We start from the raw sequence: 72,089 nt of genomic DNA, 5'->3' as shown, positions 1-72,089 counted from the left end.
AGGTGACATCAATTTAAAGAAAGGAAATTATTGAGGGCCGCAGGGAAGTCACCTGTTAAATTACCTTAATCCCTGTGGACTATGATCATGTAGTTTCTAAAGGGACATTAGGTATCTTCAGGTTTTAAATATAGACCATCAATATATATTGATAATTCATAAATATATAAAAAGCTATGAAGTTTGCTTTCAGTATCAGTCATTATATGAAGCAGAATTACACTGCATTCGCTTTGCACTGATAATCCCTCCATATTTGTATGTTCATATTTGATGTGGAAATTCAGAGGTTTTTTTCCAACAGTAATAGTTCAATAGTTCTACCTTCAACTCCATGGATACCTTCTGAAACCCACAAACTTTGTGATAGGCAGTGAACTCAGCACATGACAGAAACCTCTAATAACTTCTCAACACATAGAAATATTTGACAAATATATTTAAATATATACAGTATACAGTCATGCTTGATACCAGAAATAGAGATCTTACCAAAAGAAAGCTACAAATAGAATTATATAGATTTCCTATAGTGACTCGATAGCTACAAAAGAAATGATTGGGAGTTCTGTTCTGTCCATCCGATAGATGTGGATCAAGATTCTGGTAATTTGAAAATAAAAAACAAAAACAAAACAAAACAAACCCTAACTAAACTCAAAGGGGAAAAAAATGTAAAATAACAACAAACATATAGATCTATTTGAACAAGATATTTTATTTTGTAAAAACTAATTATGGTATTAGAAAGATCAATTTTTTATACTCAAAATTTTAGTTTATGGATTTTTTAAAAAAATCATTTATTTATTTGAGAGAACATGTGAATGAGAGACAAAGAGATAGAGAGAGAGTGCACGCACAAGGCAAGGGGAGAGGCAGCAGGAGAAAAAGAGAAACAGACTCCCTGCTGAGCAGAGAATCCCAACTTGGGGCTTGACCCCACAACCATAGGATCATGACTGAGCCAAAGGCAGAAGCTTAACTGACTGAGCCACCAGTGTCCCAAAACATCAGTTTATGTTAAGAGACATCATTAATCGGTAAATATGTCAATTTTACTTTAATCTGTAATGCCTCTTCATTTTGCTTTTCTGGGGAGTAACTTTATCCCCAGCAAAATTATGCATTTTTTTCTAGGATTCTTATTACATTTATCCTTTTCAGTTTTTTATAAAGTTTTTATTTAAATTCTAGTTATTTAACATACAATATAATATCAGTTTCAGGTGTCCAATATAGGGATTCAACACTTCATACAACATCCTGTGTTTATCACAAGGGCACTCTTTAATCCCTATCACTATTTAACTTATTTCCCCACCCACCTTCTCCCTGGTAACCATTAGGTTGTTCTCTACCATTAAAAGTCTATTTCTTGGTTTGCCTTTCTCTCTCTCCCTCTCTCTCTTTCTTTTTCCTTGTTTGGTTTCTTAAATATGAGTGAAATCATATGGTGTTGGCCTTTCTCTAGCATATTTCACTTAACATAAGCTTTCTAGCTCCATCTATGTTGTTACAAATGGCAGGATTTAATTCTTTTCATGGCTGAGTAATATTCCATTGTGTATATATACCACTTCTTTATCCATTCATCACTATTGTGTATATATACCACTTCTTTATCCATTCATCACTAGATGAACACTTGGGCTGTTTCCATATTTGGTTATTTTAGGTAGTACTTCTATAAAAATTGGGGTGTACATATCCCCTTGAATTAGTATTTCTGTATTCTTAGAGCAAATACTTAGTAGTGCAATTGCTAAATCACAGGTTATCTATATTTTTAACTATTGAGAATGTCCATACTTTTTTTTTCCAGAATGGCTGCAGCAGTTTGCCTTCCCACTAACAGTGAAAGAATGTTTCCCTTTCTCCACATTCTTACCAACATATGTTTCTAGTGTGGTTGGTTTTAGCCATTCTGACAGGTATGATGAGATATTTCATTATAGTTTTGATTCGTATTTCCCTGATGATGAGTAATGCTGAGCATCTTTTTATGTGTCTATAGGCCATCTGTATGTCTTCTTTGGAAAAATGTCTATTGTCTTCTCCTAGTCTTTTAGGAAAATTGAGATACTGGGCATTATCTCTGGTACCAAAAGAACAATTTTACCTTACAGAAGCTTTCCAGTGTTGATTGGCTGATATATATGGAGGAACAATGAGATCCCAGAATATGACACTTGAGGCATACTTCTGAAAAAGTAGGTTTAGATAGTATTTGGAAAATCATCTTTTACCTTTCTTTATAATGCCCTCTCCATAAATTGTAGAATGTGGGTTGTTATTAATTTATAGAGCATCATTAAATAAGATAAACTATTTACCTGATTTGTCTACAATGGGTAGGAGAAAAATAACTGCATGTCTATGACTAAGAGATATGACTAGCTGCTAATGAACTGCACATGGGAGTATGTGATGGATGTTTTCTGATAACACCTTGCACAACAGTATCCACACATAGAGTTGCTTATGTCTAATCCTTCCACATTAAATATTAAAATCCTCTCTATATATACATATAATGCAAAGATAATTTTAATGTGTCTTTCTAGATGTTCTGTATTTTCTTAGTTCATTAATTTTTTAAATCTCTTCTGTGAACTTTGGTGATTTATGCCAAGTTGGTACCTTTGTCTGAACTGATATGGTTACTGTTGAACATTCTTATTCTCTCACTCTGTTACTATACATAGCTTATAGGTTCACAAAACAAGGCATGACATAACATGACTGACAAAAGAGACTACATAATAAAACAACTTTGAGTGAAAAAAGATTTGACTAAAATTACAAAAATTGTGAGTTAGATTATACTCTCCTCTAACATCTGCAGGGGATGGAGCAAAAATACAGATGTAAGTCTACATGCCACATGACTAAATCTATGACTTATAAATCAAGTTAAGACCATGGCCCAGCATCCCTACCCAGAGCCAATTTCCTCTACACCTTTTCTGATCCAAGAGCTGACTCTGATTTTTCTCATACCTACCCCTTTCATTTCATTCCCATAAGCTCTTTGGAGAACTATGTATGTACATGTATATACACACATACATCCACATCCACATACGCACACAAACCTACACACACTAGAGCTCAATCAGCCTTGAACCTCTGACCTAAGGACAAATTTGGTTTAAGCTCTCTCTCCCATGACTTTTGTTTGGTTGAATTGTCACTGAACTTCCAAAACACTCTTGCAAGACCAAATTGAAAAAAAAAAAAATATATATATATATATATATATATATATATATATATATATATATATACATAAGTTTTTGTATTTCTACTTGTGATCCAGAGAATCCTCTAAATTCCATAATTTATTTTGAGAAACAAAAACAAAAATATGACCAGTTTTGTGACAATAAAATATTAAATATGCATATGTTGCATTTAAATTGATTCTATAAATATAGACAAGAATATAGAGGTATAAAATATTCTATAGGGAGAGAAATTATTAAAGCATCATTTTTGAAAAGTTGTATCAAAATGGTTTAAACATCTGTCATTTTAATTTGCAATGTGATTGAGTTACTTATTTTTATGCAATATGACTATTTTTCTGTTGCGGTGATTCTTCTATTTAGTGTTTTAAATTCAGACTTAAGTATTCATGTCATATTCTAATGACATTTTCTAGGTCTCTCAATGCTTCTGCATTTATTACTTGGAATAAATTCTTCTAAGGAAGAGTTGTTTCTCTTCTCTCCCTCAATGTTTGTCCAACTGTTTATGAACTCACAGATATTGACATAATTTCATGGACTGTAGTCAAATACACATGTTATTTTGTGTTCAAATTGATTCAGATTTTGCTGTTGGAAGCTCTTTCAACTTAGCTCCTATGTGCTTTCAACCAACCTATCGGAATCCTTTTTACTGAGCAATTCAGTTTTCATTTTATTTATTTATAAAGATTCTATTTATTTATTTGACAGAGAGAGAGATCACAAGTAGGCAGAGAGGCAGGCGGGGGGGTGGGCAGGGGCAGGCTCCCTGCTAAGGAGAAAGCCCAATGTGGGGCTCCACCCCAGGACCCTGAGATCATGACCTGAGCCGAAGGCAGAGGCTTAACCCACTGAACCACCCGGCACCCCTTTTCATTTTATTTTAATCATGCATGGGTTTCAAGTTAATGATAATTCCAGCAAATATGTAAAACTATATTTATAAAATCATCTTAATTTAATAAGTCTTTGTGTAGAATAAATCATAGACCATAATTTAAACATCTATTGATTATAAATTTAACACATATTTTTGTGATATAAACTACAGCCTGTGTTGTCTCTGTGAAGTGGGGAAAAGAACAAATTCCAATGTATATGTTTGTATTTTTAAACTGCTTTCTATGGAACACTATATCAAAAACTAATGATGTACTGTATGTAGACTTACATACACAATAAAAAATAGGAAAAATAAATTTCTTTTTTTTTTGGAAAAAATAAATTTCTTTCGAGCATGAGTAAGAAGTAATATATTCTGGATAAGTGGCAGACTTTTTCTTGAGTTTTAACTTCTTGAATTTGACATGTCTATGGAACATTTTCAAAAGTAAATAAATAGATACCTAAAAACAGAAACTGGCACTAAGGTGCTATTAATAGCTTGGTTTCTAACATAAAGAACCAGGGATCCTTGGAGAAAGTATTTGATTTTAGAGCTAGAGAAAGAAAAAATACAGGTGAGCAATATATGGGAGCAAAAAGTAAGGACGTACACAAGTAAAAGCATGGGGCATACCAAAAGCACACATTGTGGAGAATTTACAAAATAATAGAACAGGACACTTCAGAAGTGCCAAAGTCATGAAAGTCAAGAAATGGTAGAGAAACCCCACAGATTTGGAGAAGGTGCCATGACAATTAAATGCACTGTAAGATCCTGGGCTTGTCCTTGAACAGAAAAACATTTCTGAAAAGAGTGGTAAATCTGAATAAAATTGACAGTTAATTTAATAGTATTGTAGCAATATTAATTTTACTAATTTCAGTTTTGCTGGTTATATATGATGTTACCATAAGTTTTGGTTATGATGTAAAGTGTTAACATTAGGAGAATTTGGATGAATGTGACAGGGGAATCTGTATCATTTTACCATTTATTGGAAATTACAAAATTACTTAAAATAAAAAGTTAAGTAAACTTGTAAATTCACTTATAACTTCCTCTTGATCCCTGCATTATTAGAAGAATTTTGTTTAATTTCCAAATAGTTGGAGACTTTCCAGGTATCTTCTCATTTTCTAGTTTAATTCCATTATGGTCCATGTACATACTTTGTATGATGTAAATTTTCAAGATTTCTTTTTATGGTTCATAATATGCTCTATATTGGAGAAAGCTGTATATATTTACCTAAAAACTTGAAAAGAATAAATACTCTCCTATTGTTGGACTATTTTAAATGTAAATGAGTACATGTTGGTTGACAGTTCTTTCAGTCTTTTATATTCTTGGTGTTTTTTATTTTTTCTACTGATTCTTAAGAGGAGTAAAGTGTGATAGTAAAAAGAGAAGAACAGGAGGATCCTAGGTTCAACTTGTCCCTTGGATTCACCTAGCTAACACCCATAACAGTGTAAATAATCTGGAAAATGACCTGAAGACTACAAAAACAGACTTTCTATAGCTCGATGTAGAGAAAAGACCACATCAAAGAAGGCAGAAACCCAGGCAGGAGCCAAAATGACCCACAGGACTATCTGAAGCAGAAAGAGATGCCAAAGGCACAGAGAAGAGGGGAGACCAGACCTTACACAAAGTACACCAGATATAGGGGGCCCACACTGGAAAAATGAATCCCCATAACATTTGGCTTTGAGAATCAGAGGGGCTTAACTTCTTGAGTTCTTATAATCACTGGAGCTTACCACAAAAAATTTTAAAAATCAGTGAGCTGATTTCTGGGGGAGTCTGAGGACAATGGGAAACTGAGAACATGAACTTAAAGAGACAGCACAATAGCTTTGCTGAGATACAGCACAGAAGTAGCAGTTTGAAAAATACTTCAGGTATACAGGAGATTTATTTCTTAGAGCATGTGCTAGAGGGGAAGGGATCTTAGGGAAACTTCTCAAAAAAAAAAAAAAATGCTGGCAGTCATCATTTCCTTTGCCTGCCTCCAGCCTAACTACACAGATGTGAATGGGAATCTGTATACTGTGAACACTCTCTGCCTAGCTTGCTAACAGCACACCCTGCCCCCACACACTTCTGTGCTCACTCCAACCAGGCCTCCTTACACAGCAAACCAGTACAAACCTTGCTAATACCAAGTGTCCCACCTCTGCACTCTTCTGCAGACCGAGCCCTTCAAACACACCTTCAGTAAAAGTTTATCCAAAGTGACACCACAAGTGTGGCAGTGTGTAAGTAGCACATACAGAAGTCAGAACTACCTCAAATTGACTTCTACCTCAAGAAGTAGAGAAGATAACCACACACACCAATTCCACTGGACCCCCGAAGTTGTCTTGTCTGACTGCAGGATTTGCCCACCAACCAAAGCTTCTATGGGAAATACAGGGAGAAGTCCTGAAATTCAGCACTGGCAAATTCAGTTCTGGCAAATGCCTGGTCTGATTAAACACAAGCCCAAGGTAGCCCCAGGGATGCCCAGTAACAACATAGTGCCCAAACACTGCCCACAACAGGCAAAGAGGGATACTGCAGAGAGCTGGTCTGAAGGCAAATGCAGCTCAACCCAAACTGAGTTCATGCAACACACATAGCAGACATTCCTGAAAGACCAGGTTCTGGTGAACAGGGGACATTGCATTGCAAGGCACTACAGGATCTCTTATTCATAAAACCATTACTTCCTTCTTCTTCTCCTTCTTTTTAAAAGATTTTATTTATTTATTTGTCAGAGAAAAAGAGAGTATGCACAAGCAGGAAGAGTAGTAGGCAGACAGAGAAGTAGGCTCCCTGCAGAGCAAGGAGCCCAATGCGGGCTCAATCCTAGGACTCTGGGATGATGACCTGAGCCTAAGGCAGATGCCTAACCAACTGAGCCACCCAGGCATCCCATAACATTAATTACTTTCAAGATCAGGCCATGTGGCTGACATTCCTAACACACAGAAAAAGACACAGAGCTAGACAGAGGAATAGGTCTCAAATGAAAGACAAGTACAAAAATCACAGCAAAGGAGTAAAATCAAATGAAGTAATATGCCTAATAAAAAATTTGAAATAATGATCATACTCACTGGAATTGAGAGTGGAGGACCTCGGTGAGACCCTCAACATAGAGACAGAAAACAAAAAAGAACCAATCAGAGATGAAGAACTCAATTAAAAAATTAAAAATACACTAGAGGGAATAAATAATGGATAGAGGAAACAGAAGAATGGATCAGCAACCCAGAGGACAGAGTAATGGAAAGCAATCAAGCTGAGCAAGAAAGAGAATAAAGAATAATAAAAAAAGGAAATAGATCAAGGAAACTCAGAAACATCATCAGGCATAACATTCACATTATGGGGATCCCAGAAGGAGGAGAGAAAGGGGGGCAGAAAATTCCTTTGAAGAAATCCTGAATCTGGAAAGGAACCAGAAACCCAGTAGGCATAAAGCCCCCTCTAGAAAATCAACCCAAGGAGGTCTACACCAAGATACCAAGTAATTAAAATGGCAAAAAGTAGTAATAGAGACAGAATTTTAAGGGCAAGAGAGGGCACCTGCATGGCTCAGTTGGTTAAGTGACTGACTTCAGCTCAGGTCATGTTCCTGGAGTTCCAGGATCGAGTCCCGCAACAGGCTCCCTGCTCAGCAGGGAGTCTGCTTCTCCCTCTCACCCTCTCCCTGTCTCATGCTCTCTTTCTCACTCTCTGTCCCTCTCTTTCAAGAAAATAAATTAAAAATCTTTAAAAAAAAAAAAAAAAGGAAAGAGAAAAAAAAAAACTGTTATATACAAGGGAATCCCTGTAAGTCTATCAGAGGATTTTTCAGCAGAATCTTTACAGATCAGAAGAAAGTGGCATGATATATTCAAGTGCTGAAAGAAAAGTAACCTACAACTAAGAATAGTTTATCCAGCAAGGCTATCATTCAGAATAGGAAAGATAAAGAATTTCCCAGAAAAAAGCTAAAAGAATACATCACCACTAAACCAGCCTTATGATAAATGCCAAAGGGGACTCTGAATACAAAGAAAAGAGTAGAAGTAGGAGTGAGAAAAGTTGGAAACACAGAAACAGTAAAATTAAATATATCTGTAAAAATAAGTCAAGGGATTCACAAAATAAAAGGATATAGAGTATGATATCATATATCCAAAATGGGGGAGGGAAAGGAGGAAAAATTTAGTATTTTAGAATGGGTTCCAACTTAAGCAACCATACACACACACACACACACACACACACACACACACACACAAATATATTCTACTTAATATATACTACTAAATGCAAAAGATATATATAATCACAAATCAAAAACAAGTAAGGAATAGGCTAAATATAAAGAGAAAAGAATCCAAGTATATCACAAAGGAAGCTAGTAGCAAGAGAAAAGAACAAGAGGAGAATGGAACAGAGAACTATAAAAACAACCATAAAACCAGTAACAAAATAGTAATAAGTACATAACTACCTACTAGTTATTACTTTAAATGTAAATGGACTAAATTCTCCAAACAAAAGACATAGGGTAAGTGTCTGACTTCAGCTCAGGTCATGATCTCAGGATCCAGGGATATAGTCCTGCATCAGGCTCTGTGCTCACAAGGGAGTCTTCTTGTGCCTCACCCTGATCATGTTTCTTTCTCAAATAAATAAGTAAATAAAATATTTAAAACAAAACAACAAAAAAGTATACCTATCATGAAGAGAACTGAGTAATGTATAGAATTGTTGAATCAACATACTGTACACTTGAAACTAATGTATTACTCTATGTTAATTATACGGGATTCTTTTTCAAAAAGGAAAAGAATGTGTCCAACTATAACTCTAGATCTATTTCTCCTTCCAGTTTCTTTGTTTCATGTACTGTAAACTCATGTTTTAGGTAGATAATATTTGGGAATATTATGTCTTCTTTTTTTTTTTTTTTTGGGAATATTATGTCTTCTTGATGAATGGACTCTTTTATATCTTTTGTAATGTTCTTGGTTATATTTCTTAGATAGTTATCCTTGGTTATATTGGCTATATTAATCCTTGGTTATATTTCTTAGTATGACACCTATTTTGTACAATGTTAATATAGTCATTGCAGCTTCTAATTAGCATTTCCATATGTTGTATATTTTATCTTCTTTTTCTTTAAATAAGCCTATGGCTTATATAATTTTTTAATGAAAATTTTGTCACAATTCTTATTTTTCTTCTTGGGTATGTCATATGTTGTTGTTGCTATTGTTGTTTTCCCTAGACCTGCCCCTTCACCAGTGTTCCTGATCACTAATAATCGGGAAAATGCTATTTAAAGCAACAGTGATATACCATTGCATATCTTCAAATGAACTAAAATTAAAATAATTCATAAAAACCACTGTTGTGAGGATGTGGGTGAACAGGAGCTCTCATAAATTTCCAGTGATATAGGTATGTTGCAAAATTGTTTGACATTGTCTAAAGTTGAGCATCACCATACCCTATCACAAAATAATTTCATAAATTTTAGGTATCAACATAAATACACAATCATGTCTAGCATTGCTCATAACAAAATAATTTAAAATAGTTTAAAAATTAGAGGTAAAATAAGTGTTCATCAATTTTAGTATATATAAGCAATGTATATAATATTTATATATACTGTAAATAATTATAATACTACAAATATATATATACAGAGAAGTTATGAACAAATTGCAAATACATGTAACTATATATAGATGAATAGGAAAGTATAATTTATATTGAAAGTCACATATAAGAAAATACATAATATATACTAATATGAGTTTCAAACATAGACAAAATTAATAGTATAATAGTTATAATAACAGTGGTCACTTTGGGGAGGACATAAAGGTTAACAAACTGAATAGATCACAGGTTACTAGTAATAATCTATTTGTAACTTAGATCATTGTTAAAACATTTCATTTTACTGTATTTTATCATGCTGCTCACCTAAGATTTTAGTTACATTTAAAAATAATAAAAAATCAAAATTTTAGACATTTACACAAATTCATGATTAATTTTTACAATAATGATACAAACTACTATACAAAATAGCTTAGATTATATTTATTTACTTATTTATTTTTAAAAGATTTTATTTTTTTAAGAGAGAGAGAGAGAACATGAGCAGGGAGAGGGGCAGAGGGAGAGAGAGAAAGACAAGTCAACTCCCTGTTGATCAGGGAGCCTGATGTGGGGTTTAATCCCAGGACCCTGAGATCATCACCTGAGCTGAAGGGAGATGCTTAACCAACTGAGCCATCAGGCACCCCACTTAGACTGTATTTAAATTTTACATTTGGTATGGTATATGTATATTGTATATATACATACATATCATGTATGGTATATGTATATTGTATATTGTTAGGTATATTAAACTTTTCAAGCAACACAGAGAGAAATAAATTATTTGACAATACATGGTCAAATTACAGATACAGATAAGTTAACAAATACACAAATCACATATGTGTATTCGTACATACATAATATGTGAATCTTTGAAACCATCATAAGCTTGAAAAATAAACCATTATAAGCTTGAAAAATCTATTTCAGTTATATAAATATATTTATTTTATGGAGAAAATTATATGCCATACTTTTAAATTGGTAATATATCACAAAATTTTAGGAAATAGTTGTGAATATCAAAGACTGACTACCCTATTTTATACTGTGTTATTTTAAGAAATAAATGAGTTAATATACACAAATTATTTTGTGACCTATAAACCACTTAAAATATATTATATATATTTATACTTTTATATTTTTATTTAACAAAAATACAGTTTCTAAGTATAATATTGTATTTGAGGACATGCTTACTCAGCTGAATGACATTTGAAAAAAAAACAAAATGTTTATATGTAATCACATTGCTGCTGAATAGACAGTGGCAAAATCTTAGAACATAGAAAAATACATATGAGGCTAATATATTTCTAATAATCCTCAAGTAATGTAAGGTTTTAGTATAATTTTGGCTTCGTGGTAGGCAAAATTTGAAGAATGACCCCTTTTTGACCCCTCAAAAAGCCTTTCTTTTTGAGCACAGGTGGGATTAATGAATATGAAGAGACAGCATTCCCATGGTTATGCTATGTTATGAGAAATAGGTGACCTTCAAATGGAGAACATCTAAATAAGCCTAATCTAACCACTTGAGCTTTTTAGAAGAAAACACTTTCCTTATCTGGTAGCAGTGGAGGAAGACAGAAAAAGAACAAATATGTGAAATATGAGAAGGACTTGAAACATCGCTGGTTTGAAGATGGAGGGTGTCATGTGAGAAGGAATGTTGGCAGCTTCTAGGAGCAAAAAGGAGCCTATAGTTGACAGTGACAACAAACACCACTGCAGCCATGAGGAACTGAATTCTGCCAACTGGAATGTTGCTTAGAAACAGATTCTTTTTCAGAGCCTCCAGGTAAAAAGAACAGTCAACAAACTGATTTCAGCCTATGAGATATTGAGCTAAGGAACCAAATGAACTCGCCTGAGATTTCTGAGATACAAAATTATGAGATTATAAATGTGTTTTGTTTTATAACACCAAGTTTGTGGTAATTTGTTATATAGCAAAGAAAACTAATGCAAGTTTATTATAAAAAGATCATTAGCTCTCTGAGATCTTAATAGATTACGCATACTTAAAATGACAATGAGAGATTAACTCAAGAAGTCACCGTGCAGAAGGCAAGCATGGCTGGCTGCCCAGTCATGATTTGGATCTTACTACATGCTGACAGAAGAAAGGCTTTGTGTACATATACTTTCATAAATGAGGTGTATATTATAAAATATTAAACAAAATATTGTGGATTTAGAAATCATATGTTTTTTGCTAAGACATCACTTTGCAAGTAAACATCAGCATTAATAGTGTTAAGTCAGTGGATAATGAAGCAATTAAATCAGAGAAACCTGAATTACTAAATCATCTTAAGGAAACTTCCTACCCAACCACTCTACAACTTACTATGGTCTGAGACATGAGATAAAAACTTTCACTGAGTTAAAATTGCTGAGATTTTTGTAGTTGATCTACAGGAGCTGAAGTTTAATGAAATTATCCCTTAAGGGAAAAAAATCAGCTGCAATTCCCAAAAGGAGCTAGATAATGACAATATTTTCAAATATTGCTGTATTTCCATTCATCTGTTAGTGGGATGGAATGGGTCGGTGTAGTAAAAATTCTCTAACTCAGAACCATCAGTAAGTTAATAATTTTAATAAGCACCTAGTTTTCTTTAAAATGTTGTTATCTATGAGCAACTCATGTACTTAAGATGGGAAAAGGTAAAAGGCACAAAGTTACGCAGAGACTTTAACAGACACATGAATATCAGATTACTGTTGATCTTAACAGATGCTTAGCTTCATCTTTTTGTTATACCAGTCAATAGATTACATGAAAAATTCAAACAAGTTTTTTATTAAGATGTAAAATCAACTGTTATTTTTAACCCACCATTTGTATTTTGTCAGTAATAATGAGTGAAAAAAAACACAAGTCTTAGACTGAATATTAGAGAACATAAAATAAAGTGATTCCTCCTGTTTTCCCCTTTAACTCCCAGTGTTCTTGGCCTCTTTATGATGTCACTTCTCAACATCATTAATTTGAACTTACAGGGCTTAAGTCCTGGCAAATCATAGGTGGGGGAAATGTCTGTACCAAGATTGTAAGTCCTCTTGTCAAATTTGATGTTTTTAAAATAACTGAAATGTTATAGTTAGCCCTGTATTTACCCTCTTTAGAGTAAAGAGATGCTTGCTACATTATTATTATTCATTATAAACAAGAGTATGTGTTTAGCAGACACATACATTCTCAAGCCATTACAGAGGTTGTTTTGATATAAAAATTAACTAGTTCATTCATTTCAGTAAAATACAAACATAGCTTTGGATAAGGCTATTTCAAAGTGATTCTTCATTCATTTTTAGCATACTGTATTTTCTAAAACACAGAAGAAAATAACTCATAGTTCTCATTCAGGGGAACTAACATTTCCTTAGAGGCCATTTGGAAACTTATGGAATTTTTTTTTTTTTTTAAATGTCACAGTGACTGAGGAGTCTACTGACCTTTAGAGAGCATGGGTCAAGGGTGTTAAAACTTTGGTAATAATTTATTCTTGAGAAATACTGAGTTTTGCAAAAGTACTTTGCAATGAAAAGTAGATTATCCAGACAAGGGAAGTTTGATGATAGTAGTTTCCTTATGCATAATTTATGTTGTGTTGAAATGATATAGGGAAAGAAGACCTTCAATTATATGAGCCTTTTTACTATGTAGGCTTAGAATAAAGGTGAAGGCATAGAACTGTGAAATAAAAAGGGAAACTGTAACTGGTTTTCCCTTGGACAATACTTTTAAAGGAAAAATAAAACACAAACCTTCAAACTAAACAAAATGGCCTTTAATAGGCACTGGTGCTTACTTCATTACAATGCAATCAGTACTTTAATAGACAATCACCAGTGAAAGGATTCAATGCATTTGTAATGATTAAAGGCTGAGGGACTTGCTGATAATTACAAAACAATCTGCACTCTGGCATATAGCATGACAGAATTACATTGTATACTAATTACTTTAAAATGTTTAAGCACAATAAAATATTGATGGCATTACTATTATCATGAGCACTGCACAGCTTTCCAAGAACTTCAAGAGTTAAAAACATATTTTTTGTTTTGTGACTATTTCTTTATGTTGTTTTCTGGTATAATTCTAAAACTCTCATTTTATCATAGAAGGAAACTATAGTTAAATTCATAATCAAATGGCCTCAAGCACACAAAAAATTCCTTAATAACAAATTCTCATATTTAACTGGATTCAAGTGGCCACTTCCAGTTCACTTAACAGAGAATCTGAGATGCAGAAATTATTTCCTACTTTGTTTTTCCTCTGAATGCTATGACAGGACCTTAATTTTAGACTTAAATTTCTATGTCATGGCTATCAATTTATAGGTGATAAAGAAAATATTCCTTTTTGAGTTCAGTTTTCCCTCTCTTCACTTACTGTTCTTTAATACTCTTGTTCATCCAAATCTCAGCAACTCCATTTGAGTGCTTCACATTTTCTTGCCTTTTCCTCCTACTCAGGTTGTGTCAATCAACTCAATTCTTCCATTTCTAATGGTGAATCTAAGATTTCTGAAGGAAATAGGAGAGGTTTTCACAAAGACTGGGTTATCTCAAAATCTAAACTTTTTAAACTTCCAGTATTAGCTTCTGGATCACAGATTCACAGCACTTTTTTTTTTTCCTTGAGTTGCATTAATTAGGTCCTCTCTTATTATCTTGCCTAGGAATTCACCTTCATATTGAATAAAGTTTATGAGCCCTAGCACTACTGACATTTTAGGAAGAATAACTCCTTACTGGCTTGAGGAATGGGGAGAGGGTAGGGAGGTCCTTGTAAGTAGTTAGCAGCATCCCTGCCTTCTATACCCTAGATGCCACTATCAGCACTTGTGTGTGTACAACCCCCCCCACATCACCCCCAAATTGCACACATTTGTGATAAAAATACCTCAGGCATTGCAAATGAACTGGGGTAAGGGATTCATAATAAGCCCAGGTTGAGAAACACTGCTCTAGAAAATGCTAGAAAGAGACAGGAAATCTCACCATAAGGCAGTTGACCTTTGCTTTAAAAAAGAGACCCATATCCTCCATGCTATTTGTTATGCTCCACAAATAAGTGAAACCATATGATAATTGACTCTCTCTGCTTGACTTATTTCACTCAGCATAATCGAAGGGGAGGTGAACCATGAGAGACTATGGACTCTGAAAAACAATCTGAGGGCTTTGAAGGGACGGGGGGTGGGAGGTTGGGGTACCAGGTGGTGGGTATTATAGAGGGCACGGATTGCATGGAGCACGGGGTGTGGTGCAAAAATAATGAATACTGTTATGCTGGAAAAAAAAAAAAAAAGATATAACTGAAAAAAAAAAAAAAAAAAAAAAAAAAGAGACCCATAAGGCAATTGACCTTTGCCTTAAAAAAAAGAGACCTCTACAGCAAATGTAAGAGTGACTCAGGCCCCAGTCAGTCCCTGGAAAATCTTCTTTAATATTTACTTATACTTGTACTTCTGTAAGATATATTTATACATAAAGTACATAAGAATTTTATGGTTTTAATTGCCATTTAGCTGATGTAGAATCCCCAAATCCAAAATCAGCTGGCAGGATATCTTGTGATACTCACACATAATGATTGTCTATAGCCATTTTACTATTAAAATCAAACTTAATTGTGGAATATTTTTTAAATGTTAATTGTTTAATTTCTATAAATGGAAATATTAGAAAATAATTAGAAAGGAAAAATTAGAAAATATAAGTTTAAGAAAATAGTACAAATTTCAATAACAAAAAAACTTTAGAAATAAGTTTATGAAAATATATGCAAGACATATATAAGAAAACTAAAAATTTTCCTCAGGGAATTTTTCAAGGAAAGTTTTTTTTTTTCTTTTCCTTCCTTAGATTTTATTTATTTATTTGACAGACAGAGAGAGAACACAAGCGGGAGGAGTGGGAGAAGGAGAAGTAGGCTCTGTTGAGCAGAGAGCCCAATGATTGCCTCTGTGGGTCTCCATCTCAAGACCCTGAGATCATGAGCTGAGCTGAAGGCAGAGGCTTAAGTGACTGAGCCATTCATGTGCCCCATAGGAAAGTTTATATATATAAGTTTATACATATAAACTTATATATATAAACTTTATATGTATATATACATATACATATAAACTTATATATATAAACTTATAAACTTATATATATGTTTATATATATAAACTTATATATATAAATATATAGATATAGATATTTTTATTATATGTAATAAATATATATATCCTCTGATCCAAAGATATCCTTTGGATAACGAGTACCTACTAGAACAGCTAAAAGTAAAGATTAATGACACCAACAGTCAGCAACAGTGTGGGGCATCTGATCAGTTCAGCATTGGTGTTGGGTATAAAACGGTACAACCACTTTGGAATATCACTTGATATTTTTTAAAATAAAGTTGAACATATATCTATTACATGTATGATTCAGCCTTTCCACTATAGCTTAACCAAGAGAATTTCATAAAAAGACTTGGACAAAATATGTATAGCAGCTTTATTCACAATAAGCCAAAATTGAAGTAACTCAAATGTCCACCCACAGGAGGATGGAAAAATTCAGTGTGGGGTATATCATGTAATGGAATACTGTTCTGCAATCTGAAAAGGAATGAAATATTCATATATATAACATGGATGAATAAAAAATACATTAAAAAAATCCAGAAACACAAAAACACATACTGTATGATGTAATTTTTATGAATTTCAAGCATAGGCAAGGCTGTCTGTAGTAACTTAACAGCCTTTTGTGGAGGAAGGGCAGCATGGATTGACTGGAAACTAGTACAATGTAACCCAATGGTGTGGTTGAAAATTTCTGTGTTTCTTAAGGTGTTTAAATCAGGGTTACTGATAAATAAATTTAGTTCTCTTGAATTTTCACTGAAAAGAGTTTATAGGACCCCAAAATAGCCATGATCTGAATACTCTAGTCCTCACTCCCTATGTAAATTTACATGTCATAAGTAATCCAATACATTTAACCTTTAGAAATAAATAGCATTTTGCCACTCTTTCACCTAAATCTGGTTCTGCTGGTGATAGCATCTCTCCCTTTACCTCTCCAGGACAGTCAAGAAATTTTCTAGATCAGGATACATTTAGATTCAATTTTTGAAGTTTCTCATTAAAAATAACAACAAAAACAAAACAAAAAAACATTGTCAGCATCCTTTATTATTTGTTTTTCTTTTGAGAATATTGTATAATTTAATTATCTGAAAAGAAAGGGGTGTCTGGGTGGCTCAGTGAGTTAAGCCTCTGCCTTCAGCTCAGGTCATGGTCTCAGGGTCTTGGGATCCAGCCCCATATCACTTCGGGCTCTCTGCTCAGCAGGGAGCCTGCTTCCCCCTCTACCTCTGCCTCCCTCTCCACCTACTTGTGATCTCTCTCTCTCTATCAAAGAAATGAATAAAATCTTTAAAATTAAAAAAAAAAAAGAAAAAAATCTGCAACAAGTTAAAAAGGTTGTCTTGGTCTTTATTTCATTGATTTCTGTTCTGGTCTTTATTATTTCTCTTTTCCTGTTGGGTTTAGGCTTTCTTTTTGTTCTTTCCTCAGCTCCTATAGGTGTAGAGTTAGGTTGTGTATTTGAGACCTTTCTTGTTTCTTGAGAAAGGCTTGTACTGCTATATATTTTCCTTTCAGGGTTGCCTTTGTTGTGTCCCACAGATTTTTGAACCATTGTGTGTTCATTATTTTTTTCCATGAATTTTTTCAATTCTTCTTTAATTTCCTGGTTGACCCATTCATTCTTTACAGGGATGCTCTTTAATCTCCATGTATTTGGGTTCTTTCCAAATTTCCTCTTGTGATTGAGTTCTAGTTTCAGAGCACTGTGGTCTGAAAATAAGCAGGGAATTATCCGAATTTTTTGGTACCAGTTGAGACCTGATTTGTGACCCCAGATGCGATCTATTCTGGAGAATGTTCCATGTGCACTAGAAAAGACTGTGTATTCTGTTGCTTTTGGATGGAATGTTCTGTATATATCTGTATTGTTCATCTGGTCCAGTGTGTCATAAGGCCTTTATTTCCTTGTTGATGTTTTGCTTGGATGATCTGTCCATTTCAGTGAGGGGAGTGTTCAAGTCCCCTACTATTATTGTATTATTGTCGATGTGTTTCTTTGATTTTGTTATTAGTTGGTTTATATAGTAGGCTTCTCCTATGTTAGGGGCATAGATATTTAAAATTGTTCTATCTTCTTGTTGGACAGACCCTTTGATTATGATAGAGTGTCCTTCCTCATCTCTTATTATAGCCTTTGGCTTAAAATCTAATTGTTCTGATATAAGGATTGCCACCCCAGCTTTCTTCTAATGTCCATTAGCATGGTAAATTGTTTTCCACCCCATCACTTTAATTCTGGAGGTGTATTTGGGTCTAAAATGAGTTTATTGTAGATAGCATATTTATGGGTTTTGTTTTGTTTTGTTTTTGTTTTTCCTGTTCTGATACCCTGTGTCTTTTGATTGGGGCATTTAGCCCACTTACATTCAGGGTAACTACTGAAAGAGATGAATTTAGTGCCATTGTATTGCCTGCAAGGTGACGGTTACTGTATATTGTCTCTGTTCCTTTCCGGTCTACTACTTCTAGGCTCTCTCTTTGCTTAGAGGACCCCTTTCAATATTTCCAGTAGAGCTGGTTTGGTATTTACGAATTCTTTCAGTTTCTGTTTGTCCTGGAAGCTTTTTATTTCTCCTTCTATTTTCAATGATAGCCTAGCTGGATATAGTATTCTTGGCAGCATAGTTTTCTCATTTACTGCTCTGAATATATCATGCCAGTTCTCTCTGCCTGCCAGGTCTCTGAGGATAAGTCTGCTACCAAATTAATATTTTTACCATTATATGTTACAGACTTCTTATCTCAGGCTGCTTTCAGGATTTTCTCTTTGTCATTAAGACTTGCAAGTTTTACTATTAGATGGTGGGGTGTGGACCTATTCATATTGATTTTGAGGGGGGTTCTCTGTGCCTCCTGAATTTTGATGCTTGTTCCTTTTGCCATATTAGGGAAAATCTCTACAACAATTTGCTCCAATATACCTTCTGCTCCCTTCTCTCTTTCTACTTCTTCTGGAATTCCAATTATTCTAATGTTGTTTCATCTTATGGAACACTTATCTCTTGAATTTTCCCCTCGTGGTCCAGTAGTTGTTTGCCTCTCTTTTGCTGAGCTTCTTTATTCTCTGTCATTTGGTCATCTATATCACTAATTCTCTCTTCTGCCTCATTTATCCTAGCAGTAAGAGCCTCCATTTTTTATTGCACATCATTAATATCCTTTTTGATTTCATCTTGGTTAGATTTTAGTTCTTTTATTTCTCCAGAAAGGGCCTTTATTTCTCCAGGCAACGTTTCTATAGTATCTTCCATGCCTTTTTTGAGCCCAGCTAGCACCTTGAGAAACATCATTCTGAGCTCTGGATCTGACATATTACTAATGTCCCTATTGATTAGGTCCCTAGCCTTTGGTACTGCCTCTTGTTCTTTTTTTTGTTGTTGTTGTGAGTTTTTCTGCCTTGTCATTTTATCCAGATAAGAATAGATGAATGAGAGAATAAAATACTAAAAGGGTGGCAAAGACCCCAGAAAAATGTGCATTAACCAAATCAGAAGAGACCCCAAATCATGGGTGGAAGAAAGGGGGTAAAAAGAAATTCAAAATTTTTTTTTTAAAAAAAGAAAAAAATGATAAAGGAAAATATAGATGTTAGACTGGTGAATGGAACAGAGCCACCCACTTAATTTTGGGAGTACTTTAGTCTCTTAGAAGAAACTACCTTCCAAAATTTTAAGAATGAAATATATATATATATATATATATATACATATATATATATGTATATATATATATATATATATATATATGGGTAAACACAAGGGATGGAATATGACTGTAAAATGAAAATTTTTTTAAAATTCTAAAAAAGAAGTTGATAAGATAAGCTGGTTGGGAAAAGAAAGAAAAAGAAATTGTAGAGAATTTGCTGAAGCTGGAGACTAGAACAAAGCCCTGTGGTAGATTTAGGGTATATTTTGATTAGAAGTTGTATCCCAATATTTTTTAGAAGAAAAAACCCTATGTATATACAAAAAATAAAGTTAGATAAAATGAAGGATAAATATAATAATAAAGGCTCAAAAAGATTTTTTTAATGGAGGGTATTGTTAAGATAAACTCATTAAAAAACGTTAAAAGAGGGAAAAGTTTAAAAAATTAGATAAAAAATAAAATTAAAAAAATTAACTTTGCAAGTCTAAAGAATCATGGGGTGAAAGCCATGAATTCCATGCTTTGCTTCCGCCTCCTCTGGAATTCTGCTGTTCTCCTTGATAAGAGAGCTTGACCTTGGCTGGATTTCTTTCTGATCTTCCAGGGGAGGGCCCTGTTGTAATGATTCTCAGTGTCTTTGCCCAAGGCAGAATTGCACCATCCTTGCCAGGGGCCAGGCTAAGTAATCTGCTCTGGTTCGCTCTCAGGAGCTTCTGCTCCCTGAATGTTTTCTGTAGAGTTTTGGAGGATGGGAATGAAAATGGCAGCCTCCCAATTTCTGGCCCGGAGGAGTGGAGGGATTGGGGCTCCACTCCTCAGTGCACCCTCGGAGAAAAGCACTCAATCATTCCCATCTCTCTGGCCTCTGGCCATGCACCGAGCTCACCCAGACTGTGACCAAGCGTCTCTGTCTCTGGCCTGGAGTCTCCAATCCAGCAGATCACTGCTGCTCTTCCAGGGAGGTTTCCCGGGATCTGCCACTAGTGGGGTCCCTGCTCAAAGAGCAGAGGTATGACTGTGCCACGGATCACAGTTTAAGGTAACTGAGCTGAGAGCTCACTCCTTGGCTCTGTCTCTGTAGCCAGCTTCCCTGCTCTAATACCTGTGAGCTCTCTGATATTCAGACATCCCTGATCCTTCAGTGACCCTGCGGGACCTGAGACCATGCTGTCCCTGCAAGGCCTCCACCCCTGCTTAGACTCAGGAGCCATGTCCCTAGTGGAACAGACTTTTAAAAGTTCTGATTTTGTGCTCTATTGCTCCACCACTTGCTGGGAGCTGGTCCCTCCCCTTGCAGTCTATCTTCCTGTTGCTTTAGATTCACTTCTTCGCAGGTACTACCTTTCAGAAATTGATAGATTTTCTGTTTTTAGAATTGCTGCTCTTCTTCTCTTTGATGTCCTGTTGGATTTGTAGGTGTTCGGAATGGTTTGATAAACTGTCTAGCTGATCTCCTGCTACCTAATGTCATCTCAACCTGCTACTTCTCTGCCATCTTGACAATTTGAAGGTTTTTTTTTTTTTTTAAGATTTTATTTATTTATTTGACAGAGAGCAAGATCACAAGTAGGCAGAGAGGCTGGCAGAGAGTGAGAGAGGAGGAAGCAGGCTCCCTCGATCCCAGGACCCTGGGATCATGACCTGAGCTGAAGGCAGAGGCTTTAACCGCCATCCAGGTGCCCTAGGTTGTTCTTTTTTGATATAAATTGTTTCTGAATTAAGGTCTCTGGATACACACACACACACATGCACACACATAACTAATACTTCATCTTAACCAAGGTGAAATGGAAAACAGATGCCACAGAATCTGTCTTCAGGAACAGTACACACATCCTAATATTTCAATATCAATCTCAGTATCTCTGAGCCTTTTTTTTTTTTTAACTCAGGATTCTTTTTTATTCTTTTTTTTTTTTTAAAGATTTTATTTATTTATTTGAGAGAGAGACAGTGAGAGAGAGCATGAGCGAGGAGAAGGTCAGAGGGAGAAGCAGACTCCCCATGGAGCTGGGAGCCTGATGCGGGACTCGATCCCAGGACTCCGGGATCATGACCTGAGCCGAAGGCAGTCGTCCAACCAACTGAGCCACCCAGGCGCCCATCTTTTTTATTCTTTTAAAAACTGTTTTTATTTGAGCATAGTTGACATAGTTTCAGGTGTACAGCATTATGATTGGGCAAGTTTATACACTGAGCTTTGCCACCAACAAGGATAGCTGCTATGTGTCACCATAAAATGAATAGTATTATAGCATCACTGACAATATTTTCCATGCTGTACCTTTCATTTCATGACTTATTTATTCCTTAACTGGAAGCCTGTATGTCTCACTCCCCTTCACTCATTTTGCCCATCCATTCAATCCTCCTCCCATCTGACATATCAGTTTGTGCTCTGTATTTATAGGTCTGATTATGCATTGTGTTTTAGATTCCATATATGAGTGAGCTTTAAGTAAAAAAGGTAGCCATTAACATTGTGGAATGTCATGTATTCATGATGTAGAAAGGGTGCTGGGTTTAGGTTTTCCTAAATAAACATTTGAGATCATAATATAGGGAGACATCAGGGACTTTTTTTTTTAGGACAAAAATCTATTTTTATATTACTACTGGACAAGGTGTGTGGGTTTTTTTGTTTTGTTTTTGTTTTTTTTTCCTTTAAAGGAGTAAACATGTAACTGCATTTTTTTTTCTTAATCTGAAAAAATATAATCTTAGTACAGAATACACCTGTCCTTACTTTTACCTTTAACTATATCTGTGGTACATTTTCAAATGTATAATAAATTCAAAGTATAAGGACTCTCAACAATGTGGTATCTCCTTCTGTTTCATATGAAAGGAAGCAAGTATTGCCTCAAGACACTTTATCCATTTGAGGAAGATGTCTTCTATCTCTAGTTTTCTCATAGTTTGTAATTATGAATGTTATTTTTTCAAAAATTCTTTTGTACATCTTGAAATGATCAAATGAATTTTATTTGTTATTTGCAGTATTACATGGGTTGATTTACACATGTTAAACTAATCTTACATTCCACAAAGTAAATCTCAATAACCATGATGTCTGCCATTTTATATCATTGTTCAGTAAGATTACTTAGGAAGTTAAAAAATTTTTGTGTCTGTGTTAATGCAAGGTATTGGTCTATCATACTCATTTCTGGTAATGTCTTTAAGAAGTTTTGGTGTCAGAATTATTTATATTGGTCTCAGAAATGAGTTGAAACATTCTCTTCTTCCTCGTTTCTGAAAAATTTGTGTAGATTTACTAATTTTCCTTAACTTTTAATAATTTATCAGTAAAACTGGCTGGGGTCTGTTCTTTCCTTTCTGGGAAGATTTTTGATAATGGATTCATTTTATTTAATAATTATGAGTCTAGTCATATATTTATTATTTAATCATGTGTCTGTTTTGCTAAATTAGTTTTACATGGAACTCATCTATTTCACTCAAGTTGCTGAATTTATTGCTATAAAATTATTAATAATATTCCCCATTATGCTTTAAAATCTATGTAATTATAAAACTTGCATCAGTCCTGATATTGGTAATTTGTGTTTTCTCTTTATCAGTTCTACTAGGAGTTAATAAATTTTAAAAATCTTTACAAAAATCAAATTAGGGATTTTTTTACTCTAATTTTTTTCACTTTGATTCTGTCTTAAAGATTTATTGTTTATTCTAACTTTGAATTTATTTTGATATTTTCCTGATTTTAAATCAAGGATTTAAAACACTGTTTTAGGGACATCTGGGTGGCTCAGTTGGTTAAGCAGCTGTCTCTGGCTCAGGTCACGATCACAGCATTCTGTGATCCACTCCCACATCCTGCTCCTTGCTCACAGGGAAGCCTGATTCTCCCTCCCTCACTCCCCCTGCTTATGCTTACTATCTATCTGTCAAATAAATAAAATCTGAAAAGACAAACAAAAAACACCGTTTTAGGGGCACCTGGGTGGCTCAGTTGGTTATGTATCTGTCCTTAGCACAGGTCATGATCTGGGGGTCCTGGAATTAAGCCCCATGTTGCACTCCATATTTAGTGGGGAGTGTGTTTCTCCCTCTCTACCTCTACCCCCAGCTCATCCTCTTTCTTTCTCTCAATTAAATAAAATCTTTAAAGAAAAACAATTTAAAACTTTTTAATGTAAGACATTAAAGCTATTAAGTTCTCCTCTGAACTTATTGCAGTATTCTGTAATTCTTGATTCTATGTTATTATTTAGTTGCTTCTTTTTTATGACTTGTGATTTTGTTTGACTGCTGGTTATTTAGAAAGAACTATTTTTTAAAAAAATTTGGGTATTTTCTATATAATTTTGGTTTTGATTTCTAATTCAATTGTTTGGTGATTAAAGAACATGACCTAGGGATTATATAAGGTATTAATGGATCTGGCCTATGTATAATGTTTTAAATCTCAAATTTAATGATATTGCTTCATGAACTTGAAATATTTTCTCTTTCAGAGTATTTAAAACAGAGATGTTCATAACCATGATTGCACATCAAAAACTTTTTAGGAGTTTATAAATGTATATTGGCTAGATCGAAACCTAGAGATTTAGATATGGTAAGGCAAGTAATTTTTAATGCATGCTCTCAATTAAAAAACAACAACTGTGTGAACGGAGCTAGAAAATATTATGCTTAGGTGAAAGGAGTCATTCAGAGAAAGAAAAATACCATATGATTTCACTCATATGTGGATTTTAAGGAAAAAAAAAAAAAGCAAAGAAAGAGAAAGAGAGGCAAACCAAGAAAACAGACAAAACAGAACAAATTAATGGTTACCAGAGGTGAGATGGATGGGGTAATGGGTTAAATAAGTTATGGGGATTAAGGAGGGCACTTACAATGAGTACTGGGTGTTGTATGGAAGTGTGGAATCATATTATACACATGAAATTAATATTATACTATATGTTAACTAATTGGAATTCAAATACAAAATTTTTAAAACCACTGGACTAGACAACATTTTGTCAATATATCCCAATTTTTATTCAATTAAAATCACTTAATTTTTCAAAAAGTTTTCTTCATTTGAGAGAGAGAGAGAGCATAAGCCAGAATCCCAAAGCAGGGCTCAATGCCAAGACCCCAAGATCATGGCTCCAGCCAAAATCAAAAGCCAGATGCTCAACTGACTAAGCCATCCAGATGCTACCATTTTTTAAAAGATTTATTTATTTGAGGGTAGGTCAAGGGGTCAGGGGGAGAGGGAGAGGAAGAGCGAGAGAGAGTCCTAAGCAGACTCTCCACTGAGCATGGAGCCCCATGTGGGGCTGGATCCCATGACCATGAGATCACAACCTTAGCTAAAACCAAGAGTCAGGAGGCCAAACTGACTATGCCACCCAGGTGCACCAAAATCATTTAAATTTTTATAGAGTGACAAAAATGTGCCAAGTATTGTGTTGAGAAATAGAGCCTAAATAAAGATATCAAGGTATGTATTTTAATGTACTTTATTCCTCAATTTTTTTTTCAATTTGAGTATAGTTGACAATGTTATATTAATTTCAGGTGAACAACATAAAAATTAGGCTTCTTTATATATTATGCTATACTCATCACAAGTATACCTACCATTTGTCAACATACACTATTACAGTATCATTGCCTATATTTCCTATGCTGTGCCTTTTATTCTCATGCTTTAGTCATTCTATAACTGAAAGCCTCTATCTTCTACTCCCCTTCACTACCCCGCACCCCTCACCCCCAGCAACCATCACTTCTCTCTGTTCCTGATTCTGGTTCTGCTTTTTATTTGCTTGGGTTTTGTTCGTTTGTTTAGATTCTACAATGTACTTCTTTCTTAATACTTACATAATGTCAAAATAAGTAAAATACTATGTGAGCATGTATGTTTCTGTGTGTGTGTAAGCCCAAAACTCACATGTGATCAACAGGGCTTTATTTCTGTAATATAATGGGATGTTGTAAAATAATACTTCTCTATCAGATCTTAATATATGTTTCCATTACAAATTAATAAAATGAGATTTTAAAATTTATGTTTGTGAAAATAAACAAGTTTGCATAGTACTAAAGCAAATAGAAACTTTTAAATGAAAAATACCTTACAACATAGTTTTATTTCTCAGCATTCCTAGAGAACAAAAATTTTAAAAAAATTAGAATCTGTATCAACACTTACAGTGCACAATGACAGACATAGACACATACACAACACACACATTCGTTTACAGACATAAAGGTATGCCATTGACCACAATAGCCAAACTATGGAAAGAACCTAGATGTCCATCAACAGATGAATGGATCAAGAAGATGTGGTATATATACACAATGGAATACTATGCAGCCATCAAAAGACATGAAATCTTGCCATTTGCGACAACATGGATGGAACTAGAGCGTATCATGCTTAGCGAAATAAGTCAAGCAGAGAAAGACAACTATCATATGATCTCCCTGATATGAGGAAGTGGTGATGCAACATGGGGGCTTAAGTGGGTAGGAGAAGAATAAATGAAACAAGATGGGATTGGGAGGGAGACAAACCATAAGTGACTTTTAATCTCACAAAACAAACTGAGGGTTGCTGGGGGGAGGGGGTTTGGGAGAAGGAGGTGGGATTATGGACATTGGGGAGAGTATGTGCTTTGGTGAGTGCTGTGAAGTGTGTAAACCTGGTGATTCACAGACCTGTACCCCTGGGGATAGAGTATTATGCCTCCATCAGAAAGGATGAATACCCAACTTTTGTAGCAACATGGAGGGGACTGGAAGAGATTATGCTGAGTGAAATAAGTCAAGCAGAGAGAGTCAATTATCATATGGTTTCACTTATTTGTGGAGCATAACAAATAGCATGGAGGACATGGGGACTTAGAGTGGAGAAGGGAGTTGGGGGAAATTGGAAGGGGAGGTGAACCATGAGAGACTATGGACTCTGAAAAACAATCTGAGGGTTTTGAAGGGACGGGGGGTGGGAGGTTGGGGTACCAGGTGGTGGGTATTATAGAGGGCACGGATTGCATGGAGCACGGGGTGTGGTGCAAAAATAATGAATACTGTTATGCTGGAAATAAAAAAAAAAAAAAAACAAAAAAAAAAAAAAAAAAAAAAAAAAAAAAAAAAAAAAAAAGGTATGCCATTGAATGATCTAGCTTTGCTTAAATTTGAGAATATTTTGAGAATCTCATTTTGCTTAAACAATGCTTTTAAAGTGATGTCTTTGCCAAAATTCAATTGCAAGAAAATTTGGAACATGAGATAGAGAAAAATAATTCAACTATGAATTCACAATTAAAAAAAAATCTTTATTTCACATATGGCAATTTGATAATTTTTAAATGTTTCTATCTATTTTAGTTATGTTGAAGTTTGTACTAAAAACACACATTTACTCATCTGTTTTTTCTAGGATCAAGTAATCTTACATAGTAGTAGAGATCTGAAAATTCAAAATATTTCTCTAGTTGGTGATGGCAAGTGCTTACACTTGATCATTATAATAATGATCATTAAATACAGTGATTGTATGTAAATTAATTAAAACATTTCCCTCTTATTTTAATAGCCAAAAAATAAACTTTGGAACATATGATAACTACATTCCAGGTAAGAAAAAATTCAATATTTATTTTTGAAATATGATTAATTTTAGGATTAGGATTATTTTGTTTTTAAGATTTTCTTTATTTATTTGACAGAGAGATAGAAAGAGGGAACATAAGTAGGCCGAGTGGCAGGCAGAGGGAGAGGGAGAAGCAGGGTCTCCACTGAGCAGGGGGCCTGATGTGGGGCTCCATCCCAGGACCCTGGGATCATGACCTGAGCTGAAGGCAGCCATTTAACTGACTGAGCCACCCAGATTAAGATTAGTTTCAAGGATAAATGATTATTATCCTCTTTCAAGGTGATAAAGCAGTAAGTAGCTCATGGAATATCATTAAAAATCAACTTTCTCATGGACTTGGCAAACATTTTCTAAAGATACTTTGCTTTTGAATCCAACAAAGTTTAAGCAATATATTCAGCAACATAAAGGTGTTATGTTAGAAATCATACATGTTAGAAATCACACAATCAGATACTCTTATATTTGAAAAGTAGTGTAGAAACTGGATAAACAATTCACCCATGTCTGCAATGACTTCTACTACATTCATGACAGATATATCTTCCTTATAAAAATTCACTAATTTGATGTTGAAGGAATTCATATACCCAACAATTTTCCCTCGTATATTGAGCTTAAATGTGCCTTTCATTCTGTATGTTTTCATTGATCCTGTTTTTAGGAGATACACAAAAAAGGATATTATCTCTTACATGAAGTATTATACTGCACATGTTTAAATGAAATGAAAAATCTCTCTCACTCGCATTGGTACCCCAAACATCTTTTAACTATTTTATTTTTAACCATTTCCTTATAGTTTCCAGGAAACTTTTCCCTCACAGTCCCAATTCTATAGGTACACTGTATTTATAGTTTACTTCATTAATATGCCACTTATAACAACAGTGAAGTTTCTATGTGTATAGCATTTGCTCCTATACCTTGGAAAATTGCTAAAGGAAGCTTAATCAGTAACATTTAGAATCAATCATATATTTATTGAATATTTTAAAACAAGTACTGTCCGTGCTAAGTATTTTCAGGGCTACTGAAGTGTAGTTATCATGTTTTCTGATTTCAAAAAAACTATATTCTAACCAAAAGGGATCTAAAGCAAAAATCTAGACTGGGAGAGATAGAAGATTAAAAGAGGGCACGTATTCCATGGAGCACTGGGTGTGGTGCAAAAACAATGAATTCTGTTATGCTGAAAAGGAAAAAAAAAAAAGAAAGCAGTAAAGAACTTTTTTGCATTTATGTTACAGACCATATTAGTTTCACAATAATTATATAGTTTTCTGTAAAACTGATCAAAATAGAAAATAAATTTTTATTTTCATATATTGATAGAGAATTTCAAACATAACTAAATGAATGAAGGCATAATTTGTATCATTTGTTCATTCATGAAGTCTATTATCTTACTGTCACTTTAGTTCTGATGAAATTTTATTTACTCGAGAACATTTAATGTCTTCTTATTTTAGTCAGTGAATTAAGCAAAAAATCATGGAATCAGCAACACTTTGCCCTGAGATTTCCCAAACCACCAAGGCCAGGAAAAAAAAGAAGATCAAAACCATCCCAACTACGAGACAATGCAGTTCCTGTGAGTATTGGAAAGATCATGTAATTCTACTAGTGCTAAACCTGTGAAATCATATTTTATAGCTGTTATGTGCTATAGATCAGCACTGATCAATGGGATTTCTGTGATGACAGAAATATTTTATGGCTTTATATTCCAATGTGGCTATTGGACATTTAAAATGAGGCTAGTGTTGGGGTGCCTGGGTGGCTCAGTAGGTTAAGCCTCTCCCTTTAGCTCAGGTCATGATCTCGGGGTCCTGAGATCTAGCCCTGCACTGGGCTCTCTGCTCAGCAGGGAGGCTGCTTCTCTCTCTTTCTCTGCCTGCCTCTCTTGTGTTTCTGCCTACTTGTGATTTCTCTCTCTCTGTCAAATAAATAAATAAAATCTTAAAAAGATAAAATAAAATAAAATAGGGCTAGTGCAACTGAGGAATTGAATTTTATATCTCAGTTCAATTCAATTCAATTGTGGCTTTTAAATACCATATTGGAGAGCACAGTTAAAGGTAATTCAAATTCTACTACATGAAGGAAGTAGATATTTTTATTTGCATTTCATCATATAAACCTTGTCCCCTTATTTCATATTTCTTTAGTAACACCACAATATAGAAAATATGTGTCCAAGAAGCACAAAATTCTGGAGATCCTAATGTTACAGTTAGTATGAACATTCAGAAAATACCCTCCAGCTGGGGAAACTCCCTCATTAGAGTCATGGGATTATATTATATCTTGATAATGTTTTAATGCTTCCTCATTTTCTGTAATATATCATTCAGGATTCTGAATATTAGAAGTATTTCTCAATGTTTCTAGAGTCATCATGGGATATGAGAAGTTTTTAAAAAAAGTTTCACAAGATAAGACTATCATCAACTCTTGCTTATGTTAGGTAATGTTTACAATTAGTAGTGATCCTAGCTTATTCTGTCATTTCACACTCTTTGTTTTTCCTTTCTTTCTTTATTATTCAATTTATTTTTCCATTGTTTGTTAACATCACTTCCAAAGTTTGTTACTTTTGCACTTGAGATTTTGCAAGCACTTGGTTAGAAGTTGAAAAAAAAATGCACCATTCTGCACAAAGTTATGTGCACCAAATGTTACAGCTTTTATTATTGTAGCTTCCTATCTGATAATACTCAATTTATATTTTGCTTAGTCAGAATTTCAGGTTTTTCTTTTAACTACAGGTAGCATTTCAAATTCCAGAGACCTTGAATGTGATAATAGAGACCAGGACATGCCGGAACAGGAAACTATTACCCTTAGTTTCTGAGTTAGCCTAGGAATGGAAAGTGGGCCAGATATTTTTTTGGGGGGGCGGGGGCAGATATTCTAAGAATTCTTGAGAACACCAAGGTGGGTGGAAAGCCTTTTCTGATTGTGAAGAAAGATTCTGATATGACATTAGTTAGTCCTCACTATCAATTTTAACATAATGGCTTGAGGGAATTATGAAGATCCTCTAAATTGAAATAGGCCCACAATGAGACATGACTACCCATTAGTCCAAAAAAGAATGAAATTGGAAAAGCAGAGTAAACTATGACATCTACAATTTATCCACTATTTATCAAAATCTAAAATCTTTTAATGGTTGAAGTTAAAATGCATTTGGTATGTGGTAATAAAAAATGTGTAACATACAAATTGTTCATTCTTATTCTAACCAATATTCCAGATATATGATTCAGAAAAAATAAAAGAAGTTTCTAAGAGACCCTTATGGATGCACAGTTCTTTAATGAGAATTTCTGAGAGACCATCTGAATATTTAGCTGCCAGGAGGCAGCGTCCATATAAACCCACCCATCAGCCAAAAGAAGATACTAAGGTAACAGATGTAGAAAAACCTGTATATCCAGAAACACCTAAGAAAGGTAAAGAAGACAAGCAAGAAGACACGAAGGACATATCAGAGTCAGAAACAGAACCCACAGTTTTAAAGGAGCCAAAAATAACTAAGAAAGAGTCAAAGAAAGATAAAGATATAGAAACAGGAACTAGAGATGAAAAAGATGTTGCAAAAACAGATGCCAAAAAAGAAAGAAAAGCTTCAAAGGAGGGTAAGGAGTCAGGTACAGAATCTGAAGCTGAACAGAAAGATGTCAAGAAAGAGAAGAAAGTCTCAAAGAAGGACAAGGAGTCAGGTACAGAATCTGAAGATGGAAAGAAAGATGTCAAGAAAGAGAAGAAAGTCTCAAAGAAGGACAAGGAGTCAGGTACAGAATCTGAAGATGGAAAGAAAGATGTCAAGAAAGAGAAGAAAGTCTCAAAGAAGGACAAGGAGTCAGGTACAGAATCTGAAGCTGAACAGAAAGATGCCAAGAAAGAGAAGAAAGCCCCAAAGAAGGGCAAGGAGTCAGGTACAGAATCTGAAGCTGAACAGAAAGATGTCAAGAAAGAGAAGAAAGTCTCAAAGAAGGACAAGGAGTCAGGTACAGAATCTGAAGATGGAAAGAAAGATGTCAAGAAAGAGAAGAAAGTCTCAAAGAAGGACAAGGAGTCAGGTACAGAATCTGAAGCTGAACAGAAAGATGTCAAGAAAGAGAAGAAAGCCCCAAAGAAGGGCAAGGAGTCAGGTACAGAATCTGAAGCTGAACAGAAAGATGTCAAGAAAGAGAAGAAAGTCTCAAAGAAGGACAAGGAGTCAGGTACAGAATCTGAAGCTGAACAGAAAGATGCCAAGAAAGAGAAGAAAGCCCCAAAGAAGGGCAAGGAGTCAGGTACAGAATCTGAAGCTGAACAGAAAGATGTCAAGAAAGAGAAGAAAGCCCCAAAGAAGGGCAAGGAGTCAGGTACAGAATCTGAAGCTGAACAGAAAGATGCCAAGAAAGAGAAGAAAGCCTCAAAGAAGGACAAGGAGTCAGGTACAGAATCTGAAGCTGAACAGAAAGATGCCAAGAAAGAGAAGAAAGCCCCAAAGAAGGGCAAGGAGTCAGGTACAGAATCTGAAGCTGAAAAGAAAGATGACAAGAAAGAAAAGAAAGGCTCAAAGAAGGGCAAGGAGTCAGGTGCAGAACCTGAAGCTGAACAGAAAGATGCCAAGAAAGAGAAGAAACCTTCAAAGAAGGACAAGGGATCAGGTGCAGAATCTGAGGATGAAAAGAAAGATGCCAAGAAAGAGAAGAAAGCTTCAAAGAAGGGCAAGGAGTCAGGTACAGAATCTGAAGCTGAAAAGAAAGATGCCAAGAAAGATGCCAAGAAAGACAAGAAGGCCCCAAAGAAGGACAAAGGGTCTACAGAATCTGAAGATGCAAAGAAGGATAAGGATGGGAAAAAAGATACAAAAAAAACAGGAGAGAAAGATGACCAATCGAAAGACAAGAAAGATGCAAAGAAAAAGGGGAGTAAAAAAGGTAAGAAAGATGAAAAGAAGGCCAGTGGGACAGATACTGAATCAAAGGATGGTGCCAAAAAAGATGCCAAGAAGGATGCCAAGAAGGATGCCAAGAAGGATGCCAAGAAGGATGCCAAGAAAGATGTCAAGAAGGATGCCAAGAAGGGCAAATAAACCTTGAATAATAATTCAAAAGCATTTGATAACAATTGTAGTAGTCTGAAACTGAATATGAGTGACAAGGGAATTCAAAGAATCAAATAATTTTTTTTAAATGGGGCAAAGAAGAATATAAAGCAAGACCCAGAAAAGCATCATAAAATATAAGATATGAAAAATTAAAAGTGATGAATCATTGAAGGACTCGGATGATACCTATGACAAGTTTGGGGATATGAAAGATTCAATGAAAGATCCCTAGAAAGGTTAAAGGAAGAATATTCAAATCAGGATGCAGAAGTTAATGACACTGGATCTGTGGATGAAAAAACAGTAATAAAAAATAAACAAATAAATAAAGACTCCAAAATAATCCAAGGAGGCGGATGTTCAATCTACAGAATCAAATAGTCTGAAGCTGCATCCACAGATTTAAATACCATAGGTGTAATGAGAGAATCAAAAAAAAATCAGAAACTGCACTTGCAAATAAATACAAATACAAATTGAAGGTAGCATTTCTTTAAAAAGAAAGAAAAAGAAAGAAAGAAAATATGGTTTCCTTGTGAACCTACCACCATCCCTGAAGTATAAACAGCCATAACCAGGTTGATGGATGTTGAATGTTCCACTTCCAAGCCAAGATAAACATACTTGGTAAGTTAGTTTTGTTTAATAATAAGCCAAATTGGATTAAACAATAATTGAGTCAATTTAAAGTCTGAATTGAAACCTGCCATTCTTATAAAAATCTGTGGAATCTGTTCACTATGTTTTTATTGGAATTTGGCAAAATGCAGTAGCATTTACTTTGGGCTTTCTCATTAACAAGAAATTACTTGTGAATTTGGTGAGAATACATTAGAATGAAGACCTTAAAAGTATCAATGAAAAACTTAAGTAGAACTATTTATCATGAGCGAGGAGACTGATTTATGATACATCTTAACTTTAACAACTACTTACTTATCAAGATATTTTTTTTTCTCCTCAAACAGAAAATAGTAGCCAAGTTCTCTCCATTTAAGACAGGATGTAAACCAAAAATTTCCAAATTACCAACATATGTAAATTGAAACAAGGCGAATTAAAGAGATGCCTGGTAAATTGCTAATACATATGCAAAACCAAATTCACCAGCATTCAATAGAGTCTAATAGAGTGAAAGCATCTACATATTATTTAGATGTGAAAACTATTTATTTTATATCTTTATAACTATATTAAACTCTCTTGTGATCCATAAGTCCTATTAATGTGAAGAGAAAAAAAGAAAAACATAATGCAAAATGCAAAACTCTTTAAATATCCAATTAGTAGCAATTAAATCTCTTTAATATTCTCTCAGATAAACTCAACATTGTTGCAGAACTTGCTAAGTGATTTTCTTTCCCTTTCATCTCTCCCAATATAAATTCTGGATGTAAAATAAAGCTTCTCCTTGATACTCCTAGTTCCACATGTTTTCAAGAACTAGATTTATATGAATAATGAGGTATAATTGTTACCTGCCCTTAAAACATTGGCCCCTGTTACCCTACATCAACTCCTGAAGGATTCATGGCCATTTGTAAATTATGGTCTTTGAGGTGGCCCTACCTTGCTGTAATGACAGAGTCAAATCCTGCCCCAATATTCTCTCCCTCTTGCAAGAACTCATTCTTCCTTTCTCTCTATTTGTAAGTAAAATTATATAGTCAGATTTTCAAAATTTTCTGGAAATGCTAGCATCTTTCTAAGGATTTAGGGATTCATTTAAAAGCCTCTATTCCTCTAAAAAAATCTCTTAGATTATTTTCTAATATGATATTCAAAAATCAAGTTTTAGATTAAAATTTAAGGTATAGTTTTAGAATAAATGAGCTCCTAACTTTATTATTCTATCGAAATGCATGAATGTCCCCCCAACCTTTTGGAGTTCCAATTGCAGTGCCCTTCTTTTCTGTCTATATATTTCTCTAAAATTATTCCATTCTATTCCCATGGTCTTATACATCATTCTTTTTCTGTTGAAACCTAGTGATTTTTCCACTCAGTTCCAAAAGCATTTGTCTAAATATTAAGTTAAAGCATCTGCTTGAATGTCTTCCAGACATCTCAAAATTAACAGGTCCCAAAGAGAACACAAACCTGTTTTCTCCATCCAAAACCATTTTCTCCAGGTTTTCACCAATTCAGTAAATGATGCTGACATTAAACTTCAATCAAAATCTGGTGGGTCACTCATAATTCTTTCTTTTTCACCATGTTTATCTATTGCTGAGTCCTGCCTGGCTACCACCAAAACATTTGAATTGATCTACTTCACTCCATTTCTATCTCTTCTACACAAGAAGTCCAATCAGCATTACTTTTCACTTGGAAATCCCAAAGCCCCCTAAATACAGGGAAAGCTGCCTACTTCATCGTTGACCACCACCCAACATCTCATTCTCAACACAGAAATCATGTTCCTTCATTACTCTGAATCTTCTAGTATATTGGTGTTACATTTAAAATAAACTTTTCTTTTCTCTAGCTTTAATAATCTGGCTTCTGACTGCTTATCTGCCTTCATGTGGTAGCAAAATTGCCTATCACGCTGTTGTCACACTGGATTTCTTTCTACATTTAACTATACAGATCATAACAGTTTCAAGGCTTCAAACTTGTTTCCTCTGCCTATAATCCAATTCTTCTAGAACTTCATATTGCTGATTTAAAATTATTTTCTCAGCTTAAATTTTACCTTTGCAGACCTATTTTATATTTAGAGCATTTTTAGATTCACAAAAAAATTGATGAGAAGTCGCAGAGATTTCCTACTTATCTCCTATAGCCATACACGCGTAGCTTTCCTCTCATTTGTTAACATCCACCACCAGAGTAGTATGTTACAATTAATAAGCCTGAATTGATGTATCATCATTGCCCAAAACATAAAATTTATATTAGGTTTCACTCTTGGTGGTGTACATTCTATGGTTTTTTAGAAATGTATAATAACATATATCAACCATTACAGTATCAGAGTAGTTTCATTGCCCTAAAATTCCTCTGTGCTTTTTATGTTTGGCTACCACTGATCTTTTCACTGTCTCCAGAGTCATGTATCTGAAATCACAGAATAGGTAGATTTTTCAGGCAGACTTCTTTCATTTAGTTATATGCATTTAATATTCCTCTATGCCTTTTCATGTCTTGAGAGCTCATTTCTTTTAAGCACTGAATGGTATTACATTGTCTAGATGTACCACAGATTATTTATCCATTCACCTACCAAAGGACATTTTAGTTGATTGTAAATTTTGGCAATAATGAATAAAGATGCTATAAACATTTATGTGCAGGTTTTTTCAAGGACAAATATTTTCACCTTATTTGGAAAATACCATGGAGTGCAATGGCTGGATTATGTGATAAAAGTATGTTTAGTTTTCTGACAAGCATTTTATGCTTAAAAAATTGGCGAGAAGATCTTATGTATTTTATCACACAAATGGTGATAATACATTAAAAGGGTGGGAGGCAACTTTTAGACATTATGGATATGTTATGGTATAGATTGTGGGGATGGTTTCACAGGTATATATGTGTATACTTATCTCCATAAAATCATCAGGTCATCTGGTTACACAGCTTTTTGAGTGTCATCTATTTATAGATATAGATATATAGATATAGATATAACATACACATATATAAGAAACTTCTGAACTGTCTTTTATGGTAGCTTTTATGATGACCATTTTGTATTCCCATTAGCAATGAATGAGAGTTCCTATAGCTCTATACCCTCCCCAGCATTTTGTGTTGCCACTGTTTTAGATTTTGGTCATTCTGATAGGCGTGTAGTGGTATCTTACTGTTGTTTTGATTTGCATTTCCCTGATGGCATATAATGTGGAACATTTTTTCATATTTTTATTTGCCAGCTGACTATCTTCTTTGGTGAGATATCTGTTAAGGTCGTTGGTTTATTTTTTTAATCAGGTGACTTATTTCTCTGATTATTGAGTTTTAATAGTTCTTCATATATTTTCATAACAGTCCTTTATCAGATATGTCTTTTCTGGATATTTTTCTCCCAGTGTGTGTCCTGTCTTGTTCTCTAAACAGTGTCTTTCACAGAACAGATTTTTTTTGTTTTAATGAAGTTTAGCTAATCATTTTTTTCTTTCATGATTGTGCCTTTGATTTTGTATCTAAAAAGTCATCAGCAAACCCATAGTCATATAGATTTTCTCTTATATTATCTTCTAGGAATTTTATAGTTTTGTATTTTACATTTAGGTCTGCAGTACTTTTGATACTGTCTGCTCTGTCATTCATCACTTCCCTATTACCTACTAACTTCTATCTTCTAACATGCTTTATTCTTCGATGTAACATACAAAACCACCTGTGTCTGTATCTATTTATCTATCGTATAAATCACGTATTGCATATTGCCTATCTCTCCCACAAGAATAAAAGCTCCACCAAGGAAAGGAAAATTATGTGACTTATTTACTGTTTGTACCTTCATAACAGAACTATATCAAGCATGTAGGACACAGTCCATTAACTATAGGTTAGGTAAATGAATAAATACGAGTTGGAGTACCTAATGAAAAGTATGACATACTTGGGGTGAGCCTTTCCAAAATCCTCAACTGAAACATGCCAGTCTCAGTAAAGTCAAACTAAAATAATTTTTAGTGTCCTTTCAAAAAGGGGAAAGTCCCAAAGAAGGTAATTTTGATGGTTAGTGGCAATCTGGATAGCAGGCTGCAGTGTTTTCTTAATGTGATGATGTATGGAAAATTTTATGAAATATGTAGTGATTTTATGAACTAAATGTCTATACAGGCTACCAGAACTTCTTGGGGTTTTATTTGTTTTGCTTTGTTTGTTTTTTCATCTTTATCCCTGATCAGTCATGCTTGCATGAATGTTTTTACACAGCATGACTACTAAACATTGCAAGATTTCTAATCATGGAATGAGGATTTATTTATGTTCTTTATTAAGGTGAGAACACGGATTTCTACATTTTGTACTGTTTTGTTTTCTTTAGAAAATTTATTGTGGCTTTTCCAAATTTTTATAATTTGTAATGAGGACTTTTATAGTACTCATACTAATGGATTTGAATACTTTTTAAGAACTCTGTTTTACATAGGGGAAGCAAACATCACTAATTATGCCCAATATAAAATAGAAACTGGTTTTTCTAAAATTGTAAGAATCTTTAGATGTTATCAATTTCATTACTTATAATAAAACCACTATCAATAATAATTTTAACATATATAATAAATAATAATGTTAGTAACAATTTGTTTTATACTTAAAGTAGTATTTCCCACCTGTGTTTCACAGAACTTAAAGTGCCACTACTCTGTTTCATAGCTGGGAATAGTTCAAGCTTTGTCCTAGACCTTTAACATGTTATTCTAATTGAAAAAAAGCAGGGATGTCCTAAATGGGTAATGGGTATTAAGGAAGGAACTTGTGATGAGCACTAGGTGTTGTATATAAGTGATGAATCACTGAATTCTACTCCTAAACCCAATATCATATTGTGTGTTGACAAACCAGAATTTTTTTAATTAATTAATTATTTTTTTATTGTGTTATGTTAGTCATCATAAAATACATCATTAGTTTTCTGGTTTTTTCACATTAGTTTTTGATGCAGTGTTCCAAGATTCATTGTTTATGCATCACACCCAGTGATCCATGCAATACATGCCCTCCTTAATACCCACCACCAGGCTCACCCAACCCCCCACTCCCCTCCCCTCCAAAACCCTCAATTTGTTTCTCAGAGTTCATAGTCTCTCATGGTTCGTCTTCCCCTACAATTTCCCCCAATTCACTTTTCCTTTCCTTCTCCTGATGTCCTCCATGTTATTCCTTAATGTTCCACAAGTAAGTGAAATCATATGATAATTGACTTTCTCTACCTAAAAGTTTGAAGAAAAAAAAAATTTACTCATGGCTGTATTATAATCCACACTATAGCAAGAAATATACATCTGGACTTTACATCTGATACATCTGATCTCTTATGCCATTCATTGTCTCCTTTCAATTGCTAGTATTCATGAGATTATTTCAAAGGGTCACACATTATCATTCCACATCCTCAGTGATATCTACATTGCAGTATACATATTAGCTCCTTAAGAAATGTTGTTGTTGGTTTTTTTAAAAGATTTTGTTTATTTATTTGACAGACAAAGATCACAAGTAGGCAGAGAGGCAGGCAGAGAGGGAGAGGGGAAAGCAGGCTCCCTGCCGAGCAGAGATCATGATCTGGGATGACCTGGGATCATGACCTGAGCTGAAGGCAGAGGCTTAACCCACTGAGTCACCCAGGTGCCCCAAGAAATGTTGTTTTAAAAGCTAAGTGGATTATAAGCATTTTCTCCCATTCTATAAATTGCCTTTCACTCTGTTGACTGTTTTCTTTGCTATGAAAATATCTTTTCAAGTAGCACCACGGGTCTATTTTTGTTTTTATTGTTTGCGCTTTTTGTTGTCAGATTCAAGAAAAGCATTATCTATACCGAAATCATAAATATTTTCTCATAAATTTTCTTCTAGGGTTATATTTTTAGGTCTTACATTTTAGGCTTTAATCCATTTTAAGTTGATTTTTGTGTATAGGATAAGGTAATTGCCTATTTTCATTCTTTTGCATGTGAATATTGTTTTTCTAACACCATTTGTTGAAGAGACATTTTTTCCTAATTGTGTACTCCTGACATCCCTTTCAAAGCTCAGTTGACTATAAATGTGTGGATTTTTTTCTGGGCTCTCTATTCTGTTCTACTTGTCTGTATGTCTATTTCCATGCAAGCACCACACTGTTTTAATTACTATAGCTTTATAATAGATTTTAAAATTAGAATACTGATTTCTTCAGCTTTGTTCTTCTTCATTAAAATGGTTTTGTCTCCTTGGGGTCTTTTATGGTTACATTTAAGGATTAGAATTGTTTTTTCTATATTAGTAAACAATGTCACTGAAATTTTGATATGGGTTGCACTGAATCTGGAGACTTCTGGATTGGCCAGTAGAGATATTTTAGCAATATTAAGTTTTCTAATCCATGAACACAGAATGATTCCCATCTGTTTTTTAATTTCTTTCATCCATGTTTTACGGTTTTCTGTATTCATTATCTTTCACCTCCTTGGTTGTGTTTATTTTTAAGTATTTTATTTTCTTATGTTATTGTTAAATAGGATCATTTTCTTCATGTCCTTCCTTCTTCAAATAGGTTGTTATTAGAGAACACAACTTTTATTTTTTTTAACTGAAATACAGTTGACATACAATGTTATATTAGTTTCAGGTGTACAACATATCGATTCAACAATTCTCTACATCATTCAGTGCTCACCATGAACCATGCAGTTTCTGTCATCAAACATTATTATAATATTATTGACCAAATCTCCTACACTGTACTTTTTATCTCCAAGACTACTTATTTTATAACTGCAAGTTATATCTCTTAATCCTCTTTATCTATTTCACCCATCCTTCTACCCACCTCCCCTTAGGCAACCACCAGTTTATTCCCTGTACTTAAGAGTCTGTGTGATATAAGCGTTTCTAAATATCTCATATAAATTTCACTTATATGTGGAATTTTTAAAAAATGAACTATAAGAAACAAAATAAAGTAACACAACTGATTTTTGTAAGCTCATTTTATATTTCATGAATTTATTTGTTCATTAGTTCCTTTATTGAGTTTACAATAGTTTACAATAATAATATCATGTATTTATTATTACATGTAAACTGTGGTATACATTCTCTATATAAAATTTATAATAATCTTATGTGTAGAACACATACTTTTTTTTTTTTTCCAGAGAGACAGTTATTAAACATTTATCAGCAAACAACTACTTGTGCCTCACTCATATAGGGAGAGCAGGGGATTGCTCAATTTTTTGTTAGTTTCATTTTTACTCTCAGAAAACACAGTTATCTCTTTTTATTGAAAAATATCCAATTTCACAACTCTGCCTATTGGCCCTTTGTTGTTTTCTACAGTGCAAAGGAGCTTGGCTTAAGGGCTACTGCAAAGAAAAGAAGGCACTGATTACCTATTTTCTTTACAACTGAAAGTGGCCTTTAAAGATGAATATAGTTGACACTTGAACAAAACAGAGTTGAAATGTGTGGTCCACTTATGTGCGATTTTTTATAGTACAGTTCTGTAAATATATTTTTGCTTCCTTATGTTTTTCCTAATAACATTTTTTTCTAGCTTAATTTTAAGAATAAAGCATAACAAATAGCATGGAGGACATGGGGAGATAGGAGAAGGGAGTTGGGGGAAATTGGAAAGGGAGGTGAACCATGAGAGACTATGGACTCTGAAAAACAATCTGAGGGTTTTGAAGGGGCGGGGGGGTGGGAGGTCGGGGTACCAGGTGGTGGGTATTATAGAGGACACAGATTGCATGGAGCACTGGGTGTGGTGCAAAAATAATGAATACTGTTATGCTGAAAATAAAAAATAAATTTTAAAAAAAGAATAAAGTATGTAACACAAATAACATACAAAAATATGTTATAATTGGCTGTTTATGTTACTGGTAAGATTTCCAGTTAACAGCAGACTATTACTAGGTAAGTTTTGGGGAAGTCAAAGGTTACATGTAGATTTTTAACTCTGTAGGGGGGGACAGCACCCTATGTTGGGTGCTGCACTTCTAAGTTGTTCAAGGGTCAACTATATGTATACGCTACATTATTTGTGCTAATAATCAAGCTGACCCAAAACATATTAGTTGTGCATTTAAAATTGTTTTTATGAGTTTAAAAAGATCTATGTTTGTGATGTTTGAAACAAAATGGCAACTTACTTTTTTTTTTTCACTTTTTAAGAAACGAACCAGTATGCACTCTGAGAACCAGAGTACCTACATTTTTAAATTCAGATCTGCAACCTACCAACTTTGTTTTCTGTTTAGATACCCTCTCTGTACTTCAGTTTCCCCATTTGTGAAATGAACATAACAGAATCTACTGCATAGGGTTGTTGTGATCATTATATTAGTTAATGTGTATAAAGTATTTAAAACAGTGGCTGGGGGGGGGGTGCCTGGATGGCTCAGTGGGTTAAAGCCTCTGCCTTCGGCTTGGGTCATAATCCCAGGGTCCTGGGATTGAGCCCTGCGTTGGGCTCCCTGCTCAAGCAGAGAGACTACTCCCCCACCCCGACTCTCTGCCTACTTGTGATCTCTGTCAAATAAATAAAATAAAGTCTTTGAAAAAAAAAAACAACAAAACAAAACAGTGGCTGGCACACAACAGAAGGCTTGCCATTATCATTTCCACTGCTTTTACTACTACAGTTGCTGATGCTGCACAAAGGAGTCAACTCACTGACATCTGTTTTGGATTCTAAGACCACAAGTTGTGTGATCTTTAGTAAGTCACATTTTCTGTACCAAAATGAATCTAAGGTTAGGATTCTTTTTATAGTTAACATTTAATATCTGTAAGTAAGTGAGCTGATTATTCATTAGTTTTATTAAATTTTTTGTGGAGTCTTTTGGGTTTTCTACTTAAAAGTTCATGCTATCTACAAACAAAGATAATTTTGTTTCTTCAGTTCTGATTTAAATGCCTTTTATTTTTCTTGCCTAATTTCTCTAAGACCTGTAGTACAATGTTGAATAGGAGTTGCTAGATTGGGCATCCTTGCCTTCACAGAGATCTTAGAGGAAAAGCTTTAGGTTTTCGAGGCTGAGTATGATGTTAGCTTGGGCTTTTCATATGTGGCTTTTATTATGCTGAGGTAAATTCCTTCTATATCTAGTTTATTAAGAGTTTTTATCATGAAAATATGTTTAATGTTGTCCAATGGTATTTCTGTAGCTACAGAATTGATTATATAATTTTTGCCATTCATTCTGTTAATGTCGTACATCATATTACTTGTTTGTATATGTTGAATATCCTTGCATTAAACCCACTTAATCTTGACGTATGATCCTCTTAATGTGTTGTTGAATTCAGTTCACTAGCATTCTGTTGAATTTTTCATCAATATCCATCAAGGATAGTGGTAGTTTTCTTTTCTTGTAGTGTTTTTACCTGGTTTTGTTATCAGAGTAATGGAGGCCTCATATAAATGAGTTTGCAAGTGTTCCCTCCTTTTCTGTAAAAAACAGAAGATGACTTTAGGAAGAATTGATGTTAATTCTTCTTTAAATGTTTATTATAATTTACCAACAAGCCATCTGGTCCTGGACTTTTCTTTGCTGGGAGGTTTTTCATTACTGGTTCAAACTCCTAACTCATTATTACTCCCTTGAGGTTTTTTATTTCTTCATGATACAGTCTTGGTGGGCTGTATGTTTCTAGGAATTCATCCATTCTTTGGTTTATCTGATATGTTGGTGTATAACTGTTCATACTAGTCCCTTATAATCATTTTTTTTTAAATTTCTGAAGCATCCCTTGTAAATGTCTCTTGTTCTATTTCTTATCTTGTTTGGTTTTTTTTTCCTAGTCTAGTAAAAGGTTGTTCAAATTTGCTTATCTTTTCAAAAAGCAAGTCAGTTTTGATTTTTTTGTACTGTACTTTTGTACTATATTTCATTTATCTCTTCTAATCTTTATTATTTCTTCCTTCTGCTAGCTTTATTCTTTTTCTAATTCCTTGAGCTATAAAGTTAGATGTTTATTTAAGATCTTTCTTCTTTTCTAATGTACATGTTTAATTCTATAACCGTTTCTCTTAGTACTGCTTTTACTCTATCCAATATGTCCTGGTATTTTGTATTTTTATCTTGAAACATTTTCTAATTTCCCTTTTGAGTTCTTCTTTGACCCACTGGCTGTTCAGTAGTGTACTGCAAAATTTCCACACATTTGTGCATAAACCCATGCATATAGAGTCAATTGATCTTTAACAAAGGTGCCAAAAATACACATGAGGAAATGACAGATTCTCCAATAAATTTTGTTTCAAAAATTGGATATCCACATTCAAAAGAATGAAATTAGACCCCTATTTTATACTATATACAAAATGAGCTCAAAATGGAGTAAAGACCTAAACATAAGACCTGAAAGTGTGAAACTCCTAAAAGAAAATATAGGGAAAAAACATCATGACATTATTCTTGACAGCAATTCCTTAGATTTTTCATCAAAACAATCAACAAGAGCAAACACAAACAAAAAACCCAAACAACAACCACAAAACAACAACAACAAAAAAACAGAAAACTTCAAAAACTCCTACAATTCAGAAACAAAATGGTGCAAGGACTTGAAGCATTCTTTCAAAGAAAACATATAATGACAGACCTATGAAAATATGCTTGGTGTCCCTAATCATTATCCCTAATCTCCTCTTAAGTGTTATCAGAAAAACAAAGGATAGTAAGTGTAGGTGAAAATGTGGGAAAACTTGTACCTGTATACATTGTTGATTTGAATGTAAGACAGTGCCGCCGCTATGGAAAACAGTATGGAGTTTCCTCAAAAAATTAAAACTAGAACTATCAAATGATCTAATCTTCTCACTCCTGGGTGTATATATCCAAAAGAACTGATAACAGGATCTCAAAGGGAGAGCTGTACTCTCATATTCACTCCAGAATTATCTGAGTAGCCAAAATATGAGAACAACCTAAATGTCCATCAAGTGAATGGACGAAGAAAATGTGATATACAATGGAACACTATTTAACGTTAAAAAAGAAGGAAATGTTGTTACATGAACTACATGTTTGACTCTGGAGAACATCATGCTAAATGAAATAAATATGTCACAGGACAAACACTACATGATTCCATTTATATGAGACATCTAAAATAGTCAAGCTCATAGAAACAGAGAGTATAATAGTGGTTTCCAGGGGTTAAAGGGAGGGAGAAATGGGGATTTGCTCTTCAACAGGTACTAAGTTTCAGTTATACAAGATGAATAAGTTAAAGAGATCTGCTGTACATCATGTATTAGTTAACAATACTGTACTGTGTACCTTAAAAGTTTTTAAGACAACAGATCTCATGTTAAGTGTAATTACCATAATGAAAAAAAAGCATTAGTATCTAGGATTAGGTGGCTAACCTTGGAAGAGTTACTTACTCTACTTAAAGAATCTCTTATTTGTACCTTTTTCTTGCAAAAACACTTTTCTTGGTTTTTCAATCTCATAATACCCCTTTTAGATGTTTCAAATTTTCTAAGCTTTCTAAAATTTGGATTTTCTATACTATGTAGATATTTTAACTGGTGAAATCCGAGAGATTATCTCTAATACCCCTTAACGAATAGACTGAGGTCAAATGAGATTGAGTAATATTTCAGGCTTTTATATCAGTGATAGAATTTGGGTGAGAATGCTGGACTTCAAATTCCCATTCCGCTATTTCTGCTTATGTCTACCAAGCAAAAATTTTGATCACTAAATTTATGTCTCTATTCACCCTTCTAACAAAGTCAGCTCTAATCCAAGTTTTCTTTGGTGGCTCAACTTAAACAGAATCAGCATTTTCAGGCTTTACTGGAGAAAGAAAAAAATTAACGTTCTAATCAAAACCAAAGAAATACACATATTTTAATTCTCAGGAAAAATATATTTGACATGTAAAATATAGCCTTTCCTGGTAACAATGAATGTTTTCTAATTTCATCATTAATATTGGTCAAATGTCCAAGAAAATGGAAATATTTTTTTTCTTGCTTCATATAGAGCTCATTTCTAGCCCTAAATAAATAAATAAATAAATGAATTCTCATGAATATACTTAGGGATAGGATCAGTATATTTTCAAGTAGACTGTAAACAAAATGTATAAATAAATGAAAAGTAAAACGACTTTTCATTTTAATTAATTGATCTCTAAATTTCAAGAGAAATAAGATTTTCTTGCAACAAATTTGGATGACTGATACACTTTCTTGTTCCCTGAATTAAAAATTTCTAATTTTAAGGTAAAATATTTTAGGTTATTTGCTACCAAAGAAGAAAATTTAAGTCTATTATTACCACATTTCTTAAGACTGAAATTATGACAAAATAAAAAGTTTAAAATAAGCTACTGAAAACTAAAGTGTTCTAACTTAGGCATCATAACTACTAAAATGTTATATTCTTTGTATTTGAAAAAAATCTTGACAAAATTTAGCACGATCTCATATATACATAAAATATCATATATATATATCAGATATATCTATGTGTTAATGTGTGTGTGTGTGTGTGTGTGTGTGTGTAACCACACACATTCTTTCTTCAGTATTTTTGTGAATTTTTTCAGATTTACATCATAAAATATTCACAATGCATGGATATCCTATGACAAGGCCCTTAGTTAAAAAAATTGAAAGCACTGTTATTGGTCCATATAGATCTAGGAACTTTCTTTATATATCTATACACATAAAAATATCATATAGGATAATTTTTAGAATGAAATTGGCTTTGAATTCCTAAGTTCTAGAGTCAATAATTTCTTTTCTTTTCATTAAATTGAAATGAATTTTGTCTTCCATAGACATTACTGTGAAAGAAAACATTTGCAGTAGAGACACTGTTTAGAAAGAGTGAATAATCAATACTCAACATACACCATGCTCTAAATTTAGAAATAGAGGTATAGTTCTGGAGTTATAAATTCTTATTCCATTAACACTGGCTATAAACTCTCCCCGGGGGCAATCATTAATTCTATCTCTATAATGCTATGTAGAGAGTGCTGTGAGAAAAGAAAATGCTAAATAGCATAGAGATAACTGAAAACATGAGCATGGAAAAACTAAGAAAAGACATACAGAAAACGGAAATTTTAAAGGTCCTCTTGAAATACAACAGAACCTTGTCAATGAAGACTTTTCAAGGTTGTATTATTTAAGGTCTATGATATGTACTGAATTTTAATTTTGCTGAACTTTAATAATGTTAAATGGCAAGATGGTATATGAGAAACTATCACTTAGTTCATATGTGATCCTTGTCTGCTGGGCACTCAAATTTCATCAAAATATTCTCCATCCAATCGTTCTGGACTACGCATTAGTTTTTGCACTGAGTTGAAATATCTTTAAATTATCATCAGTTCAGATTCCTAGATTTTGAAACATTTGCTATTATTGGCACTACAAAAATTAATTTAAAATGATGAACTTATTTGCATGGAAAAATTTAATAGATTTTCCATTCTGACTGTAATTAATTTATGTAACTATGCAGAGTAGAGATGGTCATCTACCCTATAAATATCTTAGTGCATATTCTAGAGAAAGCAGAAGTAGAAGAGATATTAATAAATCAAATCTTATTACTAGACAATTGTCAGAATTTATGCTCCACTAATGAAAGGGGATTGACTCATAGTTTTAGCCATTCTTCAATTGCGTATATAATTACATTTCCTAAAAAAAGTAAACGCATGAGTTTCCTCTATCCACCCAAGTAGTCATCAAACTTTATTTGTGCTTTTTGGTAGGACATATGTCACATGGAAAAAAAAAACAGAAATTATTTAGACTCTTAATTGTTATTCTGTATTTTAATATTTATACCTCTCATATTACTATACCATTCAATAAGTACTAAATTATCAAAAGACTGTATTTAGTAATAAAATAACCAAATTTTTTCTCTATATATTCAATTCGAACTTAATATGAATCATTAAAAAGTGTTATGTACAAAACAACATTTCACATTCTGGAGGTGAGAATAAATGTTATAATCTAGTTATTTGAAAAGCCCATTTATTTGCTTTATTAATTAAGTAGTAGTAAAAATTTAGGAAATCTGTTTTTATATGTATGGTCCTAATTCCATATCAGAAACATAAATAATAATAACAAAATAAAGTTTGAAAATTAAAAAAAACTATTGTTATATTTAAAATATAAAACACTACTTGTACCTTATTCAATTTTATTTCTAGGAGGTATCAAATGCTATTAATGAAAAAAGCAAATAGCAATCACTGAAAAGAGAAAAGTTAGAAGTCATCTACTAAGTGAGAAGTCATAGACCACATTACTGTACAACCAGGAAAATCCTGTAAAAGCATTGGCAAATTAAAAAAAAAATTTCAATATTGTATTTCAAATTACTAATCATATGCTTAATCTACAAAATCTTCCTAAATTGAAATAACATCAATAGCAAAATCAACTATCCATTTATTGTCTACTATTTGCCAAACACTTTTCTTTCATTGTCATTTAATCATCATAACAACCCATAATAACTAAAGTAGAGAGAGGTTAAGTAACAGGAATAAACTTCCACAGCTAATGGAAAAACCAAGATTTTTTTTTTTTTTATTTCCAGCATAACAGTATTCATTATTTTTGCACCACACCCCGTGCTCCATGCAATCCTTGCCCTCTATAAAAACCAAGATTTTGATCTGAATTTAAATCTCACTGGAAACAAGGATTTAGACCAGGATTTTGTGACATAATTGTTCTGAGATTTGGGGGGATTTCCTTTAACACCTCAGCCTCGGTTTCTTCATAGCATCATTTCTATACCAGCAAAATGTATAGTTTTGTTAAAATTACTTCATATGTGTAGAGGTCCCACTATATAGTTTCTTAAGATGGGCAATTGTTCAATGCATAACTGCTTGGCTCCATTAGTCTCAAAGGAACCTGTCAGGCTACTACTTTTCCTACTCCCTGTATCTTTTAGTGTGTCTTTTCATAAATATTGCACTGTAATTAATAAGTTACATGAAGCGTATTTTCAGGAATAAGCTATAGAGAACAAAGATACAGAAACTGAAAACATGCATTTGAATCCTAGCTCATCCATTATGTAATCATGAAAGAGGGACAAGAAAAAGAATATAAAACACTGAAACCAAAGCAGATGGAAAAATACCATATCACATCCAAATAGTGCTGATTCTAAAAAGCAAGAGAAAAAATGAATTATGACTGGAGAAAAGGTAAAGTTAAAGATTCATCTATCTATCTACAATATTACTGAGGAATCAGCTCTAACTGTTTTCAACAATATCTCATGTTTTCTTCTTTATATGTCATCAAGAAGTACTTCTGTAAATCCTATTTTTTTTACATTTCAATTAATCAGTTTACGTTGTCTTAAATTCTACTAAGAATTGAATAGAATAAGGGAAAACTGATATATCTAGTGTCATATGAATCATATAATAGTATATATATAAAGACAACTAGAAAATTGTTCCATGTATGACTTTTGATAGTACTGAATGTTGGCAACAGGCTAAATTGTTTCTGCATTGTTTTACTTTAACATTGATACATCTTTTAAAGATTTATTTATTTTAGAGAGAGAATGTGCCCACGTATGCAAACAACAGGAAGGCAGAGAATAAGGGAGAGAGAATCCCAAGCAGACTTCCCACTGAGCGCAGAGCCCCTGAGGTTCAATCCCAGGACCCTGAGATCATGACCTGAACTAAAATCAAGAGTCTGCCGCTCAACTGACGGAGCCACCCAGGTGCCCCAGCATTGATACTTTTTAAAACAGTCAGATTCATATCTATAAAAGGAGATTTCAGTGAACATGGTTGGAGGTCAAATTATATGTACTTATGAATCCACATAAATTCACACGTATGCATTACTGAAGTACCCTAGTCTAAACTAGAGGGGCTGTATCCTGGTTAATTAGCAATCAGGAAAGTGGAATTTAAGTTTAAAGTTAATCAAGACAAGTAATTTGAATACTACTGGACTTTAGGGGTTTTTTTCTCTTTTTTTAAAGATTTCATTTATTTGAGAGAGTGAACAAGAGAGAGCAAGCAAGCATGAGCGGGGTGAGGGGAAGGATCAGGGGGAGAGGGAGAAGCAAACTCCCCACTGAGCAGGGAGCCCAGTGTGGGGCTCCATCCCAGGACCCTAGGGATCATGATCTGCACTGAAGGCAGACGCTTAACTGACTGAGCCACCCAGGAGCCTCTGGGCTTCAGGTTTTCTTAGTAGTATAAATGCACTGAAAGAAATTTTAATTTTCCAATAAGTTAAATTGTATGGTTTTAAAAATCATTAATAAACTGAAAACAAATAGTTTTAATAAATGGCAAGTAATATAGACCAACATCAATCCTGCACTATATGTGCTATTTTAACCCATAGTAATATAAAATATTACATGCCAGAGATATAAACAAAGAATGGTAAATGATTATAACCCTTCATAATATCCATGTCAACCACTGGGAATTATAAAACAGAAAGTGATACACATATTATTTCTGAAAAAGAAATGTTTCAAATACTTAAATACTCTCATACTCTGTTGCTCTGACATTTTAGAAAACTAATACCCAAGATTTTATTTTTAAATTACAACATGCTATGTGAATCCAGTTACATGCATTCAAAAAAATAATGATGGAATTTAGCTGATCTTAAAGCAGAGCATAGTGAAATAACTACAAATTAAAATTAAATTAAGAGGACCCTATGATTATCTCATTTTACTACAAATACAGGGAAATACATTTTTCATCCACAATAATTTTATTACTATAAAATATTTTCTAATCAGAAAGAAATTCAGAAGTCAGATGTTACATTATAGAAAAATAACTAATAAGCTAAATTTCCTGTAATAAATTCAACTACTTGCAGTGAGAACTGTTAACAATTCTAAGAAATTTTAATGATAGTTACTAACATTGCAATCTAGAAAATTGTATATTTGATTTGAAAAATAAACTGCAGATTTCAATATTATGCTCTAAAATTTTATGAAAATGGGAAAAATTTATGAGGATTTAGAATACAAGCATCATGATACACAGAAATACTTATTAAATCATTATTATATTGAACTTATTTTTTATTATAAAAGGATATGAAACTAGTATTTTGTTCTACTTTTATGCAATGTAACTTCCATTAAAGTGATAGCATATTCAATGAAAACCCTGCAAAATTTAGGTGATTCTATGTAAATAAAGAGTATGTACATAAGTATATGTTTGTGTATGTATATGTGAATGCATATGTGTTCTATTTCAGAAATGTTACCTCAGAATTTTAGGTTGATTCCTTGAAATTCTTTATTCTAGACATATATAAGCATCTCTAAAAAAATTAAAAGCATATTTAAAATTGACTTCTGAATCTGGGGGTAAAGCCTGACAGAAGTAAAGTTTTTCTAGAGAAATTTTTTCTAAACTAGTAAGTACTTGCAGAATAGATAAATCCATCACTCCAATATAAGATAGAATTACTCAGAATAAATCGTTCATGTATAAGTACTGTCCAAAACTTCTTTGGAAGTTCATGATGTGATAAGTTTAACCTCACTTATTTTTGCAATCTAGTTACTTTTCTCAGGACAGATGTGTATTGAAATAATTCAAGACAAGCTGACAAACTAAGAAGTCTGAAAAACTTTAAAAAAACTTCATGTAAAATTCTGTTTCTCCCTCTGTGTGTTTGTATGTGTTTCTATCTCTCTCTCCAGCCTCATATCATGTATTTATAATAGTTGTTGTGGAGCTAGACACTGGTAAAGACAGGGCCATGCGTTTGGGTAATTTGCTCTACTTAGCAAACTAGAACCTTGAAGAACTCCAAAATAATGAGGGTTGACACATCTGAATCCCAGGAGCACATTCGGATTTTCCCTACAATTATCAAGTATAGTTTGGTGTGAACAAATATCCCAAAACTCATGAAAAATACATATTATATATATATCCATATTATTTCATATAAATGTTATGTTTCACACTAAGCAATAAACACTATGACAAGTATTTTTCCATATCAATAAAAATATATCAGTAAAATTTTATGACTAAAAATTAAAAATAATTATACAACAATAGATTTTTAAAACAGCAGATTAATACCAAAAGATCATTGGTATTGACAGTTTGAAATAAATCAAAAGATCACTTACGGCAAAATAAAAGCTTCAAATGAATGGACAGTCACTGGCAATAGCATATGTTTTAGTTCACCAGGGAAATATGATGATTCTAATCTTTTGTGCAACTAATAAAAGTACCTTGAAAATATAAAGTAAAAATTAAATTAAAAGGAGACATAGATCCAACATCCTACAGGGAAAATTTAATCCATCTCTCTCTGGAAATTACAGAAAATACCTATCAGTAGGAATTTTGAAAATTCAACATAACAAACACCTAAATATACTAGATCAATATATAACTTTATACCTCATAACTAAGAAAATATATGCCTTTTTGTCCAGTATGCAAGGTCCACTCATGAAAACTAATCTCATTCAAAGTTCTAAAGCAAGCCTCAAAAGATGGGAAAAAAAAAATCTGGTCACAAATTAATTAAGTTAAAATTCAAGCATACATACAATTGAGGAAGATTCTAATTGTTGGAAATTAATATCTATCCTGATATAAATAAAGGAATATCACATTTTAATAAAAGCAGAAAGACAAAGTAATGACAGGGCACTGGGATAGAGCCCAGTATTGGGCTTTACTATTGGCAGGAATTCTGCTTCTCTCTCTCCCTCTGTACCACCCCCCACTCCCTGCCACCCTCCCTCTCCCCCACCTTGCTCATGATCTTTGTCTCTCTCTCAAATAAATAAATAAAACCTTTTTAAAAAATTGCAGCAGAGACTTTCTATAATGCAACTTAACAAATTAGATAAACTAAAACACAATGTAATTAAATATCAAAGAACAAAAAGAAATCATAAATAAATTTAAAAACATAAGATCAATATATCAACAAAAGTAAGCTTCTTAAAAAATATAAGATTCATAAGCCTTTAAGATTTACAAACTAAGACTGATGAAGAAAGAAAGAAGGCAAAAAAACAGACCATATTAAGAAAGTAAAACATGTATAAAAACAGTGGGCACCAATAACTTAAAAACTGAAATCTTTATCCCAATAAATTTGAAAACTTGTAAGTCCCAAGAAAATATAATATTTGTCAAAACTGACTCTAAATAAAAAATCTCAATATTATTCTAATCAAGACAAAATCTGATATGATTTTTAAAAATCATCCTACAATAAAAGGGCAGGTCCAAATAGTATTACCTACTAACATTCAAGGAAGAAATAAATCAAATTTACCACAAAATTTTTATAAAGTCCAGAAAGAGAACGTATCTATATTACTTTGCCAAATCTCCTAACCTTAGTACCAACTCTAGTAAAAACAATATTAAAAATAGAATTATACGCAAATCTCACATTAATCATAGATGCAAATATCTTAAATATCTTTAAGCCAAATTAAGAACAAATTAAGGTAATAATACACCATGAGTAATTTAAACTTTCCACAGGAATTCACTTTTTACTATTACAAAAAATTAATATAAAGTAACTTGTATATGAGAAAAATAATCATCCCAATTGTTACAAAAATGAGGATTAAGGAATCACAATCTGCTCATTATTTTTAAAAAAATATCTTACCAAGAAGAGCAGAAAATAGAATGTTCTTAACCTGACAATCCTTAACTATTGTAAAACTTGAAACAAATACATAACATGAAATATTTAAAGTATTTATTTTATTACCAGAAACAAGTAAAAAGTATCCATTCTTACTGGTGTTATTTCATATTCTTCTGGAGACACTGGCTACTGCAATAAATCAAGTAAAGAAAATAGATGAGGATGGGGAAGGTATGTGCTATGGTGAGTGCTATGAAGTGTGTAAACCTGGTAATTCACAGACCTGTACTCCTGGGGCTAATAATACATTACATGTTAATAAAAAAATTAAAAATTTAAAAAAAAAAGAAAGTAGATGAGGAGATAGGAAAAAACAATTCAGATCCCTTAGTTTTACAGATGATATAGGAAAAAGAATCTACAAGTGGACTATAGAAATTGTAGATTGTACAAAATTATAAATTAACAATGAAACTTTTGTATTCTAATTAGTATCTGAAATTTTACTACACTTTCATATTAAAACTACAAGCATTTCTAATAACTGATTAAAATATATCACTTAACATAACACCAAAAATTCTAATATACCTAAGGGGTAAAAATCTAAGACAATGTGGATAAAATTTTTATAGGAAAAATGCATTTATAATATTTAATTTAATTTATATAAATTAAATTAAATTTAATTTATATTTAGTATACATAAAACTCACTGATATATATTGAAAGATATTAATAAATCAAGAGATATCACATACTCATAAATTAGAAAACTTAGTACCACAAAATTCTACACTTATCAAAAATAATATATAAATTCAATTTAATTCTAATCAAAATCCAATAGGATTTGGTGAAATTTAATAAACACAAATTTTAAATGGTAAAAGGCCAAGAATAGTCAAGGAATTTCCAAAGAGCAAGATTTACCTGCCAGATAACTATCAAATTCCAAAGATGCTATAATTATCTCAGTGTCATCTGACAGCAAAACTAACCAATGATATTTTCAACACATTTGACTGCACAATTTAGTACTGAAATTATACATAGGATTCCTATAAACTTACAAATAAACAAAGTATCCAGAAGATAAATGGACATACGTGGAGGCAATTTACAGAAAAGGAAATATGAAAGCCCCCAAATTATAGTATGATATCATGTATTTATGTGTCAAATACATGTTACTTAAAATATAATTTTTAGGAATGAGCACATAGTGATTACATTCTAAATAAACACAGACAAAAGATAAAACAAAATTGAGGCTAGCAGTCCTTTCGAAGAGAGAAGGAGGAAAAAAAAAAAGTAGAAGAGAAAAAAGGGTATTGGTTTTTGTCCACAGTCCACAATGGACTCTAAGAAAACCAGAAAGTTTTATACTGAAGCTGATTTGTGGTCTCAGAGATAGTTTTCTTTTTCCTTATGTATCACATATATATTTCATATATTTTATTGATACATTTCATATAAAACTGCACTATTTAAGGAATATCATAGCAAATTATATATATATATTTAAATGTATTTTTGCACACTAATAAATTCATCAATTTATCTTATTCTTATGATCATGAAATATAACAAATAATGATGAGAAAGAAAGCTGGTAAAATGTATAGTTAATTCGAATAATTAACAAAACTACTAATAAAAAATAAAATCCAACAAAACCCAAATTGAGCCTTTCTCTGAGTTTTGTTCTGAATGGCAGTAAGTTAGATTCAATGAACAGTTAGGTGGTCCCATTTTAGTCTATGGTACAAGATGCATGTTTTACTGCAGGTTCTACCAGTCTTTCACTGGTGATAAAAGAATATCATTCACATTAAACACACACACCTATATGCAGACAGAAATTGTGTATTGTGTGTCTCTGTGCATACACTGTACATCCAACAAATCCTAAAGAGAAGAGAGCATAAGTAGAACACACTGTATACCTTACAAAAAGGTGCTCTGGCTAAGTAAGCTTCAATAAGTATATGCAATATTTTTAATATTCAGTATATAAATGCCACATGGGAAGATGAAGGGCTCTGTGGATCAAGTTCTGTACCACTGTTCTAATTATCCTCTCTCCTCCTTGGCTTTAGTATATACAAGTTGATTATTAACATAGTTTTGACTGTTGTGCTCACACACGAGATCGAAATGAGGGTTAAAAAGAGTAAGAATCATTGTGGGAATCAAAATGTGAATATCTAGAACCTCAGAGGGCAAAGATCTATTTACAGGTAGAGGTACATGATTACTTTCCTGAGATGAAGAAATTTTCTCCTTGAAGAATTAGAATAAAGAAGAATTTCACTTTTTTTCAGAAATTTCTAAGTATTACTTTGAGAATTCAGGCCTTTTCTTGGGACAAGTAAGATGTATCTCACATCAGACTTACCTCACATTTAGCTTTCAGCATTAAGGGGAAGATAAAGTCTACCAACTCCATTGTGTGAGATTTCCTTTGAAGTATTGGGTATTGATAAATGCAAACCTGAATTATATTTCTGGATAGTTTTTCTTTAATTCCTTCCCTCATGAGATGCTAAGGGTCTGTTATTTAAGACTATAACATGAAAATAAGAGCCAAAAATATGTTCTGGTTGTTTCTGGAGGAATGAAGTTTAACTAAGACCCAGTATATGAAAAATCTGATAGATAAAAAAGAAACATACATAAAGAAAGAACATAAAGAACATAAAGCACACTTTTCAATGAAATTCTGAAGGCTGAAGGAATGTGTCAACTAGAAGTGAATTCATACCAAAGAATAAATATTGCATTACTGAATATCTGCTTATATATGTGCATCTTATAATATTGCTGCCATGCAACTATGGAGATGTTTAATAAAAAATCCTTTCACCTGGAAGATAACCAAGTATGGAGCTGCTGCAGATAGAGGCTAGGGGGTAAACTGACACACAATAATAAGAGGTTATGAAATTTAAATGAGAGGTAAAAAGAAGGAAACTTTCCTTCAGCCATCAGCATTTGCCATGTTTTCTATCAACAATTAAAAAAAATTCTTTCCAAAATTAATTTAAATTGATGTTTGATTTCTATATCTAATGATCAATGCATATAATGCTTACTGGTCATAACCATGTAGAAGAGGAAGGGCCAGTAGCAGAATACATTAATTCTGAGAAATGTGCCCTAGAAAAATTTTCCAGGGGCACCTGGGTGGCTCAGTCGGTTAAACACTGTCTGCCTTTGGCTCAGGTGATATTCCCAGTGTCCTGGGATCAAGCCCCGGGTCCAGCTCCCTGCTCGGTGGGGGGCCTGCTTCTCCCTCTCCCTCTGCCTGCTGCTCACTCTACTTCTGCTAACACTCTTTCTTCCAAATAAATAAAATCTTAAAAAACTTTTTTTCCAATTATTCTCTGGCCATAACATCACCACTACTGTTGAATAGGTCATAAAGAAATCCAATCTGCAAGCCCAGCAACTCTCTTTTGTGACCCTTGCTATATCTATCCTGTTCTATTCCTATCTTGAAGAAAGGGCATGGTTTTCTGTATATCCAAAGGATGAATCTTCGTTCCTTATGTTTCTCACCAGGAAACAGCATCTTAAACTCTGTTGGGCTACTTCTTTTACAATGATTCCAATTTAGATTTTTTCAAAAATAGGATGCTTTTATGCTTTTTGATTTGGTGATGCTGCCAGAATTTGTTTCTGCCACTAATCCCAGAAGAAACAAAAGGACAGTGGTACCAATAATTTCTCATTTCTATTCTGACATATATGCCCAGAGGCATATCACTCTCTCCCTACTGGAATTGTTTATGACTCTATACTTCCATAAAAACTGGACTTGATACAGGAGAAGATGGCTACTCTTGTAGTCCTAATGTTTGCCTCATATTCTGCTCTATTTTCCAAGATGGTTAAGAGCAGGGACATCCATTTTCTTCAGTTGAAAATCCTTTATCTCCAGTATTTGGGCCATTTACAAGATTCCAATGGGGAAAAAAAGTATGGTTCTCATGCAAATTTCATAATTTTTAATGTAGCTGAATATTTTAGTCAATTAAAATATTTTGCGTGTGTGTGTATATATTATATATATATTTCATATATATATATATATTTGAATATATACCTATTACAAGATATTTCCTGACAAATACAGACTGGACTCTTCCTCTCCTCCTCTCTCTCTCTCTCTCTCTCTCTGTGTATATATATATATATCCAAAGTATCCAAAGAGAAAAAAAAAAAAAGAAAAGAAAAAAGAAAAAAAAACAAAAAAGAAATAAGACTACCTTTTAATAATCAAGAATGTTCTCTAACCCTTCCTATATAAGGATTCCTTGGTATACATACATTAAAGGATTAATAGTTAATGTTCAAACTATCCTCGCATGCAAATACACACCCCTACATATAACTAACTGGGTTATTCATTTTTCTGCTCACTGTTTATGCATCATAAACATAGTCTGCATTTCCTCTGTAGCTTTTGCTTCTGTAAAGTTGAAAGTTACTTGGGTTTTCTTCTTTTAAGTTACTATATAACTTTGATAATGTAGGCTTTCCAAGTAGTACAAGATATGAAAGAGTTATATTATTTTTCTCAAAAAAAAATGTTTCATGTTTGACATTGTCACATAGGTTTGCTGGCTAAGTCACTTACTATTGAACTTTGGTACTTCAGGTTAAGGAAATTTAAGTTATTTCTGTAGAAGAGGTGACAGTCATTCTGTAATGGTTCTTGAAACCTGATGAAACCATCTAACTGACAAAAACGAGGTCCAAGTGAAGCTAACCTTTTTGATAACTGGGGGAAAGGAGGATGGCTAAGTAGATAAGGCATTATTAACACAGCTCTAAATTAGGGCTCAATTTCACAAGAGATGGCAGAAATCCAAAACCACTACTCTGTGGGTTTACTGAGTCAAGTTTTCTGAAGTGTCTTGAAGTACACAAAAAGTTTGCCCCCGCAAGGAGAAGGCATTAACCGAAGGCCCGTAAATATTCAAAACTTATATGCAAGTTTTGTAGACATTTGCATTATTTTTATACAAAGTTTGGCCTCATTGAGAAAGTGATAGCCCAGAGTTCAATGGAAGTAATTCTAAAGAAACATTATTCAAAATCCCTTGGCCTTTGTCAAGCAATGAAGTGAAAAGATGAAAAGTTTCCATTTCAAGCTTTTCCTTGTTAAATGATTTAAATAGTACTTGTGCCTTCAGCCTAATCTGGGGCTTAACACATGATAAAAACAAAATTGCCTGTTGAAATAAATTATAATATGTCACAAATAAAAAATATTTTTAGGAGAAAATATGGGGGCAGGGTATCCGAAGGGTAACTCCTAGTTTTCTTATTAGATGAAAGTATTAGAAAATCTAGTCAATAAGAAATCTAATCACAGTACTAAATCTGTTCAAGAATCAGTTTTATGGTTTTCAAAAAGTTTTATATTAAATTTTTACATTTCCTGTTATTGCATGCAAATGGAAATAGTTGCTACTGTATTTACATTTGTAATTCCTATGGCAATAATAAAGATGTTCCATGGTGTATATAAAGGGTAAAAGAACATGGAATGGTGCAGGTTCAGCCCTGGGATAAAGGAAGTAAAGGAAGTTAAATAAAAAATATGCCTGGGCATCAGAAATAATTTTTTTGTAGAGAAAAATGTAAAGATGTGATTTTTATTGATACCAATATTAAGCATCACATAATATATTTGGATATCTAATAATATATTTAAATAAAAGAATCCTTAAGACAATTTTAACATAAATCATTTCGGAAACATTTCTCTTGAATGTTCCTTGAAATGTCTGTCTGAGCATGTCACGTGCCTTTCAGGCAAGGTTGTTTTGTTCTGATTGAAGCACACATCACACAATTTTAGTTTCAGGTGTACAACATAATAATTTAACACAGAGTAGGGCATTTTTGTCTTTGACTAGGTTTAACTTTTAGAAGATCTTCTTATATTCAGGACTGCACAAATACCGATATCTTTTCAACTTCAGATATATGCAAAATCAGAAAAAAATGGAAAGATGAAAATTAGTATCAACTGCTGATTTGAAATTCAAGCTCAGTTCTGGAGATATGAATGAATAAATATTAAAAGCTGATAAAGAGGGACACCTGGGTGGCTCAGTCAGTTAAGCATCTGCCTTCAGCTCCGGTCATGATCCCAGTGTCCTGGGATCAAGCTGGGCATTGGGCTGCATGCTCAGTGGGAAGCCTGCTTCTCCCTCTCCCTCTGCCTGCTGATCCCCTTAATTGTGCACTTGCTCACACTGGCCCTCTCTCTCACACTCTCTCTGCCAAATAAAGTCTTAAAAAAAAAAAAAACTGATAAAGAACTGAAAATCTAGATAAAGAGAGGGGCCTAAGATTAAGGAAAAGCAGCAACCTTTGGTAGCAATCATTCACCACCATGGTCCAAAAATAAGCTATGGGATAGTTTTTTCTTTAACACATTGCCATGGAAAGATTATTGCCACCTGCTGTTCTTTTTAGGCAGAAAAAAGATACAAAAGCATCATCATGCTGGTACCAGAGTTGTGACATACAAGTAGCTATCAATGTAGGATGATTATTCTTTCCTGACCTTTATTCAAGGATTACAGCCAAACGAGGAGAACAGCTTTAATGGGAGAGTTTCCCTAAATCACCTAATGTGTGTGAAGCAAAAGAGGATGATCAAGATAAAGACTACATGAACAGACTCCCACCCATCAGAAGCCCTACTGTGAATTGCATGTAGGTGAAGTGTATTAAGAATTTTAAAGCACTGCATTTCTGATTTATCAATTTTTTAAATTTTTATTCATGTCATTGTTTTGTTCTTTTCTTTAGAATTTTAATAGACTTTTTGTATATATGCACACTAGTTATTCCATCATTGTTACATTGTCTATATCTACTACTTCTAAGGACATTATACTCTAGTATAGAATTTTTTTATCTCTAATAGTTCCCTATTAATTTCATATTGTTGTCTTAGCTTCTCATTAATCATTGTAAAAAAGTAAAAAAAAGAAAAAGCTTTATACCAATTGATTTACCAGGGAAAGTAACTTCCTCTTAGGAAAAGAAATTCTCTTTGTCTCAGGTTAAGTACCTTAACAGAATAATGGGATAGTGGGGCATGAAAGATGAGACCTTATAAGCATAACCCAGATAGAACGTGTTTACTTTACAAAAAGTCAATTTCTCTACATAAGAAACAAACAGGGAATTTTTAATTTATATTTCCTTTCTTTTCTCTCTCTTTTTTTCTTTCCCTCCTTCCTTTCTTTCTTTCCTTCTTGTTTTTGGGGGGGGTTGGGGAGAGGAAAGCTGACAGTTGGTGCTGGAGAAAGTTATCTTAAGAAGCAAGGGTAAGACAGCAATAAAGGGCATAAGAAAGCTAAGGAGAGAGGGACCTGGGTGGCTCAGAGTTGGTTGGGTATTCTGCTCTTGATCTCAGCTCAGGTCTCAACCTCATGGTCATGAGTTTGGGGCCACATGCTGGGTATGGAGCCTACTGAAAAAAAATAAAGAGAAGAGAAGAGAGGAAGGGAAGAGAAAAGAAGAGAATTAGAGAAGTAAAGAGAAAAGACAGAAGGGAAGGGAAGAGAGAGCCAAGCAGAAATTTTCTTTTATGTGTAATGGACATCTAATTTTAGGATAGTGATATTTAATATGTAAGTTTTTTCTTGCCTCATCTATTATTATCATCTACTGCCCTATACCTGCAAAGAAAAACATCTGCACCACAAGTTTGGTTTAAAGGTATTTATGGAGAATAAATGATATATTAGTTGGGAAATGGTAATAATGAAGAGGACAGAGAAGGAATTTCAAAGGAGTATTTAAGGTGGGCAGCCCTTGTGAAACCAGCTTATAAGTGAAACAACCATTAATATATATCTCCTATTAATATCGAATCCTCCTGAAATTCAGAGTTATATTAGGTAATTAGAATGTCTCAAAGATGATTTGATTATAGCTAAAGCATTCTTATTTAGAAATAAAGGGCATCCACAGAATGCTGAAGGATTAGAATCATCTGAAATATATTTCATAAATGAGCTCTTTTATTTTCAAGGAAATAGAGTTATTTGTTGCCTCTAATTTACTTTAATAAATGAACTGATCTGAAAAAAAGAAGTATGGCCATCAACTGTATTCAGTAGGTTCTGTTTATGTCTTCAGAAACTTTTCTTTCATGTCATTCCCTCCTATATATACCTACCATATGCCCCTCCCCATTCAAGGTTTTACTTTCCATGGTTTTAGTTACTGGTGGTCAGCCATAGTCCAGAAGCAGATGATCCTCCTTCTGACTTATTGTTAGAAGGTCAGTAGTAGCCTAACGCTATGTCACAATGCCTACATCATTCACCTCACTTCATCCCACCATGTAGGCAGTTTTTCATTTCATATCATAAGAAGGGTGAGTATAGTACAATAAGATATTTGGGGAGAGAGAGACCACATCCACATTAACTTTTATCATAGTATACTATTATAAGTACTATATTTTATTATTAGTATTGCTGCTAATATCTTACTATGCCTGATTTATAAATTAAGATTTATCATAGGGATATATATGTAGGAAAAACCACAGTATATAGAAGATATACAGTTATATTTACCAGGGGAAGTAACTTCCTCTTAGGAAGAGAAAAACTTTCCCTGGTATATATAAGATATATATATAGATAGATAGATATATCTATATAGGTATATATAGATATATCTATCTATCTATATATAGATATAAAAACAGTATATATAAGATTCAGTACTATCTGTAGTTTCAGGTATCCACTGGAGTCTTAGAATGTATTCCCACAGATAAGGAGGGAATACTATACTTGAATGTAAGTAAGTATATTTAAAACACATATTTTCTTAAACTTAGTATAACTGGATATAATTGGACAGCCTTTAACCTTTTATAGTTAATAAGTTTTTCTTAGAATTTATATAGGAGGGGTGTGCTTTATTTTTTAGATATTCCATAATAAATTATCACAGACTGGATGGCCTAAAGAACAAATTTATTTTCTCATAATTTTGGAAGATAGAAGTCTAAGATCGAGATGTCTGCAGAGTTTATTTCTTCTGAGACATCTGTCCTTGGCTTCTAGATAACATTTCCCTCTTCATCTGTTTCTCCTCTGTGTGTCTGTGTCCTAATCTCTTCTTATAGGGATATCAGTCATACTGGATTGGGGCACAATTTAATGACCTCAGTTAACCAAAATCACCTATTCAATGTCCTTATCCCCAATATACAGAAACATTCTGAGATACTGGGAGTTAGGGTTTTAACATTTGAATTTGGGGGGACACAATTCTGCCCATGAGAGGAGGCATATGAAATTAGTTTATTTCATAGATTTAATCACTCAGAATACTAAAGTTTTAAGTGTGGAACTCACAGCTTAAGTAGAGGAATAAAGGAACTTTTAGCATCTGATGTGACTCTGGTCTGATTATATTCTAGGACTATCGTGAAGACACACTGAAAATTCTAACACCCTGGAGAAGTATAAAATCCCATTCAGTTGCTAATCTTCCTGTCATGGAAGTTGCTTGCCAGCTCTAATTTCGAGTGAACACATTAAATACAATGGTGAAAATGTCAATTAAAAATCTACTCTCCATACCACATGTGTCTCTTTCCGTGTATGTTCTAACCTAATTCGCATCCCACCTATAAATAGCTGTTTGTGGATCCTGTTTTTTCATCTGTTACAGTCTTAGTTAAAATCATCTATTTTTTTCTACTATCCTACCTTGATCTTGACTTCAGCTCTTGCTCCTCAAAGATGGGAATATGAGGAATGGTTCTCTCCTTCACCATATAATTCTTTTGTCAGGAATTTCAGGATTTCCTCAACATTTGCAGTTATGTGTTTGACATTATTCTCTAATTTCCACACTGACTGACTTTTTTCATTTTATATTATATTTTGTAATTGGGTTTGGTTCTTACATGGATTGGAAAATTTACACTTATAACACTGGCTATTATTCCCCAGATTTCCTCCTTTACAAGGCTGATTTCTACCTAGATGTTCTAAAGATCCCCAAAATGCAGCATTTTGGTTCCTAATCCCTAGTTTTCCCCATTTATAACACAGTTCTCCTTGACAGATTGAAATTTAGCAAATAAGCTTTGTAAACAAAGCAGTTGTTTTGAGTAAACTCAAAACCATCATCAGGGAAAAAAATTCCTGTCAATAAATTTAAAATCTATGTCAATCAATACCAGTCCACATCATTTCCCTTTAATGGACTGTTTTTCAATTTCAAACATTTTATTTTCAATTTAAATGTAAAGAATTTATTTATTTATTTATTTATTTATTTATTTATTTTAAAGATTTTATTTATTTACTTGATAGACAGAGATTACAAGTAGGCAGATAGGCAGGCAGAGAGAGAGGGGAAAGCAGGTTCCCCGCCAAGCAGAGAGCCCGATGTGGGGCTCGATCCCAGGACCCTGAGACCACGACCTGAGCCAAAGGCAGAGGCTTCAACCCACTGAGCCACCCAGGTGCCCCTAAATGTAAAGAATTTATAATTGCGTATTCACTTATTTTCAATATTACTCCCACTCTTTTCCCACCTTTCTCCTTTAATCTAACAATATATATCAACATTCTTTTTTTTTCCCAAAATGTTTTTTATTCTTCCCCTTTCTGGTTTTTAAAATCATACTGTTTACTTGATCTGGAATATCATTTTCTTTCATTGTATCTATTAAACATATTTATATCTCCCAATGTCCCTGTTAAGACAGCTAGCCTCACGGCAAGTTTCTAGTCCATCTTCTGTAATCTGAGGCTAAGGCCCCAGTGAGGATCTACTAGAGAAATGTTGAGCTCTCCTTATCTTCATGAGGAGGAATTAGCATTAACTATGGACAGCATTATAATTCTTCCGAAAGAATCATATTTGAAGTCTTTGTCAATTTCTCTAATCAGGGCTGGCTCCATTGATCAGTGAAGTTGCACAGCATCCAAACTTAATAAGAGGCCCTGCACTTCGGTTTCATCTTCTATGGTATCATTTTAAAGTTATTTTTGAATTTGTGTTTTATAAATGGAGCTGACCGCTGACATAAATGGACTCAGATTTAAGTGAGTGAGAGCTCTACAGCCTCTGGGGCTGGACAAGGTTGCAGCCTCCCTGACTCTGACAGGTAGCTCAGTGGTGGCTTCCAAAGAGACTTGCTGGGGAACTCTCACCTACTCCCCATGCAGATACTGAGTGCATCCCAGCATGGAAGCTGCAATCCCTTGAAGCTCTCAATGGGCCTGGCTAGGGGGCTCTGGAGAAAAAGAAACTGATTTCCTGCCCAAAACAATCCCGTGCATTTTCATTTTGTACTGCAAAGAATCCATCAAAGAATCATTCTACCTACTGTTCTAAAATAATAGAAGAAAAAAAGGAAAAAATAAATAGGAGCTCCTCTTCTCTCAGCTACTCACACAATTCAACATTTAAAATTAAATAAGAATAACAGGGGCAAAAGGCACTCCACAGCCACTGTTTATATTATTTTTTCTCTTGAATGGTTTCAATGAATAGTATTATTCTGTTAAGTTGAATTAATACAGTTCTGAAGGTAAGATCTGTACATATCCAAATAATTAGAAATCGCATATAAGTATAATCTGACTAAAAGAAAAAGGTTCTCTATATAAAAGTTGAGAAGAGCCATTTCAACATAGTGTGGTACACAGAAAGTGCGTCCAGATTCTGGACCTGCCATTTTCTAGATATGTATTCTTACAATATTCTTTAGTTTCCAAATATTGTATGTTTGGGTTTTTAAAATTTGTTTAAAACTAAACATATACCTGAAATAAAATAGATGCTCGATAATTCTAATTACTTTCTTACTCTAGAACAATTATCTTCTATTATTAGGAAAGTACATTGACTTGTTAATTAGCTCCTGGGCATTGCCTAGAAATAAAAACATTGACACAAAAGAGCAAAATTAATGTTTCATAATTAAGTGAGAAATTGGGAATTCCCAGGAAGATCTGAGAAAAGGGTAGATGGGGCCTTTCAGCAGGAGAGAAAAAGCAGATGATGTAACTAGCACATCATAACTGTTGATGGTTAGTGAGAATTAATGAAAGACTTTTTAAGAATATGGGTAAAGTCTTTTTTATATAGTAATGATATTCAGAAAATGTCTCCTAGTACTCAGTAAAAGTCACAACTACATGCAAACTTTAGCAGTAATTTTGTGAAGAGGGACTAAGTAAAGAAGGATCTACTGAAGTAGCTTAGTACAGTGCAGACCAGTAACAGATAACTCATGAACCTGGCATAGTCCGATGACTGTGTTAGTTCACCAGGACTAAGAATTCAACCCAAATATGTGAGCTTCCTATAACACCTGTGTTAGAGAGAATGGGATAATAATGAATTATCAGCAAAAATAAGGGCAAACACTTAGATATGATTAAATATATTATGGATACTACCATATACAACATAAAAACTATTCTGAGACAAATACTATTAACATACAGTTAGGAACCTAAGGCACAGAGAGGTGATTTGCACACAACCAGAGATTACAAGTAGAATAGCCAGGATTTGAACTACGATTCTTCATCTCCAGAATTTGTCCTTAAACTCTTTATCACCTTACCTCTCTGTATCGATTTTTTAGCTTCCTAATATAGGTAAGTGTAATTTTAGTTTTTCCCCAGATAACATCTGATTTATACTAATGTGGATCTTCTTTTCTTTTTCTCAGTCACACAGAGAAATGGGTAGCCAGAAATGCAAAACCATTATAATGAACTTTTTTTCCCACCATAATAGTTTAGGAGTCTTTTTTTTTTTTTTCTCAATTGCTTGGAATAGTGTAGTCATATTTCTGATGGCCCAGCAGCAGTAAGATGGTAGATTTTTTAAAAAGCTTACACTATACTTACTTTATGCTTATTTCAGTCTGCATTTTGTGTCTTTCCAAGTAATATGTTAAATGATGGTATTTGTTCAGGACTGGTCAATATAATATTTTTCAATTAATTATTTTAACATCTATACCATTTTTCATAGTATGTTGTATAAAAATAGGTAAAAGTATTCTAGATTAAACTTTGCAATTACTATTGCTTTACTCAGATTGTACCGAGGACTCCACAGCATACCATTTGGCAGGTGGTATTTATTTGATAGATGATAATACAGAAAGCAGAAAAACAAAACAAAACAAAACAAAAAACCACAACAACAACAAAAAAAAACCCCATAAAACAAAAAACAAAGGCAGAGACAGACATGGCAAAGTTGTGTGTATTTCACCTATGAATTTTAGTTTTCAGTGACTTTGACAGTTAATACAAGGCTATTATCACTGCTGAAATTCTTTTTTAGTTTGTTCAGAAATTCATTTTATTTATCTTGGAACTAGTGAGTCATTGTTTCTAGCCCAGAGATACAATACCAAGATCACACAAGGCATAGGAAACTGCACATAATTGGAAATTACTTCTATATCTTTCACTAAATAAAAAACATATATTTTCATACTGGCATAATTAAAAAATACTACAACTTATTAAACACTTATTAAGAGTCAGGAAATATGAACCTTAACTGCATTTTATTTATCTGCTTAATTGCCTTAATATATTTTCTTGATCTACCCTAAAAATACACTCGATCATTCTGTTCTTTACTTTTCCTGTTCTGACTTCATTAACATAATCATATACTTTTTCTTTGATTTTGTTTTCATAAAAATAAATGATAGTTGATTAATCACCCCTTTCTCCCTACTTCTCAGGAGTCAGTCTGCCTTAGCACTCTACCAAGATTCCTCTTCTAGACTAAATTCAGTACGAGTAACTCTGTTTCTCTTTGGAGAGGTGTATCAGGAGCCTAAAATTCAACTGAGGTGTGCACTGCTGAAACGTATTCAAATAGCCTGGGGATCTCACTGGTGGATTTAGATAAATAGTAGTAGCCTTGGCAGTATGAGATCTTGATATCCTGTTGTATATATTTCTATTTACCTTTTATTGCAGGAGATGATGAAGCTGGATACAATCCTTCTTATGCAACGTTGAACAAAATAACATGTCCTTATTTTAAAGCTGCTGTTTCAATAAGAACGGCAAAGTAATTATGTCTGAGCTTCTAGCTTTAACTTATTAGTGCTCTTAGGTAGGCAATACTGGATAAACTGCCCCTGCTTCCATTTGGGATTAGAAATGAGAAAGAGCATAGTAAAAATTTAACCTTAGATGCATGTGGTTTTCCCCAGGCATAAGAATCAGGGTCATACATGGTCTAACATGAATTCTAGGTTCAGAAATTATGTATGAGACCCAAACATAAGTTTCTCTATGAAAAGAGTGTTAGAGGGGTGCCTGGGTGGCTCAGTAGGTTAAAGCCTCTGCCTTCAGCTCAGGTCATGATCCCAGGGTCCTGGGATCAAGTCCTGCATCAGGCTCTCTGCTCAGCAGGGAGCCTGCTTCCTCCTCTCTCTCTGCCTGCCTCTCTGACTACTTGTGATCTCTGTCAAATAAATAAATAAAATCTTTTTAAAAAAAATGTGTTAGACTTTATTTAAACACAAATAAAATGTAATATAGCTCTCTCTTATCCTTGCGAAAATATGCCAATTTCTTAAGTCAAATTAGTTAAAAAAAATTCGTGAAATTACTGCAAACCCAAAGGAAAAAGAAAGCAACTTAAAAGGCCTGAGATTAAAGCACTGCCCCTGGAAACCAAGTTTGCTAATAAACCAACAGGACACTAGAATGGATTCTGTCTTAATGTCAGAATGAAAACAAAAAGGAACATAGAAGATACATAAGTTAGAAGCGGAGAGAGGTTTCCTTAAGGAGAAAATATTAAGAGTCAGGAAAAAACAAAAAGAGACAGATAGGATACATATGAAATGAAAAATGAGATACTGATAACAACATAAGTAAATATACAGCAAAAGGTAGCCTTATTCACATATAACTATTTAAGGAAGACATTGGACAATATGTCTTAATTAGTAATGGGGTCTGGATTTGTAAAGAAGCACATTCTCAGGGAAGCTCCCATCTGGCACAAATGTGGGATTCAAAAGAAAAACTGAAATTAAATGGTTTGATTACTTTCACATTCCAAGAGATAATTTTCACATATGGATATTTTCCCTCTAGATATTTTATAGTATCATAGTAAACATCAAATGTTTAAGTCAAGTTAAAGTGTGAACGCTATGAATTCTGAAAGACTACTCTTTTGATGATGAAAAATATTAGATTTTTCCCCCCTATTCAAAATCCATCACTCAGTCTCCGATATGACATCAACACCACCACACTTATATTCTGGAACATAATTTTCCTGGGAATATTGTTGAGGGCTAAGATTTAGCTTGTTTTTATTTCTTTTTGTTTTTTAGAATTCAGTAGCATAGGGTTAGTGCTATGATAACTTTATTTCATATTAAACTCTTTAAAAGTGATAATTCATGAGAGACTTGGCATTGGATCTAAAGAATTTCTGATGTCTTTAACTACTTAGCATCACTCCATAGAGAAAGACATAAGACTAAAACTTCCAGTTGGACCCTGACTTTACCTATGCTCTGATCCAAGTTGATCATATTAGAAAATAAAAGCTAGGGGCGCCTGGGTGGCTCAGTGGGTTAAGCCTCTGCCTTCAGCTCAGGTCATGATCTCAGGGTCCTGGGATCGAGCCCCACATCAGGCTCTCTGCTCAGCTGGGAGCCTGCTTCCCTTCCTCTCTCTCTGCCTGCCTCTCTGCCTGCTTGTGATCTGTGTCTGTCAAATAAATAAATAAAATCTTTTAAAAAAGGAAAAAAGAAAAGAAAAGCTAGAACTTGGCCTATTTGGCTAATATCATCAATTCAGTCCACCAGCCATTTTGCTGAAGCTCCAGAAGTTTGTATTTTATGGAGGCTTTCAGCACTTGATGCCAAAGCCAGAACTGCTCAGTTAAGTTGATGCCAAATTCTTGCACAGAAATTGTGAGATGAAGGTTCACTGTAGTTTGAACCCATTAAGATTTGGTATAATTGGTTATTCAGCAATAGTGAGTGATGTACACAGCAAAGAACTTCTTAAAAAGCTTTGGCTTGCAAACGTAATATTCTGCTTTGTTGAGCAAGCCTGAATCATGTTGTGAATTATTTTACCTACTCTTGAGGTCTTTGATTCTAATACAATGTGTAAAAAAGCCCACTATGATTCTAATCCCTCATATTGGTCCTAGATCTTAAAATCTACACAAATTTACACAGGGTGAAAAAACAAACTGAAACAAATCATTCCACTCAGAATCCATCTTTGTTCAATCTCAGTATAAAGATTTTTTTTTAACATTTTTCTCACTGCTGTGAACAAGATATTTTATTGCACATCATTATCCTTACTATCACTCTAGTACGTAAAGAAATCCATGATATTTGTGTATCTATTTCACAACAAAGACTTCACTGAAACAGTTATTTCTGATACCTATTTAGCTGATTTTCAGATTTATTTACTTCTTTATAGACCTATAGTTACCACCCTAGTCCACGGAGACCAACACAGGACACACGAATTATTAAAAACAAAAAAATAGGCTTCATCCTCCTGTGTATGCTCTAGTCACTTTCCACACTATTCTCTCCAGTGGCAGGCAGAAATATGGTGGTATTTTTAGTACAAATATAGTTGCTATCTTCATGATTAAATTACTTAATGATTTAATTTTTATAGGCTGAAAAAATATGACTTCCAAGACCTCTCAAGTTCTTGCACCTACATCGCTCTCAACAAACTCTTCATTGATTTGCTACAGTTCAGCTATGAAAGACCACTTTTTACTTCCTGAATGCCCCTATTCTCCCTTAGGGTTAAGATGTGTTATCAAGGTGACCTCCCATTTAACACTCCTAGTTTCCTGTGTGCTTTATTTGGCTTTTATTTATCTCTCTTTGTCATTAGAGACAGGAAAATGGTGTTCCAGTTTCCAAAAAGACTTTGGTAATATTCTCACATACACCAACATGTATAGATACTCATTCGAATATGGCTTCAGAGACATTCCCATTTTAAGCTTTTATTATAATTGTTCCTTACAGCTTATAATGGTTTTTGTAATAATATAGACCAAAATTAATAGCTGGATTCTAACCATTATAGATAGAATGATTCTTTGCCAAAATGCAAACTATTTTCTATGTTTAATGAGATCATCTCACAATTGCCTCGGTTCACTCTGTTGCCTGAGGGAAGTAGTAAACATCATGATGTTATTTTCCATTATCATCTTTGTCTCCTCTCCTTTAAATTTTTATGAGGTATTTTTAGCTACCTTCTTGTCCTTCGAATCATTTATTTTTGTTATAGGATATATTTCACTAATCTGCTGGTGGAGCAGTAGGCATGTTACATATATTAAAGTTGGGCCAGTACCAAAACCTTACGCATTATTTGTCACTTCCATCTCCAAATCCATTGGGATTAGGTGTATCCATCAGTATGGAAAATATTAATGTACTAAAGATCTCACATTTCAAAAGGCAAGTTCCAATCTCTAGAATACTTCAGTGTCCCAAATCTATGCTATATTCTGTTCTAAAGTTTTGGAAATTTGCCACTCTTTCCTTCAGGTTATACTAATATGGGGGGGGGGGGGAGTAGGGCTCGTAACATTTCAAAACTTTTCTTCCAAAATAGCCCTGTCACTGTTACGTGTCGGGGGTGTGTGTGCACATACACGTCTACACATATGTTAATGTAACTACTCACACTACTATTTTTCAAGCACTTGACTGAAAATCCTATGAAGAGCTAAGTCTTCCAGAATTACAGTCTGAGGAACTTGGGGAAATCTCTTCCACCAGTGAGATATCTATTAAGCTACTCAAAATTTGTAATGGCAATTACTGACAGATTTTTTAAACAACATACAATAATTTCACAAAATAAGCAAAATCTAACCAAAAAAATTTAAGGGGTTAATACAGATGACCTTGGCACTTGAGCTAGAGGATGCTACCATCTACCCATAGTTCCTTGTGGAAGAACTATTCCAGAGGATTGTCCTCCAGCTCCATGGATAGAAGAGCTATTCTGGGCCAATTAGGCTGGTGAACATCAGCAGATCCCATTACTCTTATAGTCCCCTCACTGCAGGAGGCTTATATCAAATGGGTAGTAGAAGTGGGGCAATGGAGCTACCATCCTATCTTCAACTTCTAATATGGATCCAGCAGGGCAGCTGGTGAAAAGCAGAGTCCCCCTTTCCTTCATAATTGTGTGTTGCAGGACAGTTACACTTGTGGTCTTGACAGGCATCAGCTCTAATCTCCTCTAGCTTCCTTAGGTAGAAAAATTAATAAATTGGCAGTCAATGAACATGGCTGATCCCAGTCTCCCAGTTCTATACTACAGAAGGTCCACTCTGGACCATTCTCACTTCTCCCCAAAATCAGCTCTTATCCTTAGGAAAAATATCTGTAAGGCAGCTGGGGAAGATCAAGTTCCCTCCTCTAACTCCCCAAACATGTAGGATCTGCTGTGTACTCAGAGGTTCTTCCCAGGGTGGGATCTAAGCAAGCATCAAAAATTAACAACTCCACAGATCTTACCAAGTGATTCAACTCTAACTGTATCAAGTTGTAAAATGATTTATACCCCCAGACACAGTCCCCAACATTAAAATAATCAGCAATTAATGGAGCTTAATACAGATGACCTTGGCACTTGAGCTAGAGGGGTTTGATACTAACAGATACAGACTAGCTGGAAGTTAATAAGTGATGAGGAAAAAAAGATTTTCAGAGTGCTCAGCTAAACCCAAAATTAAATTAAGAAAGCAACCATATATATAATAATATTTGTAAATTTAAGAATAAATTGAACATACTATGCCTGGGTGGCTAAATTCGTTAAGTGTCATGACGTCAGGGTTGTGAGATTGAGCCCTACATCAGGCTCCACACTGGGCAAGGAACCTGCTTAAGGTGCTCTCTCTCCTCCTTCTGCCCCCCCCCGACCCCCTTTTTCTCTCAAAAAAGAATTGAACATAAAAAATACAAGACTTCAATACTAAACTTACAAAACATTGCTGAAGGAAATAAGATGTAGATGAATGGAATGATATCCCATACATAAAGACTAGAAGACTTATTATTGTTGAGATGCCATATTCCTCAAATTGTTCTCCAGATTTAATGAAAACTTTATAAAAACTTCAACTTGCTATTTTGCAGAAATTGACAACATGATCCATAAATTTATGTGAAACCCAGATGAGCCAAAATAATATTGAAAAACAAGAAAAGAAATGAAGTACTCATGCTTCATATTTTCAAAACTTAC

At 33.7% G+C, this 72,089-nt stretch overlaps 1 protein-coding gene and 1 long non-coding RNA gene across 5 annotated transcripts; both read left to right on the top strand.

Moving 5' to 3' along the window:
* The first annotated feature begins 12,808 nt into the window (after positions 1 to 12,808).
* Positions 12,809 to 32,811, top strand: CYLC2 (cylicin 2). Of its 4 annotated transcripts, none has more exons than XM_032308917.1 (5): positions 12,809 to 12,869; positions 27,202 to 27,242; positions 28,734 to 28,855; positions 30,524 to 30,920; positions 30,993 to 32,811. In XM_032308917.1, exons 1-5 carry the CDS (start codon positions 12,853 to 12,855, stop codon positions 32,354 to 32,356), a joined length of 1,941 nt encoding a protein of 646 aa, XP_032164808.1. In that variant the 5' UTR covers positions 12,809 to 12,852; the 3' UTR covers positions 32,357 to 32,811. The 4 variants fall into 4 exon arrangements, with proteins under 4 accessions (XP_032164808.1, XP_032164810.1, XP_032164809.1 ...); XM_032308919.1 differs by having other exon boundaries at positions 30,524 to 31,784; positions 32,001 to 32,811; XM_032308918.1 differs by having other exon boundaries at positions 30,524 to 31,849; positions 31,994 to 32,811.
* A 26,524-nt stretch (positions 32,812 to 59,335) lies between these two features.
* LOC116571129 lies at positions 59,336 to 62,377 on the top strand. Its single transcript, XR_004277727.1, has 2 exons — positions 59,336 to 59,475; positions 62,216 to 62,377. It is a non-coding gene; the product is annotated as an uncharacterized LOC116571129 (long non-coding RNA).
* Positions 62,378 to 72,089: the final 9,712 nt, after the last annotated feature.

This window comes from Mustela erminea, chromosome 12 (assembly GCF_009829155.1).
Source record: "Mustela erminea isolate mMusErm1 chromosome 12, mMusErm1.Pri, whole genome shotgun sequence".
NCBI lineage: Eukaryota > Metazoa > Chordata > Mammalia > Carnivora > Mustelidae > Mustela > Mustela erminea.
This window is presented reverse-complemented; position numbering and strand designations above follow the sequence as displayed.

Bases quoted from the DNA above. Each gene is read 5' to 3' on its own strand.
- CYLC2 (XM_032308916.1), top strand. The intron at 27,243-28,733 runs GTAAGAAAAAAT...TTCTTATTTTAG, and splicing joins ATATGATAACTACATTCCAG to TCAGTGAATTAAGCAAAAAA. The intron at 28,856-30,523 runs GTGAGTATTGGA...CCAATATTCCAG, and splicing joins TACGAGACAATGCAGTTCCT to ATATATGATTCAGAAAAAAT.